Source organism: Spermophilus citellus, assembly GCF_964194105.1.
Source record: "Spermophilus citellus genome assembly, chromosome: 3".
NCBI classification, from domain to species: Eukaryota; Metazoa; Chordata; class Mammalia; order Rodentia; family Sciuridae; genus Spermophilus; species Spermophilus citellus.
The window spans coordinates 21,601,116-21,672,516 of record NC_138184.1 but is presented as its reverse complement, the minus strand read 5'-3'; the positions used below and the strand labels follow the sequence as shown (position 1 = coordinate 21,672,516).

At 46.7% G+C, this 71,401-nt stretch overlaps 2 protein-coding genes across 7 annotated transcripts in view; one reads left to right on the top strand and one right to left on the bottom strand.

The window, feature by feature from the left end:
* The window catches only part of GASK1A (golgi associated kinase 1A), a 67,774-nt gene extending 46,114 nt beyond the window's left edge, over positions 1-21,660 (top strand). Inside the window, exons 3-5 of one of the 3 annotated variants that reach the window (XM_081284396.1) lie at positions 14,616-14,738; positions 15,912-16,015; positions 16,615-17,338. In XM_081284396.1, the coding sequence (XP_081140522.1) occupies positions 14,616-14,738; positions 15,912-16,015; positions 16,615-16,825 (438 nt within the window). In that variant the 3' untranslated portion in view covers positions 16,826-17,338. Of the gene's footprint in view, positions 1-14,615; positions 14,739-15,911; positions 16,016-16,614; positions 17,339-21,032; positions 21,236-21,491 lie in introns of those variants that run through there. The other 2 variants (XM_081284398.1, XM_081284397.1) reach the window with 2 other exon arrangements.
* Positions 21,661-26,593: 4,933 nt separating this feature from the next.
* On the bottom strand, positions 26,594-51,254 carry POMGNT2 (protein O-linked mannose N-acetylglucosaminyltransferase 2 (beta 1,4-)). 4 transcript variants are annotated; one of them, XM_081284392.1, is made up of 2 exons: positions 51,050-51,254; positions 26,594-28,893 (listed from the first exon to the last, which is right to left on the bottom strand). In XM_081284392.1, the coding sequence occupies exon 2, from the start codon at positions 28,787-28,789 to the stop codon at positions 27,047-27,049; it is 1,743 nt and encodes a 580-aa protein (XP_081140518.1). In that variant the 5' UTR covers positions 28,790-28,893; positions 51,050-51,254; the 3' UTR covers positions 26,594-27,046. The 4 variants fall into 4 exon arrangements, with proteins under 4 accessions (XP_081140518.1, XP_081140519.1, XP_081140520.1 ...); XM_081284393.1 differs by lacking the exon at positions 51,050-51,254 and adding an exon at positions 50,561-50,794; XM_081284394.1 differs by lacking the exon at positions 51,050-51,254 and adding an exon at positions 50,408-50,526.
* Between the last annotated feature and the right edge of the window lie 20,147 nt (positions 51,255-71,401).

The following is a 71,401-nucleotide window of genomic DNA, read 5'->3' as shown; positions in this document are numbered from 1 at the left end:
TCATGTGCTTGAGGCTGCTTTCTGCTCCACACAGAGTCCCTCTGTTCATCTCCCAGGGTTGCAGCATGAGCATCTTCCTCGCTGCCAAGCCCTGCTGTGGGGACAGAAGTCTCTGCAGCCAAGGCACACACAGGTTGGTTGTGTGGTCAGACACAACCCAGCTGGGCCTGCTCCACCTCTTCCTGGGCTTGCTGGACATTAGTCAAGTCAAACACCCCTGTCTGGCTGACATCACTTTCCTAGAAGCCACTGGCAGGGCTGCAGATTGTGGGCTTCTCTGCCAGGAACCCAAGGTACCTTCTGACCCTGAGCTGGGTATGACCCTACATGCAGCCTACTCTGGGGTTGGTATACATACTCATTGGTTTGGTTTTATTCTATATAATCCTTATTTTTTCTGTTTCTGTGTGTCACAACATACCATTTACCTGGACATGGAATATACATGCACCACACTCACACATCTCCACATGCCCATGATCCATACGTATGCTTCACAAATCCCACATAGCACTCTGTAATCATTAGTGATTGCTGAAATAATGCTTGATAACAAAGTTCCCCAAAATCCAATGGCTTAAAACACCAACTTCTATTTTTTTCTTACTCCAGGGTCTGTGGGTCACTTGGGCTCAACTGAGGTTGGCTCCCAGCTGCGGGTTGGTTTGAGGTTTGTTCTTTATTTCTCCATTCTGGGGCCAGGTAGAAGGAATGACACTTCCACAAGCAAACTCTTCTCATGAGAACTGAAGTTCAAGAGCTCAACCAGACTGCAAAAGCACTGTCAGTGTCACATCTGTTAATAGACTTTTGGCCAAAGCAAGTCAATGGCCAAGCCCAATATCAGACTCTGCCCAGAACAGAAGGAGTGAATATTTATTAGTCAGTCATCAGATCAATCACACACACTCCTCCCCAAAGCGCATATTGTACACTTATGCACAAACTTTATGTGCCCACAGGCACACATATGTGTACACCATTCACCCCCTGCACTCCCTACAGCAGTCAGACACGGCCCCACTGGGGCTCAATCTTCCTGGGTCCTCAGAGGAAGAATGCAGAAGGTGCTTCAGAGTTGTCCCATTAAAAGCCAAGGAATCCGGGCTATTTGTCCTCTAATATGTAACTTTCATTGGTTGAAACCACTCCTGGGGGCATTGACTTCCCAGGACTGGCAGCATGTGCAAGCACACACTAAGAGATCATGCTCCTGCAGGCAGAGGATGGCCAAGGCAGAAAACTGCAGGTGTTTATCATAGAAAACACTGGAGCCTGCGTGGGGAACAGTGAGTGCCCAGGGTGTACGCGTGGGGCACTAATAGCTTCTGCTACTCGTGATGAATAAGTCAAAGATACGTTTCAACTGGCCAATATGACCAGGCCTGTGCTCTCAATTAAGCAACTAGTTTCTCTGAGAAAGATAAAGCACTGATAGGTAGTGGAATATCCTCCCACCTTACCCCATGCTGTGTTGAAGGAAGAGGTTTGACTAAGAGAAAGCCCATTACGTCTAAATGGATCAGCGAGAAATCAGTTGTACTTTAATTGTTAGAAATACCCAGGTGCCGCAAGAAATCAAACACGTGCTCTAAAGTGGATAGGCAAGGCACATTTTTGCCCTCTTGCTGGCTATTAAAACCTGGTCTAACCCAGCGCTGCCCTTCACCCTGATTGGAGGAGCTCAGGTCACAATCTACTCGATTGGGCTAATTTTAAAATTGGGGCAGGCAAAGGGAAGGGGGATAATTAAAATGGCTACAATTGGATCCAATTAAGGCTATATTTTGAAAATGAGCCGCAGGGCTTTTCTATTTCTCACATAATGAACAAAATGGGCGTGGAGTGTGTGTGCATGTGCGCTGTGCTTATAAGGAGGAGGTGGCTCAATGAGCTCTGGCCATCTACAGCCACAGTTGCAGTCTCTCTGGTGGAAGGTGGAGTCCTTGTCTTAGAGTCTTGAAAAAGTTAAGATGGTGACTGCTCAGCCAAGCTATGGCTGGGAGGAGCCGTGACCTTCATTCCGCTACACTACAGTTTTATCTTAAGGGGAGCCAAGAGGCTCTCTACTCAGGAGGCCAGGAAGGAGGGACTTGGGACTTGCTGGGGGATTTGACATTATCTATCCTTTTTTTTTTCTTTCTTTCTTCCAAGGGGCTTCTTATGTCTGACTCCTCCAAGAGGACACATGATGGCTGGACTGGGTGGGTGAGCCAGAGAATTCTGGCAGACTGTGAGCTGGTAGTGTTAAAGCATAGAAGTCATTCTGCACCTCTGCCTGTGGGACAGATGGTCTGGGTTGCCACCATCCTAGTGCAGGTGGTAAAATCCCCTGTCTGCAGTTGAGGGCTGCTCTTGGGGGTGGCATGGGAAAGAGCTCCGTGGAAGCCACATGGCACTGGAAGTTAGAGGGAAAACTTGGAAGTTTGCCCACATGGTCGGGCTCAGAGAGCATAGCTCTTCCACAACCTAGTCAGATGGTGTATTTCCCTGCCAAGACCAAGCAAGGTCTTCTCAGTGCTTTAGTTATCAGTACTTCAAGTCCCCATGGCCTCAAGGACCTGCACACCCCATCTGCTTCTGTCCTCTCCAGCTTTATCCCTCGGCTCCTGGCCTTGGTCAGTTTCTAAACGCACAGCTCAGGCCAGGCACAGAGCCTCTGCACCCACTCTCCTCCTGGCCTGGAGCCTCCTTGCTCTGACTGGCTTGTAACTCCTCCTCTGGCCTCAGCTCTCCCCACCTCCTCCTCCCCAGCTGTTCGCTGTTGGTTCTCTTTCACAGATCCTATTCACAGCTTCCTTTCTGATCCTATTTACAAATAATCATTTGTTCACACATTCTCTTTCTCTCTTTTCTCTCTCTCTGTTTAGTTCAATACCACACCCCAGCACCTAGCACAGGGTCAAGCCCTCAGCTGGTCCTAGATTAGCACTTTCTAAATGAAGGAAAGAACAAGTGAACTTACAGGGTCTTTGTATGATTTTCTAAGTGCTGCTATGCTCTGCTTCTCAAATATCACTTCTTTATACCCTAAAAGAATTCCAGGGCTTTCTACAATTCTCTTAGTCTGCCCTACAATCACAGAGGTTGAAACAAGACAATCATGACCCTGGCCTTCTGGCAGTTAACCTAGACTCCAGAACAAAAGATGGTGCCTGACACCGTCCCCGCACCTGCATGAGCCACCCTACAGAGGGGGAAACGGGTTTAGGAGGTGTTTTAGTTGGCTTTTTTTGCTGCTGCGACTAAAAGACCTGACAAAGACAACTAGAGGAGGAAAAGTTTATTTAGGGGCTCATGGTTTCAGAAGTCTCAGTTCATAGCTCCATTCCTTGGGGCTCAAAGTGAGGCAGAATATCATGGCAGAAGAATGTGTTGGAGGAAAGCAGCTCAGGACAGGGCCAGGAAGTAGAGACTCCACTCACCAGATACAAAATATATACCCCAAAGGCACGCCCCCAGTGACCTATCTCTACCAACCATGCCCTACCGGCCTTTAGTTACCACTCAGCTAAGCCCCATCAGGGGATTAATTCACAGATTAGGTCAACACTCATAACAATCATTTTAATCAGTGTTCCTGCACTGTCTCTCACAGGAGCTTTTGGGAGACACATCATATCCAAATCACAAGAGGAGGGCTGAGGAGCCTAGCCACTGTCTCACAGCCTTCGGTATTGGAGCTGGGATCTAACCCAATGCAGTTTGGCCACAGAACATCAGATGTTCTATCAGACAGGAGCCCAGATTGGTGACCCCTGCCAAGCAGAGTTGGGAAACATGATGGTAGCTAATATTCATGAAGTACCTACGCCTGTCTGGCAATACCTGTTGCAAGCTACACACACTCATTTGTGTCCTTGGGCCCAAGACAGGGGTGCCGTGCTTGCTTCTCCCCATTTTACAAATGGTGTAGCCAAGTACAGTGAGACAAGCTGCCTGTTCACGGATGCTGGAAGGTGCCACTAAGCATCTTATCATATATTTAAATGCAGGATCTAGACTAGAGTGAAGTGTGATAGACAAAATTCTATCATGGCTCCCGATATTCCCACCCACCTAGCAATAACCCCCTCCCCTGAAGTGTGAGACCTGTGAACATGAGGGAGTATCACTCCAGGGAACAGGTTACTGATCAGTTAACTTTGAGTTAATCAAAAGAGAGGTGACTCTAGATGGCCCTGACCAAATCAGGTGAGTTTTTCAAAGAAAGCAAAACATCTCATAGTCTCTTGCTGACCTCAAGAAAGAAAGTGAACAGCCTGTGTTGAGTTGCTATGGGGAGGGGTTGCTATGCAACAATAGAAAACTAATTCTCAAGGCAAGGGAGGTACCCCAGGAATTTAAAGGGCTGGCCCTCTCAGCTCTGTGGTTAACTCTACCTTTGCACAAACCTGAAAGTTAATGATTTCTTTGGTTTTTGTTTTATCTCTAATCCTGCCTTCATCTAAAAGCCTTTAAAAACAACAACAAAGCAGTCCATATTCTTTGCCCCATTTTCTTTTTCATTCGGGGTGGGTACTGGAAATTGAACCCAGAGGTGCTTAACCACTGAGCAACATCTCCAGCCCGTTTTATGTTGAGACAGGGTCTCACCGAGTTGCTTAGGGCCTTGCTAAGTTGCTGAGGCTGGCTTTGAACTTGTGATCCCCTACCTTAGCCTCCAGAGGCTCTGGGATGACAGGTGTGCACCACCATGCCCAGCTACCCCATTTTCTGTTGGGTTCTTGGTCTTTTTTCCTAACGATTTAAAGAGATTTTTGTAGATTACGGAAAGTGGTCTTTTCTTTCATTGTAGTGTAAATCTTAAATCCAATTGTCAACAGCTTTGTGTATATTTTTTTGCTGGGCAGAAATTTTTAAAAACTTTACATTGTTGAAATGATCAAGCTTTTATCTTTTGACTTCTAGGTTTGTGTGTTGTCTTAAAAGGCCGTTTTTGCTTCAGAGTTATTTTAAAAATTCTCTCCTGCTTTTCATAAGTTTTGGATCCATCTGGAAGTTATTTTGGAGTAAGGATAAGGTGTGAAATGACTTTTTTTTTTCTTTTCAGATGGCAGCCCAAATGTCCCAGCACCATTTGTTGAAGATTCAGTCTCTCCCCCTCCCCATCTGAAATGCTACCGGATAGCATTTCCTTATGTATACAGATACTACAAGTTAGCCAATTTCCTTATGTATATACACTTCTATTTCCCAGCCCTTTTCAGTTCCAGGAAAGGGTCTATTTATATGCCAGAATCACACTGTTTTAATTACTGAACTTTATACTTTATGTTAATAACCAGTAGGGCTTGGTCTTTCTCATTGCTCTTTTTTAGAATTTTCTTGGTATTCTTGTATATTTTTTTAATAGGAAATTTACAGTCAGCTGTTACTTCCATCCCCTTCCTAAATCCTTTTGAGATTTTATTGGAGCCAAATTAAATTTTTTTTGTGGACTGATTAAAAAAATTACATCTTAAAATAGAGTAATTCTAGCCAAGAACAGGATATGTATTTGTCTGTGTTTCTCAGAAGCGTCTTGCTGTTTCTTCAGCTGATCTTCATTTTTATGTTGGGTTATTCCTGGGTACCTCATCTTCTTGTGGTTACCACAAGTAGGATCTTCCCTTGCAGTATATGTTCAGGTGGATCACTGGATTAAATAAGCCTATTATTACTATATCTTAATTTCATTACCATTGCCTACTAACATGATCTTCTAATGGTTGTTCACTTTACCCTCTGGGGTTTTCCATCTGTTATGAAAGGAATTCTGTCTTCTCATTTCCTCTTCTTTCTAGTGTTTCAACCATGACTTTTTTTTTTTTTTTTTTAATACTGGAAACTGAACCCAGGGTGCTTAACCACTGAGCCACATCCTCAGCCCCTTTGATTTTATTTTGATTGCTAAGTTGCTTAGGTTCTGGCTGTTGCTGAGTCTAGCCTTGAACTTTTTTTTTTTTTTTTGGTACTGGGGATTGAACTCAGGGACACTCGACCACTGCGCCACATCCCTAGCCCCCCCCCCTTTTTTGTATTTTATTTAGAGACAGGGTCTCTTTGAGTTGCTTAATGCCTCACTTTTGCTGAGGCTGGCTTTGAACTTGCAATCCTCCTGCCTCAGCCTCCCAAGTGGCTGGAATTACAGGTTTGTGCCACTGTGCCCTGGAAGACTTGAACTTTGATCCTCATTCCTTAGCCTCCTGAGTTGCTGGGAATACAGTTGTGCGCCACCACGCCTGGCTCTCATGCTGGCTTTGACTGGAGATAGGAGAAAGCATTCCTTATTCCTGCTTTGTTAAGAATTGTCAGGGATGGGTGAATAGTCGAATTCCTTTTGGGGATTTGTGGAGGTCGGTGTTTCCCCTCACTGTGTTTCACTGGGCCCTTTCTGTGAAAGCTGTTTAGACGACAACTCACTCTAGCTTTCCCAGTTGGAACCTACCTTGCTCTGGTGGATTTTCCTTTTCGTGGCTGCTGGTTTTGTGTTTAGAGTTTAGAGTGATGTACAGATGGCTTTTTGGATAAGCAGTAGTTCTTAATATAGCTCTCAAATCCCATCACCTGATTCCTAACCTGGTGCTGAGAATGTGGCGTTGGGCATGAGGCTGATGAGCTGAGGTGGATCAGTTTTTCCTTCCCTGAACCTGTCGGGGAAGATGCTGTGTTGGTCATGGAGGGAGCATGGCAAGGTGAGTCTTTAGAGGAGAGTGAGAGAGTCAAAGCAGCACTGCCAGCCAGTCAGTCACTGTGATCCCAGCCTGCTGCCTCCATGGAGGTTGGAAAGGGAGCCCCACATCCAGCCACGATGCAGCTCTCTGACCCTAGGTAGTGAGCCTGTATAGCCAAGAGCCACCCTTTCCATCCTGTGGATCCTGTGACTGCACCAGGTTGGGGAAAGATCCCTACCAGGGTCAGTAGGTTTCCCTCTGGAATCTATCAGACCTGGATCGGCACTGGCTGAGGAACCCCAGAGTTGGCTGGGGAGCCTGGTGAGTCTTGTTATAGGATTAGGGCCATCCCCCTCCCCTGGGCAGAGCTTCCCCCTGGACCTTTCTTTCCACCACAGCTGGGCCTGATGTCCCTCCTTGGCAGACTGCAGTGCCTTGTCCTATTCAGATATCCTCTTTGGGAGGTGACCATGCTAGGCCACCCCTGAAGCCTGGGTGGGGAGGTGGGATGCAGTGGGCAGGTTGTGAGTACCATCCTCTTGGGAAGAGTCCACTGTGCCCTGTTCTGCACTTCATTTGTTCTCAAATTCAGAGTGCCTCAACTATGTCCTGGTTAGGCTGAGCACCTGTTGGGATCAGATTGAACCAAGTTCATTTTTGACACTCAAGAGCTTGTGATGCTGATGCTAGAGAACAACATTCCTGCCACACTGTCTGACTCAGTGGTCAGATCCAGACCACTCGGGGTTCCAATCCAGGCACCACCACTTCCTAGTTATGTGAACTTAGGCATAGTCAGTCCCGTGACTCAGTTTCCCCATTTCAAGAGAGGAAACTAACAGTGTCTGCTTCTTGGCTGCTGGGAGAGATCAAACAAGTTGTTCTGGGTAAATCACTCAGAACAGCAGCTTGGAACAGCGTAAAAGCTTTGCAATGTCTTAACTAAAATTAAACAAAACTTCAATTCACATCATGATTTTGCAACACTGCTAGTTTGGTTCAGCAAAAGAGAACTGCAAAGGGTTATCATTTCTTTAAGTAATGCCTCTTTTTTTTTTTTTTAATGGGGGCAAAGGATCAGATCCTGAAGGAATGTGGGAATGAAATTTCAGCTCTATCCTTTTTGGCTGCTGATCTGCTGTCTCAACCTAACTTCTCCTAGTGGAAGAAAATAACCAGACTGCGTGGCAAAGTAATCAAGCTGGCAGTTCTGCCGGCCAAGCTCTTCTTGTCAAACATTCAAATGGGAGTAGATTTTGGGAAGCCAAAGCGGTACATACGATAGGGGCCCACATTCCTTATAGCTTCCTCTGGAAATGAATGCTGCTGCAAGTTAATTTCCTGCATGGAATGGCCTGGAGATAGGTCAGGGAGGGTTGGCAGGACCAGAGGGCCTTGTCTGGCCTTGTATCACAGGGCATGAAGCAAAAACCAGAGCAGTTACTGTATTCTAGTCTGACTAGAGCTGCCCTGACATTTCCTCTCCCAGCATAAGAGAACTCGGGCATTTTTGACTCACAGATACATTTGTCCTCAAAACAGTAGACCTGCTCTTGCTAGTCCTGATGTCCCTCCTTGGCAGACTGCAATGCCTTTCCCATTCAGATATCCTCTTTGGGAGGTGACCACGCTAGGCCACCCCTGAAGCCTGGGTGGGGAGGTGGGATGCAGTGGGCATGTTGTAAGTACCATCCTCTTGAGAAGACTTCACTGTGCCCTGTTCTGCACTTCATTTGTTCTCAAATTCAGAGTGCCTCAACTATGTCCTGGTTAGGCTAAGCACCTGTTGAAGAAGGAATGTGGGAATGTGTCACACTCTGGCTCTCAGGTCTGTAGCTCTGTGTCAGCTAGGGGAGGCTTGCCCTTCCTGGGAGCCCAGAGACAACTGAGAACTCTCCATCAACAGTCCCCTGCTCTATGCATCTATCGTCAGCCTGTGTGGCTCTCAGAGGAGTCCCTGGGAATGTCACTGCTCCGTTTTGTTGATGAGATAACTGAAGTGTAACAAGGCCAATACTTTCTTCAGCTTAGTGGAGATAGTGAAGATACAGTGGAACCAGGATTTATCCCTAGAATGAACAGACTAAGAATAGTTTTAGCACTCTTAAATGGATAAAATAAATTGGAATTTTGTACAGGGTACTGGGGATTTAACCCAGGGGTGCTTTACCACCGACCCATATCCCCAGCTTTTTTTTTTTTTTTTTTTTTGTAAGATGGTCTTGCTAAGTTGCTGTGGCTGGCCTCAAACTTGTGATCATTCTGTCTCCCAAGTCACTAGGATTACAGGCATGAACCACTGCATCCGACTCAGAATAGTATTTTTTGATATAACAAATTATTGTGAAATTCAAAATTCAGTATACATAAAGTTTTATTGTATGTATCCATAATACATGCAATAAGCACACCAGTGGCAGAGTTGAGCGGTGGTGATAGACTGTACAGCTTCCAAAGTCTTTAAGTATTTGCTCTCTGGTCCTTTATGGAGCAGTTTGCCAAACTATACTCAACCCCATTGGCAGCCCTTGGAGTGATCTTTGCTACATAAGGACAAGTATGAATGAAAGCATGGAATACAATCTGTAAGCAAAAATAACCAAAATGGGAACAGACCTCAGACAGACCAGAAAGCTTTCTCTATTAAGCAGCGGCAGAATGGCACATTTTCAGGGGGAGAAAATGGCAACTGGTTACAAGATGGGTCTTTTTTTTATATATAGGTTTTAATGATAATCATAGCAGAATGTTTAGGGTGTCTTAATCATTAGAGACTTAGAACATGCCAGCTGGGTAGTCAGGAAACTAGTTGTGCAGGTTCAAAGTCTAAATTGGGAAAACTTAGACAATGCCAAAACTTGAAATCCATTGTTACTGGGATGAAAGTCCACAGCCCAGAGCCCATTGTTTGCCTTCCCCTCCTCCCCTCCTGGATCACACTGCCCTCCTTTCTCCCTGGGGGCTGTCATTCCCCTTTTCTTGGGGGATGTTATTTTCCATATCCTTCAGAATCTCCCTTGCTAAGTTCAAGGACAATATGGAGAAATAGGGTGATATGATACTAGCTTTAGTGGACTTGGAATGAATTGGAGGGATGGGAGGTCTCTGGTGGCTTGCTGCAGGGCCCTGTCCTCAGGCTTGCCCTGGCCAGTCTTTTAGTTGTCTGAATGAGGACTTCCACACTTCAGGAGACCCAGCCGTCTGCTCTATGCTCCTTCCTCTGTTCCAATTTGACTCACTTTCTACCCACTCCTAGATTGGGAGAAGATGGGTTCAGGGATCAGTACGTCACCACCTTCCACTGACTATTGTTGGACTAGGATGAATATGTCAGCTGCTCCCTTTGGCAGAAGGGAGGAATTTCTATGCTGTGGCTATTGGTGGGACAGATCCTTTTTCTCTCTCCCATTCTCTCCTACTGGCCACCAACAGGAAAGTGGACCCACAGCAGGTCCCTGCAGGCTTCCTAAGGCAATATGGGGACGTTGGTAACATTGTGGGTGGAAAAGTAGAGAGCAGCAAGAAACCTGAGTCCTGATCACAGCGTTATGGAGCTGCTGAATCCACCCTGCCTGCACCATCTTGAGACTTACTGTGTGTGTATTTGTGTGTGGGAGGGTCTTAATTCTCCCACTGGGCTTGAGAGAACTTTGGTCTCTACCTAGCCAAAAACAAGGATGTGAGAATATCTGAATCCTGTAAAACATTTCCCCACCTTGCTAAAGACAGCATCTGAGTCCTGGAGAAGGGATTTCCCTGCCTCTTTACAGTCCACCTGCTTGGTGACCCCACCTACTTTCTTTTGTGACTATAAAAGCTCTTGTAACTTCTTCCACAGAGGGAAGAGCTATATCATTCCATGTCGCTTTGAACTGTGTTTCTGGGTCATAGTCACTGATTTGGCTCAGAATAAACTATTGTTTTCTTAATCTCCTCAAAGCAGAGTTATTTTAATTGCAACTGAAGACCTGGATAGATGGCCACAAGTGAGAGTCTTGGACTTGGATATGTTCACTTGGGGCATGCTCCATAGGTATCAGCAATGTGAGCAGACTGGCAAGGATGCTACCCAGACTCAGCATCTGGAATCTGGGAAGTGATGTTTCCACACTGCTCTAATCTGACCCTCCCTCCATGGAGCATCGTGTCCTGTACTAGATGCTAAAGTTTAATTAAAACATTGATCAAGAAGTGCCTGGACACATGGCAGCAAATGTGAGGGGCTTCTGTCTAAATTTGGGGTCTTCCAAAAACAGACCTCAAAACTAGGATCTGCATACCAGAAGTTCATTTTGGAGATGGTTCTAGGAAGCCTGGCGAACAAATGGGGAGGAGAAAGAAGAAAGGAAGAAAAGTCCACCAAGGATGCAGTAATGAACAAGCGACCACTGTGAGCGAGTGAATGGGCGGCCACTGTGGGCGAGTAAGGCTTAACCCAGGTGGGGACCCGTGACAGACTGTGTAGTACACTCCTGTAGAGTATCATTCCTCTAGGAGAGAGGTGCCATGGTATTTGTCACCAACTCCCATAAGACATTGGTTGATGGTAGAAGGATATTAATTTTATGGCATTTTTAGTTTGCTGAGTTGGGAGGCCATATCTGTCCAGGGGCCAGAGGGCTCCCCTAGACCAGGGAGCTATATGATGGGGACTTTTCCAGGTTCATGGGTGGGTACCAAGATATCTGCTATAGTCTTAGAAACTAAGCATGTTTCATCCAAAAGAGAAAACTCAAGCCACAGACTTCAGCAATGTGAGAATTTGTTTTTGGTAAGACTTAAGAACTGGGGCTGGGGTTGTAGCTCAGTGGCAGAGCACTTGCCTAGCATGTGTGAGACACTGGGTTTGATTCTCAGCACCACATACAAATAAATAAAGGTCCATCAACAACTAAAAAATTATTAAAAAAAAAAAAGACTTAAGAACTTCAGAGAATGGAAGAAAAAAAGCCCTGGGAAGCCTTGGGAGCCAGGAGCAGGGGTGAAGGTGAGTGGCCAGGGGAACTTGGCCCCTTTCTACCTTGTGATTGGGAATGAGGGGGACTTTGATGCCAACAGACAATATTCAGCAGGGAAGACAAGTTCTCCCACAGGAAAACTAGATCCTCTAATGAGTGTGTGCTTGCCCAAGCAGCCCCGGCTCTCCTGTTATCCTGCCCTGCCTTGAAGCACAGGAAAGCCTGGGCCACTTGCAGAGGTCAAAGGAGGTCTCCACTGTCACTCATCATGGAATTAATTAATGAAACTAGTCTCAGCCTTACTAATTAAGGCTGGAAAAGAATTCAAAATTGTGAAGGAGGAAGAAAACCCAGAGCCTACCACCCTCCATGACAGCTGAGGCAGCAGCAGGCCTGGGTGGTGTCTCAAGGGTCCAATCTATCTTCTGTGGTCTAACCTGAGTCAGACCTGGTTGGGCTTTAGCCAGCACTACCATCTTGTTTCCCTGGGCCCATCTGCAGCTCGCCCTGCACAAATAGGGGAACCCAGCCCATCACCTCCAGGATGAAGCACTCACTCATCAAATTCAAATCCCAGCTGTACCCATCTTGCATTTATGACCTTGGCCATGTTTGAGCTCTGGGACCTCAAGGGTAGAGTGAGGATAATAATGCCTTCCCTGCAAGGCTGCGAAGAGGAAGAAGCAAGCTAGAGGTGACAGTGGTGGTGGTAGTGGTCACCTGATGATGGTTTTTTCCCTGATCCAATCAACTCTGCAACACCAATTTGGTGTCAAGACTTCTACCCAAAGTCAGTATCTGATCCTGCAAGTCAGTCTCCATTCAGATGCTAGTTACAGTGTACTTCTGAGCAACCAGATATGAAGTAAGGGATCCTCTTCAATGTGCAAAAAATGTGCAAAAAAAAAAAATGACTCTGAGAACTCAGAAAAACACTTTACTTTTATTGGTTTATTGTAAAGGGTACAAGTAAACATCCAGATGAAGAGGTGGACAAGGGGAGGTCGGGAAGGGCCTTAAGCGTAGCCTATGTCCCTGAGGATTTGGGGAGTGCCACCCTGCCACCGAGAAGCGATAGATGTGTTCACTGTTCTGGAAGGTTTTGGAATTTGAAGCTCTTTGCGTTGTTCAGAAGTTTTTATAATCCCATCTGCAGCCCGCATGACCCGCTTGGCTGGAGTCAATGGGCTTCGTGAAAGTTCCCACCCCTATTCATCCTGAGCAGCCACATTGGCAAAAACATAGATGTGACCCAAAGGGCCTCATTGTGAGTAATAAAATATTGCTATCACTTGAAAAATTCCAAGGCTTTTAGGAGCCTTTTGCCAGGAATTGGGATCGAAGACCAAATATATTTTCTACTGTTCTACAGCATCACTGCTGAGGGATGCTCCATCATTGCTTCACTGGATGAAAATGGCTGCCATTTCTGTGCAGAGGAAGCCTGGACCTGTTCTGTGCCATCAGCACTAGGGTTGGGAATGAGTCTGGCTGCAAGGAACTGGAGCCTCCTGATTGTAGGGGGAGGGAGTTGGCCTGCTTTGTTCTGGGCTCTCCTCCCTTTCCTCCTAGCGTGGGGCCACCTGGCTTCCTGTACCTGCCCCCCTTGTCTGTCTTTCCCTCACCTCTGCCCAGACTCTTTCCTCTCTTACTTGGTGGCCCCAGCCCCAGGCATGTTCACTGGAGCTGGTTTGTAGGGCTGTTTGCTGGTGTCTTTCTCCCCGGTGGTGTTCCCAGGCTTTTTAGTGTAGACCAGCCATTCTGCAAAGATGGGATCATAGTCTTCCCCATGCAGTGCTCTTTCAGAAATTTGGTTCACTTTGTGGCTGGAGAATTAGGCACCTGTGTGACTTATCCAGTGTCCAGAACTCAAATCCTTCCTCCCTACCACTGCCACCTCCTGGAGATTTAAGGAAACGACTCAGGAAAATCCCAGAGAGCTGACTCTTCCTATTTTTGTGTATTTCCTGTGCCTCATCCCCGGATTTTTTCCTCCCCCATACCAACTGGAATTCAAAGATCAGCCCCATTCCCAGCACCCACTAAATAATTCACATGGGTGACATCTTTGCTCCAAGATGGAGTGACCGAAGGGCACATCTCACTCCTCTGCCCCCTGTGGCTCCTTGCGGCTCCCTGCATCACCTAACCCCTCTCTCCTCTCTCCCTTTCTACAGCAACAAACTGAATCTTCCTCCTGTCCCATGCAAAGCAAGTCCTTCCACACCCAGACCTCTTGAGAGCTCTCCTTCTACCTTAAGTGCTCAACAAGGTCATGTGTTAAATCAAGATCCCTTCCTAAGAGGGGGAAAAAGTGCGAGTCTTCCCTACTTGGGAATCCTGTAAGTGATGGTGATTCCCACTGGATACTCATCCTAAATTCATCTCTCATCCAATCCTAAGCCTTCTAAAATTGCCTCCCCTTTTTACTATGGTCCTTCTCCTGTCTTTCTCCCCCTAGCAGAACCCTCTCCTCTGTCTCCAGAGGACTTTGCCACCTCTACTTGGGCCTCTCTCTTGTCAGTCTCTTGGTTCTTGAGGCTCACAGCAGACAATATCTTCCTGTAGGTCAGGACGAGGGCCTGACCCACAATCTTGTTGGTTTCTGACCCATAGGTCTCTGCTGCTGCCTTCTAAAGGGAGGATAATGCTAGGTGTTCTTATGGAACCCTTCTGGCCCACTCTAAAATGCCCAGTGTGTCCTCAAGGCCAGGGTTCAGGGGCAGTGGTGCAGGTGGAGCAGTGGGCATTGGGTGCAATCCATACCGAGCCATGAATAAACAGCTCCTGTTGGACGGAGCAAGCTGACCAGAGCAGCAAATTGGAGGCTCCATTCCTAGCTGGAGGTCAGCCATGGAGCTGACCAGCACAGAGAGCCACTGAGGATGGTCCCCAGAGAGGCCCCAGTGTTGTGAGGTCACGGCAGGCCAGGTGGCCTCAGAGCTGGGCCTGCTGGAGGAAGGCACTGTGCCACCTCTTCAGACACTGGCTGTCCCTGCAGGTTCATGACCGCCTGGATCGCTACTGCTGTGGCTTCGAGCCTGAGCCCTCAGACCCCTGTGTGGAAGAAAGACTCCGAGAGAAATGCCGGAACCCTGCAGAGCTGCGACTGGTCCACATCCTGGTATGTCTCCTCCGCATAATAGCTCCTTGTCACTCCAGACCTGGGTCTTCCTGTCTCTTGCGGAAGACACTGTTGGTGTGTCTCAGAGGATCAGACACTATTGTTTCCCAATCCTGTTCTTCTTAGCAGCAGAACCCTTTGCCTGGATATTTCCTGGAATCTGCAATGAATGCATAAAACTGACCAAATGGAGCTTTGAGAGTGTGGCTGAGGTTGGGTGGGGGTGGAACTCCACCACCCCAGAGAAACTCCAGAGAACCCTGGGGGCTCCTGGAAGCAGAGTTTGAGAACAAGGTCTTTGAGTGGACTGGAGAAGAGGCAGAGAGCGGGGAAGCAGGTGTCCTGAAAACAAAATCTCCTGACTTAAGCTTAGGTTGCTAGAGAGGATTGTGGGGAATTAGCATGGAATTTTGGAGAATAATGCAGGGGATGGAGTGTGTGCATGGGAGTAGGAGCCAGAAGAGATGGTTCCCAGTCCTAACCACACCTTATTTTTCTTAAGGTACTAAAGAATTTTGTTGCTGGTTGTACTTTGGAAAAGGGTTTGGAGACACCAAGCTCTCCTCCTCTGGAAATAGTCTGATCAGTGCTTTCTGAGGATAAATGGTGTGAGTCACTTGTGCTTTTAATGATGCTCAGGGGATGCCAGGTGCTCAGGTGCAGGTGGCAAAGTAGGTGTGTAGGTGTACACACGTATGTATTGTGAGCATGCACGTGTGCAATCTCTTATGATGACCTGAGGAGTAGGCCCCTTTTGCACCTCCTAGCTCCCACTCATGCCCCCGCAAACAGGAAGCCGTTCCTTGTCTTGTACGTTAGCAGGTGGTGCTGGGGCTTAACTCTCTAGGTCCAGGTGTGAACCAGCCAGGCTACTTATAAGCTGTGATCTTGTGCAAATTGCTTTTTTTATTGCTTCTGTTAAATGAGGCTAATCTAGTGTGTTCCTCCTAGGGTTGCTAGGAGGATTAATTGAGATCGTGTTTGAGAAACACTTAGCATAGTATCCCTTATAGAGTAAGCACTCAATCACAGGGACCATTTGGACAAGTAGGATGGATTGTGGGGACTGACAGCTCAGGGTCCCCAGCCCCTTAAGACTGACAGTCCATAGGTGCCAGCTATCCTGCACCCTTACCCATCCCTGTCTGTCCATCGTCTCCCCCGCCCCCCCAGGTTCGGAGCAGCAATCCGTCTCATCTGGTCTACATCGATAATGCTGGCAACCTTCAGCACCCTGAGGACAAGCTGAACTTTCGGCTGCTAGAAGGCATTGATGGGTGAGGATCTGAGGGGTTGGGTGGAGGCTCACGGAATGAGGCTCGATGGCCCTGCTGCAGACTGTGGGACCATGGAAAGCCACAGTCCATCAGACCAAAGTTGTTGGATCTGAGCTTTAGGAGAAGTGGGGAGCCCTGAGAAAGCTGACAGGGGTACACCCCGATATCCTCCTGTTTCTGAAGAACCAGTGGCCCTACTGGGGTCTGGGAAGGCTAGTTCTTCCCCTGCTGTGGGTAGGAGAGCTAGCCTGGGGCCTTATATTCCCTGCTCACCCTTTGCAGGCAGCTGGGTCCTCCCAGGGCTTATTCTGGTTCTGCATTTGCCAAACAGAGCAGAGGAGAGCAGACTTGACCCACCAGGCTTCTCTGTGGGATGGGCCCCATCTAGAAGATCTGCCCTCTGCTTTCAGAGGGCAGCTTTCACAGCACAGCAGGTCAAAAAATCCCCTGAGGACGAGATGGCAGAAGTGGGCCTGGGAACTTTGCCTGGTTTCCCCAGCTGTGAAACTTTGACAGTCCGCCTTCGCCTTTCACTGGAACTTTCTGAGATCACTTTTGCTTTCCCTTTCTATTGTGGGGTTCTGGGGACTTTGCTGCAGGTTTCCCGAGTCTGCTGTGCAGGTTCTTGCATCAGGCTGCCTACAGAATCTGCTGCTCAAGTCGTTGCAGATGGACCCAGTGTTCTGGGAGAGCCAAGGTGGAGCCCAGGGGCTGAAGCAGGTCCTGCAGACCCTGGAGCGGCGGGGACAAGTCCTGCTGGGACACATCCGGAAGCACAATCTCACACTCTTCAGGGACAAGGACCCGTGAGCCCACGGCTGCCCAGACAGGGCCCGGTTGCTGGTGGACTCCTCACAGCACAACCCTTGGCCAAGTAGCATCTGCCTGATGGCCATATTTCCTTGGGCTCACCCATCACGAGGACAAGCAGGAAAAGCCAAAAACTAGAGGGTCACGTGGACGCCATGGACTGCTCCACCTGGCTGGGCCAGGGGATGTGTGTTGAATTTTCAATCTCTCCACATTTTTTCCCTGCCTTCTGGGCTCTGGCTGTTAACCCTGTCGCACGAATAAACGAGGTTGATTTCGGCCTGAGATTTTAAAGCCTACAAAGACAAATGCTTTGGTTAAACTATACAATTCCTACCAATTATGGTTTTTTTGTTTAAAAGTGATAAAATAATCATGCTCACTAAGATCAAATCCATGAGTAATAGAAACAAAGAGGACAACAATTGAAAGTACCAGAACCTCCCACAAGGATGTTTGTGTGTATATGTTCTTTAAATACACACTATGTGCAAATAAAGAATTGGAATTGTGCTTTGCTTTTCAATCACACTTCTTACTTTTTACTAAATTCTGTATTCATCTGAACTGACTTCATTTTTATTGGTGGGTACATGGAATTCCAAGGCAGGAATGTGTCATATTTTATTTAGACATTCCCATAATAATGAACATTAAATGGTTCTAATTTTTTTTTCTTTTACAACAGTTATAAACAATGGTGCTGTGAACATCACTGCATGACATGAAATATTTGCCAGCTAGATTCCCAGAAGTGGGTTTCTGGGTCCAAGTTATGGGCATTACTTATTTTAAAAGAAATTGCTGTCTAAAATGTGCTGTCAATCTAAGAGGGCAGAGAACTGATTATTTCCCTACACCCTAATACTTGATATTCTCAAGTGATATTGGTTTTTTATCACTTGAAGAAATAAATTTATTCATTATAAACACCAATTTATTGTATTCAATTTTCCAATATCTTTGTATTTTTGTTTTTTGTTTTGTGGTGCTGGGGATTGAACCCAGAGCCTTGTGCATGCGAGGCAAGTAAGCACTCTACCAACTGAGCTATATCCCAGCCCCGATATCCTTGAACTACATTTTTAAAAAGTTTTTGTTCAAATTGGTTAAACATGAACATAGAATGCATTTTGACACATCATACATAAATGGAGTATAACTTCTCATTCTTCTGGTTGTACATGATGTAGAGTTACACTGGATGTGTAGCACATAATATCTGATTCATTCTATTATCCTTCCTCCCCTCCACGCCCCCTCCCTTCACTCCCCTCTATCTAATCCAAAGTACCTCTATTCTTTCCTAGCCACGCCCCCTTATTGTGAATTAGCATCTACATATCAGAGAAAACATTTAGCCTTGGTTCTGTAGGATTGGCTTACTTCACTTAGCATAATATTCTCCAGTTCCATTCACTTACCAGCAAATGCCATAATTTCATTCTTTGAGGCTGAGTAATATGTCCATTGTGTATGTATACCACATTTTCTTTATCCATTCATTGGACTTGGTTTTTATCTAAGATGGAGACCTATTTTAAAATCTGCATTTTCTTTTCTTTCTTTCTTTCTTTCTTTTTTTTTTTTTTTTGTCCTGGGGTTGAATCCAGGCATGCTCTATCACTGAGCTCCATCCCCAAGATTTTTTTGAGATGGAGTCTCACTAAATTGCTCATGTTGACTTCAAACTTGCAACCCTCTCGCCTCACCTCCTGAGTTGCTGGGATTACCATGATCAGCTGCATTTCTCTTTACTAATGAAATGATCTTTCCATTTTTAGGCTTGTCATTTGCATTTTCTGTGGGTTGTCTTGTCTTCTGAAGGTATTTATCATTTCCTTGTTAATCTGATAGAGATCTTCCAGTCTAATTAGTACAATCAATCTTTCCTGTTAAACATGTTATAAATGCTTTCTTCAAGTTTGCCATTTGTATCTGTTAATGGAGTCTTTGGCCAATTGGAAAATTTTAATTTTCATGTGTGTTGCGTTCCACGACTAAACACTCAGGGTCACTCCAGGTGAACTGGACTGCACGATATAACCACATAAGAGACAAAGATACCTTTCTCTTTGGGGTCCTTTGACAGCTCCTCTGACCTTAAGGGTCCACAAAAAGAGAGCAAGCGAGTGAGCAGGTGCTGAACCCTTTTATTGAGAAGCCATTCAAATGAGGCCAGGGGTCAGGTTTCAGGGGGTTGAGTCTAGCTTCCTGATGTCTGCTGTCAGCAGGTTTACTGACATCTAGGAAGGCCACACACAAAGGCAGAGCAAGAGAAGGGGACACACAAAGGGAGTTTACATGGAACATTCTATCCCAAACAGGGCAAAGGGGTATGATTATAAAAGAACAGGTGAGTGTAGCTCTTTCCGATCCCCCGTGGTGCATCAGGACTGGAAGGCGTGGTAACTCCATGTGGCTCCCCACACATGTGATCAAATTTGCTTCTTTTCCTTTGAGTCTCCTACATTTCATGTCCTCTTAGGCTGTCACTTTTCTGAGGACTGTTTAAATACTCATATAGTATTTATTTTATATTCATTTTCAATCTCAATGAATTTTATACTTGAGAATGGTATGAGTTAAAGATCTTTCATTTTCCTTCAAGTGGAGAGTCAGTTGTTTCAACATCAAGAGTCTATTCTTCACTGATCTGGAAGTTGTACCTTATCAGATACGAAATACATGTCCACCACGGTCCATTTGTGATTTCTGTTCCGCTGATTTTTTTTTTAATTCCTGCATCAATATAACCCTTTTAAATTAAAGTTTGATTTCTTGCTATCTAGTAGGGCAGGCTCCCTTCTTTTTGTTCTACTTTAATTTTTTCTTTGCTATTTTTGTGCATTTGTCTTTAATATGATCTAATTTCCCTGAAGCATGCCACTCTTCTCCCACAGTTCTCAAAATCCCATTGGTGTTTTGATTGGGATTCTGTCAAATTATAGATTAATTAGCATCAATCTGACTCATTTAACTATTGAGTGCTCAGCATTCAGGGACTTGGCTTATCAGTTCACTCATTCTTTTTTTTTAATATTAATTGTAGTTGGACACAACACCTTTATTTTATTTATTTTTATGTGACATTCTGAGGGGCTGAGATCAAACTCACACGTGCTACTGCTGAGCCACAACCCCAGCCCCCACTTATTCTTTAATAAAATTTAAAAAGTTTTCTTCCACAAATAAGCTCACTTTAAACATATAATTTTTAGTAATTGAGAATGCTTTTTATTTAGATCTTTAAAGTAAGTATTTAGATGCATGTCTTAGGGGTTTTAAGTGGAAAATCATATTTTCACAGAAGGATAACATTTACCTTTTTAAATCTTTTGTGTATGAATGCATACCTGTCAATTATTTTTGTTGTCTTATTACTTGGGTTGGGATATCTCTGGAGGAAAGTTGAATAATAGCAATAAGAGCAAAATTTGCATCTTATTCCTAATTTTAATGAGAGAACACCTACGGTTTCACCAATGACTATTATCAGCGTAAATCATTTCTGAAATATGTCTTTCACCAAGTCAAGGAAGGTCAAATTTATTTTTATTCTTTAAGAATTTTCCAAAAAAATCAAGATTTTAGGGGATCGAAGATCAAGATTGTAGGTATTTTATTAAATGCCTCTTCAGTGTCTATTGAACATACTGTTTTTCTCCTTTATTTTCTAATACTAAATAACTTTTATGTTATCAGAATAAACCTGTTGGGCTGAGGTATATTAGTCTTCTAGGAACTGAAGCATTTGATTTACTAATATTCTATTTCGAATCTTTGCATATATATTCATGGATGGTCTAAAGTTTCCTTCAGTACTCTATGGCCATCTTGTTGAATCTAAGCAAGTCTCATAAAATAAACACAGAATCTTGTCCTTTTTTTTTTTTTTTACTAATTTAAATATGAATCATTTATTCAAAGGTTTTACAGAACTCTCCCATAAAACCTTCTGGTCCTTGTGCCTTTCACCGGATTTTTTTTACAACCTTTTCAAGGAGCTTCCAACCCAGTGTGCGAGGTGGTGTGAGGGGCTACAATCAACCAGCACACCGCTCCGTGGGCATGGAAAGGCGGGTGTGTTCTAGGCAAGGCAAGGCCCTTGGAAGAGGGATTTTGGCTTCAGGTCGCTCAGGTGTTTATCTGATGGTCACCAAGATGTGCTTCTTTGACTTCTTGTCTTTTCTCCCTTTGCTCTCAGTCCTCTCCAAGGATACCCAGGCCAAGCTTTCCTCCTGGACCCAGCCAGTTTCTATTTACCAGACACTGTTCTGCCTTCTGCCTAATGAACCGACTCTTAGCCAGAGGTGGGAGTGACACACTCACACTCTGGGAGAATGGCAAGGAGACAGGAATACAAAGAGACATTTCATTTCCAAAGCAGAGTTGGGGCTGTCCCATCAGGTGAGACTCATTCTACTTAGAAAAAAGTAACCTAGCCGACACTGTCTGATACTGGGGGGACTGAATATACAAACGGACAGTAGCCAGACCACACCTGACAATAGAACTATGACGCGCAACCTCTGCACAACCAGCCCAGGAAACCAAACCACAGCATCTGCAGCATCAGCCCAGTAGGGTGAGGACTTGGCCGATGGCTGTCAGCTTCTCCACTTCTTCTTCTTCTTTTTTTTTTTTTTTTGGTCTCCTTCTCCAGGTCAGGACCAACCAGAGAAAGCCACCCCTAACCTGGCTCAGAGGCACTTCAGTTCTAGGTAACCCACCTCCAGAATCCCCCATATCAATAGCATCCACTCAGGGACACCTGACACCCTCCTTTTCCTCCACTATAAACTCTCCCACTTCTCTGCCTGCCTTGGAGTCCCTGCCAGACACAAGTGATCGCTGACTCCCTAGCCAGAACAAGCCTGTTCTCTCGTGGGAGGTCTTTGTTGATTTCCAACAGAGATGGTAATCTGGGTGATGGCAGCTATCTGGCCTCTATGGGGTAGCAGAGTCACATTCTGAGAACAGGTTCCCTTACATCTAACTGGGTCTGGATGGCCACCTGGGAAAGGAGGGGTATTCTGCTGGCAGGTGGGATGGCTGGGGAGGGTGTGAAGCTTTCCTGAAAACACCAAGCCAGACTCTTCCTGTCTGTAGGTGAGTTAATCCCTTTGTGTCCTGGACATGAAGAGAATTCTGCTCAGCACAGAAGGGGGAATGTGTGGGCAGACCCTGAGCAACCCCCTGCTAGCCTGTGCAGTGTATATCAACCACTGGTGACACTGTGGGACAGGGCCCAGGTCTCCCAGCCCAGCCCACCCAGTGAAGATACCATTTCTGGATGCTTCTCTCAACTGGCTTCTTCCTCCCTCTGGTGGGGTGGGCTCACCATGAAAGGTGGCTCACATGGATAAAGCATTTAACCTCACTGACTCTAAGGATAGACATGATTATTATTACTTCATATTATTGATGATGCACAGAGGGGGTAACTTACCTGAGGTCACACAGCTTGTAGTTGGAAGGGTGAGACTTCAAGCCCAGGCAGGAAGTGTGCTAGCAATTCTCACTCCCAAGACCACCACTGAGTGATGCTCTCATTGCCCTCCCAGCCACGGACAGCTCCTCTCCTGGCTGTCCCTTTGGATGCATCTCTTTCTCTTTTCTGTTTTTATTTATTTTTTTGGTACTGGGGATTTGGGATCCAGGGGGTGCTCAAACACAACTACATCCTCAGCCCTTTTCAATTTTTGAGACAGGGTGTTGCTAGGTGGCCCAGGCTGGGCTTGAACTTGTGATCTTCCTGCCTCAGTCTTCCCAGTGGCTGGGATCCTAGGTGTATGCCATCGTGTCTGGCAGGGCCATTTACCCTGAATGGGGGAGCAGCAATGCCAATCACATTGATAAGCATTTAGCTGTTGCTGGTTAAAGTCTGCTCAGTCTATTCACTGAATCCTCCCTGCAAACTGGAAACTTCATCCACTTTTCACTTTAAACAAACAAACAAACAAACAAAAAACCCACTCAGTTTGAGTACTTGCTACTTAACCTCCCTAAGACATTACTTTTGGAATGAGAATGCTCTGCCATGCTGAGGAGCCCGCACAGGGAATCAGGACATTCCCATCAACCTGAAGAGGCTGCCGGAAGAGGCCCTGCAAGATGTCTGCAGTGTGGTGGTAGGGAATGGGGGAGAGACTGGGGTTCTGCTCAGTTTTAGGCAAATCAGCCTTGAGAAAGGCCAGCTGAGGGGCCACAACTGCTGGCCTCCGTGCTGCCCCAACTGGCTTCGTCCCAGGCCCAACTCTGTCCCTCCTGCACCCAAAGGCCTGCTCCAAGGAAAACGATGCAGTCTCCAAGCAGGAGGAGCTAACTATAGTAACACAGGTTCACAATCCTCTAGATGTGATTCTAGAAATCCTCAAAGCTCTGAAAATCAATGGGTTAGTGCCCAAACCCATGTTACCCTCAGTGTGAATTCCCAGCAGAAATCTGAGTGTGTTTGGTTTTTAGGTCTAACCTCAGACCCAGCCGAGGGTATTGCATGCTGCATAGTCTGTGTGCCATGTCACCTTTCTAAATCTAAAAAAATTCAGAATTCCGAGTCACACAAGGCTCCAGGGGTTGAATATGTAATAATTAATACTAAGGGCTTGTACCAGGTTTTGAGGAACTTCCTGTGCACCCCAAGGGCCAGTTCTCAAATTCTCCTGGTTCTTTGATGGGGCAGAGTGTTAAGATACAGGGTTAAAATAGCAAGGGCTGCAGTTATAGCTCAGGGGTAGAGTTCTTGCCTAGCCCCTACGTGTGAGGCACTGGGTTTGATCTTCAGCACTGCATAAAAATAAATTTAAAAAATAAAATAAATATAAAATAAATAGCATAGATAAAATACTCTTCATGTTAAATTAGCTCTTATAACTCCTATAATATTTTTTTTTGCATAATTTCTAGTTAAACAATTGTGACTATGGGGCTTATGGAAATGATCTGTATTTGTTAAGAATCCAGGTAACAGGGATATGTGAACTTTCCAAGAACTGTGAAACACTAAAGAGCTGTGCATTTCACTATAAATACACATAATAAAACATGTTTTAAAAACACCAAAAAGCAGCAGCAGCAGCACAGGGGGAGCTGGTACTACTCAGCACTGACAAAGCTGGCCTGGGCTCCTGCCCACGAAGGCCCCACTCCTGCCATGCACAACAGTGTGACCTGGGAAAGGATGCTAGCTTCCAGGGAGTTCATGCAATGTTCTGTAGACACTCAGAGTCCGTTTTCAAATAATGCTCAGTGACATGGCAGAGTGTTCATATTATTATAATAAAGAACAAAACAAAGCTTTACTCTTCCACAGGAGGCCTATATGCTGCCGCCGCCATGTCTCTAGCAATCCCTGAGAAGTTCTAGCACATTCTGCAAGTATTTGACACTAACATTGATGGATGGCAGAAGTTAGCCATCCCTGCTGTGAAGGCTGAGGGGCAAAGGTGTCCTCATGTGGTGTCAGGAGGGTGGACGCTGACCTCACCGAGAGGGCTGGGAGGTCCCTGAGGATGAGGTGGAATGTGTCATCACTGCTATGCAGAAGCCACACCAGTATGAACCCCACACCAGCCCTGAGCAGACAGGAGGATGTAAGGACAGAAAATACACCCAGGTTCTGCCCAACAGGCTGGACGACAAGTTCTGTGAAGACCTGGAGTGACTAAAGATTAGGACCACCATGGACGGCTGTGGTTCTAATTTTTCTGGGCCTTCGTGTCCAAGGCCAGCACACCAAGACCACTGGCCCCCATGACCATGCTGTGCAGTGTCCAAGAAGGAATGAGTCTGTAGGCCTTTTCTGTTAATTGTTTATATACAAATAAATAAAAGAAACAATGCCATCAAAGTTTCACATAAAGCAGTATCCCAAACTTATAAAAACAGTCTTAGACTTAGGCAGAAATCCCTTCACTCATTGAACCAATGAACATTCGCTGAGCTCCCAGCGGAGGAGCAAGCCTTTGTGGGCACCAAGAACCCTCCTAAGAGGCTGTGGTTGGGTTGCAGGGTTGGAGGTCAATTGCATGAAAGGCTTAGCTATCTGGGGAGCTGGAGGAGACACAGACTGGAGCTTTCAGGAGACCTGGCCCTAAGCTGAGAGGTTTTCTTTTAAATCAAGGAGTAAAACCTATGTGGTGCAGGAAGTGCGTGTAGGGCACTAATCTTAAGCTCGAGGAGAGCTTCCGTGGACTCCCACGGTGAAACCACCACTTGGATCAAGATGCTTCCAGCCTCCCGTTTCCTGTGTCCATTCCTAGTCTTTACCCTCTTCCTGGAAACCACAATTCTGACTTCTCTGGCCATGGTTCCCTTCCTAAGGACTTCATAGGAATAGAGTCACACAATACATGCTTTGTGGGAGGTTTCTGGTTTCTTCTGCTCGACATCATGTCTGTGAGATCCACGTTCCTGTGTTCACCCACATTTCATTCTTTTATTTTCAAACTGCGGTGTCCATTTGATGAATATACCTATGATAGATTCTTGGGTCATTTAGTGGCTGATTATCAAGAGTGGAGCAGGGACACATACCTTTTGGCTGTCCTAAACTGTCATTCCTTTGGGGTTTCTGCCTAGAAATGAAACTGCTGAGACCTGGGGTAGCTAAGTGCTCAGCGGTTGTAGAAGTGGCCAAATGGTTTTCCAGGTAGTTGCTCTCCCCACCCCCTCGCAAGGTCTGAGACTTCCGGTTTTGGGTTGAGTCATGATGTGTGAACTCACATGGCAATTTATGGTGGTGGCAGATGGGGGCTATAGTTAGGGAGAAAGATGTACAGGGTGAAGGGAATGTTATGAAGGCACATGGCAACCATGAAAATGCGTCCCTTGGATCTCCTGCTGTGGAGGTGACAGGTGGACAGCCTGCCTGCTGCAGTACTGGCACCGAAGCCAGCCTTCCCACAGCACCTCTCAGCCGGGGACTAGTGTGGCAGGAATGCCCAGATAATGGACAGCTTTGGCTCCGGAGCTCCTGACCAGCCTAGGAGACACTGAGCTACTGCCTGGGGCGGGGATCCACTTACTTGCCCACCACCCTTTCCTTCCCCCACTGCCTTCATGAAAGTCTGACCTACAGCAGGGGCTCCTCGCCAATAAAGGACTAAAGTGTCTTCTCTCAAGTGGAATCTGATCTTGGGTTGACGGTCCAGTCTATTCCCATGGAAGCCAGAGGAATATCGGGTGCAGTGTTGGGTGAAACTACTGATGGAGGAAAGTGGATTAAAAACCACAGCTGGACTGGAAAGATGAGAAGCTGGTATCTGGTGGGCCACGGTTGCATGAGGCTTCCCTCAGAGCGATCACACTCAGAACCGAGCACATCCACTGAGGAACCCTGGGATCTACGGCTGTCGGTTATGGGGCTTCTGAGGTGGACCCAGTATCCTCACACTTGAGTGGTCACGTGGGGCACAGTGGACTAAGGTGAGGATACTCCACAGGAAGAAAACTGCTTGCCACACCCTGATGAGTGAACTGTCCTCCATCCTAACAGAACTGACGCCAGCTACGTCTACCCAGGTCTTGAGTCTAAGACAAACTCCTGGTGGCCATGCTCGTCCTCACCACCTCTCCCACCTACTTCTGGGCTTTATCCCACATCCACAACACAGGTGGCATGAATCCAGCTAGGCAGATGAGCTCTCTCCAGCCTGCTCCCTTCACAGTCCCAATGCTGACCTGCTGCCACATCTCCTTGGTTGACAATCAGGATTGAAGGACTACCAACCCCCTTCCTACTACTCAATGAAAAGACGTGACCAAGATGTTTATAATCATTTAATGACTGTTCCAAACACCCTTCACTGGGCTGCAGGTGAATTTCATGGCAATGAAGCTGATGGACCACCCAACCTACAACTCGGTGGTTACTCAGTTCCCAGAAGGCTGGACATAACCCAACGGACCTAGAAGATCACTTAGCCAAAGCGGTTCCCTAGGATTCTTACTGTCCTTCCTCCTTCCCCTCCTGCCCACTAAGGAACTTCTCCAGGGTATGGATGATCAGGCCAGCAGAAGGGGGTGGGGGCCCATTTCTCTAGCACAAAGAGGAGCCCTGGGAACACCACACCCAGGTGTGATAAGACGACACAGGGACACAGGCCTGCTCAATAAATAAACAAGTCAACCCTAGACGTTGCCACAGCAGGATCAGCGGGCTCAGGGACACAGAGCTGGAGAAGCCACCCTCCCTGGGGCCTGGCGGTGGCCTGCTTGCTACGTGCTGCACACCAGGACGTCTGCAAAAGGTCCGAGGAGGATCTTGTTGAAGATGCAGCGGACCCACACCAGGTAGGTCGTGAAGGGCTTGATGTTCTCAGTGAAGGTGTGGTTCTGCAGCGTCAGGATGTAAGGCACGTAGGTGTTCTCCCCCTGCTCCTGCAGCCACACCTCGTACTTCACCTCCCTCACCTTCAGGTACTTGAGGTTCCAGGGGATCTGCCAGGAAACGGTGAGGCGAGCCTCGGAGGCGCCCTGCACCGATGCCTGGCATCGTGCCTCCCGCACCTTGCCCGGGTACAGGCCCACTGTCCACTTCTGCTTTCGTGGCCCTGGCTGGCCCTTCACCACACGCCGTATGGTCTGCATGAGGGAAGAGACATCCACCTTGGTGTCCTGGTAGATTCGGAAGAGCCACTCGGGGTTCCGGCAACAGAGATGCCGGGGGACCTCACGGCTCTGCAGGATACGGGCCTGCTCGGCCCGGTCCAGGTGGGTGATGCCCCCTTGGTCCCAGGGCCGCTCAGGGTGTGTGACTGTATTCTCTGGCATCACGTTCCGCCAGGCGACATACTGGAGGTCCATGCCGGGCAGCGTGGCCAGCGTCTTATAGGGGGTGTAGTGTTCAGGATTGACAGCATATGGGAAGAGCTCAACCACAGTGGCCCCCCGGGGCAGGAAGAGGGCGGTGACCAGCTGGGCCCCATGCATGCTGACCAGCATGGAGGCGTTGCTGACCAGCCGCACAACATCTGCAAAGGTGTGGTCCTCCAGGGACACTGTCACCGTCTTCATCTGGAACTCCTGCGCCAGCGCCAGCAGCAGCTCTGCTTCGTTCAGGATGAGTCTGTTCTGGGTGCGGCTGAAGACCAGGATGTACTCCTCTCCCAGGGCGGCCCCGGCATGGCTCACATTCAGCTTCTCCATCATGAACTGCGCAAACTGACGGATCTCGTTACCGGAGACGAGGATGTTGGCCTTTGGGCCCTGGGGCTGGACAAAGCCATACTGGTACCAGGTAGTGATCTTGGAGAGGCCCACAAAAGCATGGGAGAAGCACAGCAGCCGGCCCAGGGTCTTCAGCTGGGTCCGCAGGAGTGGCTGCTTGGGGCTGAGGAGCTTGTACAGGTCAAAGTGTGCCCCCTCGCCCCAGCCCTCCATGAAGAAGAGCCGGGCCTCCTGGGCCAGGCCGGGGAACTGCCGCAGGGTGTAGAAGAGGGGCAGCAGGTCATCGTGGAAGACGTGCATGAGGTTGTCGGGGTTGAAGCGGTTGGCAATGAGGGCCACGTCGGGCACGAACACGGGTTTGGGCATGAAGCGCAGGGCGGCGGCAGGCAGCTCCACAAAGTTGAAGTACTGGGTGTTGTGGTCCTCCACGGTGGACAGGTCCAGCAGTGCGGGCTGGAAGCGCCGAGAGCCCAGGTTGGGCAGCATGACAGAGGTGTTGCCGTGGAAGAAGATGAACTCCTCGGCCTCGTTGGAGTAGCAGAGCCACTTGAAGCGGCAGATGCGGTCGGTGTGCGTGCGGCCCGTGCACACCATGTGGGTGCCGCCCTCCATCAGGATCTGCAGAGCCTTTGGGTAGTCGATCCTCAGTGACAGCGTTGGCTCTGGGTCCTGCTGGCCCAGGGCCAGCTCCTCTTCCAGAGTAGCCGCATGCTCACGTAGCCGCACGTGCTTCCACAGGACTGCCGCCAGCACGGACACCAGGAGGGCATTGAACACCGCTGAGAGGTGCATCCTAATGCCACTGTGGGGCCCTAGTGAGATGATGGCTGCTGGGAGGTGTCACAGGTCAGGTGGGCCTCACCCATCCCTGTGGGTGCCCCAAGGATCAGGAAAGCCTGCAGGGGTAGAGAAAGGAAAGGGAGTTGACGCAGTCAGTCCAGAGTCATGACAAGCTCCCACTATGTGCGAGGCACTGCACTAGACTTTGTATGCCTGCTATAGCACTGGGTCTTTGTAACCACTGTGAACACGGGTAGCCACAACAATAGACTGTTGTTCAAGAGCCACTCTAGCCCATGGCTCCTGCGGGTACAGTAGGCGTGTTTGCACCTGATCTTGGACCTGGCTGCACGAGCTGGCCTTGGCCAGTGAGATGTTAGTAGGCAGAATCTAATGAAAGTTGCGGAAGGTGCTGGGACTGCCTCGGTCTCTTTACACTTGGCCTCTTTACACTGCTGTGTGTTCAGGCTAACTTACTGGCCCCAAAGGAATGAGAAGTGTGTAGCAGAGCTACTCCACTCATGCCTGGACCTGCTCAGTAGGCCCCCAGAGGCCTGAGTGAGCCCAGCCAAGATCAGCAGCGCCATCAGCCGAACCCAATCAGGCAACATGTGAATATCAGTGCAAGCAGTACTTATTATCATGTCACTGAAATTCTGGGGCTGTTTACAAAACACTTCTGTGGCCAAAGTTAACCAAGGTCTGTGTGACTGGCAGGCCATGGGGAAAATGCCTTGGAGGGGCCTGACATTACTAGATGTCAGGTAATAATGCTCCTCACCAGGAGAACAAATGGCACTGAAGCCCCGTGAGCACTGTTCCTGGGCTGCACCCCTGCTGAGAGACACATGCATAGACACAGAGCAGGAAGGTCAGGCAACATCTGTTCCTGCTTAAAGCTCCCTTAGAAATCACTCCTGCTGGTTTTCAGAATTCTGGAGAAGAATGGGTAGAAACTCAACCCTCCTCTGTGGTCTGATAAAAGGATATATCTGGGTGTCACCATTGACCAATGGTTTGCATAATGAGGCCCCCATACCTATAAAGAAGCTTGGCTCTCCTTTTTCTGTGATACTGAAAGGGTATTACACCTGTCCTGGGGATCAGGACTATTCAGACAGTTGAAGCAGCTCACCCTCAGCAACACAGGAGCAGCATGGGTGATACGTACTGCCACTTCCCTGGGGAGGCATCTATCCGCCCTTTATTCCCTTGCAGCTACCCTCAGATGCAATGTCTACCTTGTGACATCCAAAAGAATCAAAGCGCAATCTTTCCAAGAAAGAAAAAGTATCTTTGGTTAGATTCCCTAAGAGGTAGAGGCAGAGAAGGATTTGAGACCAAACAGTTTGAGAAATTATCCTGAGAAATAGTCGTAGGAGAGTAGGAAGTGAGACAGAGAAAGGTGGTGAACCAACACAGGGTATGCTGATGAGCTGGCCACTGCTTGGGGAAACCTGGGATGTGTGTCTATCAGCTCCTGTCCAGCACTGGTTGAAGGACATTCCTGGAGGATGATCTCTTCTGGCCTATCCTCATTCAAGGATTGAGCACACACATAAGTCTGTTATATAATGTCCCCACCCGCACCCCCACCAGCACCCCCACCAATTTCAAGTGTAATGTACTCCAGTATTTTTTTCTTATTCTTTTTTTTTAAAGCGAGAGAGAGAATTTTAATATTTTTTTAGTTTTCGGCGGACACAACATCCTTTTTTTTTTTTTTTTTTTTTGGTATGTGGTGCTAAGGATCGAACCAGGGCCACACGCATGCCAGGCGAGCGCGCTACTGCTTGAGCCACATCCCCAGCCCTTTTTTCTTATTCTTAAAAAAAAAAAAAAAAGGCTGGCCACGATCATCTTAATTGATTTTTACAACCTACTAATAGGTTGCCACTTACTGTTTAAAAAATACTAGTCTACACCAGAGGTTCTCAAACTGCTAATTATCAGGATCCCAGGGACGTATGCTAAAATCCCCATAACCTGGCACCAGCCTAGAGGTCCTGATTCAGTAGGTCTGGTGGGTGGCTTAGGCATATGCATTGTTGTTCCTGTTTCTCTTTTCCTACCTTCTTATGCACTACCTGGATTCCATTTTGACTTGTCTACCACCTACCGTGTTTCTGAGGATACCTCTTGGTATAGTTTCTGATGCTTTCTCCAAGGTCTTACATTGTACATATGAACTTACCAATCTGCTAGTTCCACATTTTGCCTTTTGAGTACATACAGAAATGCTACCTCCATCCAGTTTATTCTCCCTTCTTTATCAGGTAATGACAGTAAGGATTCCTCTACATACATCTGGACCCATACTGGACAATGTTATAATTTTTGTTAAATATAATTTCCTCAAGAAGAATAGAATAGTCTGTTACATTTATCATTTTTACTTTTGCGCTTCTTTCTTCGTTTCTGACGTTCCCGCTAGCCATTCTCTTCAGGCAGATCTGGCCACAAGTTCCATTGGTTTTTCCTTCAAATGAAAACGTCTTTCACCTTCCTCCTAAGACATTTTCTCTGGGTATAAATTGGTGGGGGGGCGGGTGGGAGGGTGACAGTTCTTTTCTTGCAACATTTGAAAAGTGATAAACAACTTCCTCTGGTCTCCTTGATTGCAGGTTAAGTGGCTGTCATTTGAGTTGCTTTTCCTCTAGAGGTCAAGTACTATTTGCCTCTTGCTGCTCTTCAGATTTTTTTTCTCTGTCTTTGGTTTTCAGAATTTTGATTATGGAGTGTCAGCATGTCTTTCCTTGGGTTTATTCTGTTTGGGGTTCACCAGATTCTTGAATCTGAAGGTTTCTGTCAACTAATTTGGGGATTTTTCAGCTATGATTTCTTTGGATACTTTTTTTTCAGTCTCACACTGCTCTTCTAAGTCTCCAATCACACTGATAGATTACAAAATTTATGGTCCCATAGACCTTTGAGGCTCAGTATGTTTTCTCTGTTGCTCTGACTGAATTATTTTTTGTTTGTTTGTTTATGATTTTTTTAGTTGTAGTTAAAACAACACCTTTATTTCACTTGCTTATTTTTTATTTTTTTGTATGTGGTGCTGAGGATTGAACCCAGGGTCTCGCACTTGCGAGGCGGGTGCTCTACCGCTGAGCCACAACCCCAGCCCTGACTGAATTCTTGAATTCCTTTTTGAACCCCAGGGGTGCTCTACCACTGAGCTACAACCCAGGCTTGGTAAGATTTTTCTTAAAGTAGAAAATAACAAAGTTGCTGAGGTTGGCTTTGATATTGTGATCCTCTTCCTCTGGCTTCCCATTTGCTGGGAAGGTGTGTGGACCACCATGTGTGGCTTGATTGGGTATTTTGTCGTTCTGTCTTTGATGTTCACTGATTCTTTTCGGTCATTGCCATGCCTCACTGAGTCCATGCAATAATTTAAAATGTTTGGTTGCTGTATATTTTAGTTCTCAAATATGCACTTAGTTTTTTATATCTTATTTCTTTTCTGAGACTTATTTGGACATTGGAAGTCTCATGTGATGATACTCTGGATCTTATTTAAGTACTCCATTTTAGCAGGCTTCTGCTAAAGCTGTGCTGCTGGAGGAAGGGTGACAAGGGCTCTCCTTGGAGTGGGGACTGAAGTCCAGGACCCCTACCTGGCCTCTGCCAACCCTAGCCAGGTGGATGTGGAGCGTCTCATGACTTCTGAAGTGGCATTTGAGTTTCCTCAGCCGGCTTCCACTGACCTCTGACTGGAGGGAGGTGTCATCACCATTGGGGAGGGGGCCTAGGGTCCATGACCCTCAAGGGGATTGCAGTGAGGAGGAACACCTGTTGCCACTAGGCAGTGGCCCAAATGCAGGCCTCCGGCCCAGCCCCATGCCACAAGTAGGAGGTGGGCACTGGGTCCTCTGAACAGTCTTGGGCACCTCTCCGCCATGAAGAGCAGGTCTGCTCCAGTCCCTGAAGCTTGCTCTGAGATTCCTCTGGAGTCCTCCCCTTGCCAGCACTGTGCCATCCCTGCCACCTTGGCTTGGCCAGGGACCATCAGAACATGTCTCAGGGAGCCGACTCCACAAATTAGTTTAACAGACAGCCGAGTCTCTGAAAGAGCAAACCTAAAGGTCCACTAATCAATCAGTTATCACATGGGGTCCCAAACCAGCTGACTTGACCTTCTGGGTGGCAGGCAGCCCCCAGAAGAGGGTGTGTGTTGTCTGGGGAAGCTTGAAGATAAAAAGCCACATGACTCAGTTCAAACTCCAGCTCCCTGACCTACTGGGTGGCCTTTTCCTCTGATCTCTGGTTTCTTGACAGTAAAAATAAGTGGAACAGCACCCTCCTCCCAGGGCTGTGGAGGAGGTCAGGATTCATATACAGGTTGAAACATGAATGCATGAATACTTGGGCCAATTTTGATGTGCAAAAATAGCAATTTCATTCAGTTAGGTTCCACCTAACAAGTGAAGTATATAACAGGGAAGAGAGAGAGAGAGAGGTTTTGAGGCACCTTCATAGTTAATAAAGGGCCGGAGAGAATTTGGCACTTCGAAATAGTTTGGACACACTTGGCTGCCTTCATCTGATTTCGAGCAAAAGCTGATCAGTGCTGAGGCAGAAACTGTCACTTTGCATCACCATCATTGGAAACAAAGGATTTAAACCCTAAGAAGAAGATTCTTTCCAAAGAAGACAGAGGCAGAGAGCAGACAGCAGATGTCACTGGCTGTGCTGACTGTAGCACGTTGGGTGCAGGTCAGAGGCGACCCTCTGCCTCTTGGGCACCCAGGTCAAGGACACTAATCAGCAACCTTGAAGACACTGCTGCATCCACCCAGCATCCACTCCAAATCCTCCCTTTCCTAACCCAACCCTGTGTTTGCAGACAGCCACCCCTCCTTCGCTCCCCACGAGACTCAGAGAATCCACAACTTTGTAGCTCCAGACACGGCTCCAGCACAGGGCACGCTCCCGGAGCCAGATGCGGACCCCAGTGTGGTACACTGCCAGACTAGGACCAAGGGGAAGGAGTCACGGTCCATATTCCCACCCATGAACAGAACAAAGAAGGTATTATCCTGTGGCTGTTGACAGCCACCTGCTGACCATATGGAAACTGACTTGGGGACAAAGAATGCCCAGGATGGCACAGCAGGAGAGACACAGTGGACCCTGGGGACATCCCCAGCCCCACCACTGGCCTTCCTGCTGTGAGAGGTAACTCTTCTTACTGTTCTTGAAGCCAGGCTATGATGGGGCTTTGGCATCTCACAGAAAAGAGCATTGTGACTGGTACCAAGGGAGCATCTCTGCAAATGTAGTGTACAGTGTGCAGCAAATGCAAGGGGGAATTACTTGGCATCGGTTTCCCTGTGACCTTTCTAACGTGGGTAAATGAAGCCCTCTCCCTAAGAAACTTTTGCATGAGAAATGAAAATGAATCAAAAATATTTATGTGGGCCAGAGAGGAGCTGTAGTTTCCCACCAGGGTGCCATCTGCTGGTAGGGAAGACTAGAACAACTTGAGTGTCATGGTGCAGGTAGCAGGTGGCTCCAGGGAACCCTACAGGCAGCAAGTGCCTGACTCCTTGAGGAAGAGTCCTGGTTTGGCAGCTTCCTGGAGCTCTCAGGAGGATATGATATCAAGGGTGAAAAGGAAGTCGGAGACCAACAGTCCAATCAGGATTGGAGCAGACCACAATGAAGCAGTGGATGGAAGCTTAGAAAAGTCAGCTAAGAGCAATGTCAAAGGCTGGGTCCCCGCTCAAGGGCACTTGAACTTGGCAATAGGAAGCTATTATAGATCTTCGAGCAGAGCAGCCTAGAGGCAGAGAAGCTAATTAGGAGCTTACGGGCTCAGTGTGTCTCCCTCTTGGCAAGGGAGAAGATGGCCTGGGAGTTAGGCTGTGGACACAGAAGAGGGAGCAGAGGGCCTGGTGGGTCCCACTCTGCATGGAGGGGATGCAGCGTAGGGAACTTCTGGTTCAGCCAAGAGGTGAGAGGCTAGGGTGCTACAGGTACCCTCTTGGCAGAGTTTTGACCTTCTGGTCAGCCCTGTTCATCTTCAGGGGAGAGTTTCTACAAGCCCAGGTACCCTGAGGGTGAGAAACTGACTTAAACTTCAGTATTTCCTAATCTTTTCAAACCCATGTACCCACTGGTTAAACACACACACACACACACACACACACACACACACACACACCCCTTCATGCCTCAAATTGGTCTACATCTTTCCCTGAGAGTCTTAGTAACAAGAGAGTCTCTTCTTTAACATCTGTCCCTGAAGATGAGGGGATTTTTACCAAGCTGATGTTGGTATTTTCTGTCTGCACCTATACCTGTTTATCTGTTTCCTGATGTAAAATGATGCCACTGCATGTGCCTTTTCAAATCCACACATCCTCACCTGCAAATTCTCCATCCAGTCCCACTAGCCAAGAACTATTTACTATGGATCCAAACCACATTAAACTGCTGATGTATGACCAGTTTTGATCAGTGTCCATGGTCCTGCCACAAGAACCAGCTCTCCTTACTGCCACCACAACCTGGAGACTATCAAGCCTGCTCAGAAGAGAGAGACTCTGTACTAAGATGTGATCTCAGTTGGACAGCCAGGAACCAGCAGTGGACACAAGGAGAGAGCTCATCCACCGTTAAGCTCAGGAGAGGAAAACAGAAAATAAGAGAAGGTACAAAAAAAGGGGTAAGTAGGGAAATGCAAAATCAGGGAAGAGAAAGTCTCACCAGGATGTGATGAGACCACTTTGAAGTCCTCAGCTCAAATATGGTCCAGAGAATTGAAAACTCGGACAGAATGACAAGGAAGAAAATGAAAAGGAAGGACAGCTAGGACACCTGTGATCACATACTATCCTACGGACAGTCCCTAGTTCTGTCCCCTGGGAGAGCTGTAGCTATGAGCACAACCATATCCAGTGTCGATCTCTAAACACATTTTTCTGCTACAAGGAACCAGGGCTCCTTGGGAAGTGGCTGATTCCAAGGGAGGGCAAGGGAGGTACAGATGAGCTTGGAAAAGTAAACTCATTAATAGAGATTAGTCCATGTGTAGATTCATAGTTGAATGGACCATTAGGGAGGTAGTGAAAACTGTAGGAGTAGGGCCACTTGAAGGAAGTGGCTCTTTAGGGATGGGCCTTTGGGAACTATATCTTGTCCCCAGCCCCTTCCTTTTTCTCTTCCTCTGCTTTTGGCCACCATCAGGTAGGCAACTTTGACTTTGCTTTACTACATAGCCACCCCAACTGCCATGATGTTCTGCCTTACCAGTGACCCAGAAACCATGGAGCCAAGTGACCAGACTAAAACCCCTGGAACCATGAGCCAAGATAAATCTTTCCTCCTTAAAATTGTTTTTATGAGTATTTTGTCACAGTGACAAAAAGCTGACTTAACATACACATGGTGCCAGAATCTAAGAAAGTGCTCCAAACAGTGGGGACACAGCAAAAGATACAGGAGCCAACCTAGAAGAATTCCCAGTAGAGAAATCTGAGATAATCTGAGTAACAAAATTAAAAAGTAATAGTAATGGATTATAACCCATAGAATACTATAAATATCCATGAGTCAATATTGATATGAATAATTGAATGAAAAGAAGGGACAGATCTTCCTTTCAGGATTCTAATTAATAAATGTAAAAGCAATGATAGAAATAGAAAAGTCACCATCTGGCAGATAGCACAGTAATGACTGTTGCTGAAAAGATCTGCTGATAGATGCTAAAATTAGTGGGTGAAAGCATAAAGAGAAATAGGATATTTGCATAGTCTCAAAGTATCCCCCCACAAGAGACATGCTACTTACAAAGGTAAAAACGGAGACTATAGGAGCAAGGCCTGGCAGAAATCCCAGAACCAAGTAATCAAAGTCAATATCGCCATTCGGAACACACTGACATCATGAGCCCCTGACACGATGCAGTGAAAAGGGGGCCTCACTTCTGCAGTTTTCCCGCCCAAACTACCCACTTCAATCTGTATTTCCCAGTGTGGAACCTTGGCCAGTTCACAGAGAAAATATTAAACACAAATCAAGGGAGGGTCTACTGAATAACTGGTCAGTTCTTTCAACAGCAGTAAGGTCATGAAAGATAAGGGAAGACCCCGAGGAGCTGTCCCAGGGAGCACACAAGGAGACTGAGCCACAAAAATCAATGTAGGATCCTAGTTTGCATCCTGGACCATGAAACAGGACCTGAGGGGGACAATGGGCAGAATCTGAATAAGGTCTGTGGTTTAGTTACCACATTGTGTGAATGTCTTGTTTCTGATCATTCTACTCTGTCCATGTAACAGGTTCACCTGGGGGAAGCTGGGTGACTGGTTTTTGTAATTTTGCAACAATTTTAGACTTGCTGAAAAATAAAAAGTTATAAAAACTGTCAGATGACTTAAGAAACCAGAGAACGTGAGTCTCTTTAGCTGAAGTGATATGTATGTGTTTTAAAATACTCCAGCACAAAAAGAAGACACGGGCAGAAACTGGCAGGAGGATACTCACTGTGGAAAACGATAATGGGGTTTTTTACATGGCCCCCTTCTGTATGTAAGAGATGGGTTAATATAAGAGAGAGGTTAAAAGGAAGCAATCATTAAATGACTCATTATTAAAAATGATGAGAATTCTGGTGGTGAGACAAGAAATTAATATTTAGAAAAAATAAAATCTTCCCTAGAAAGATGAGAGGCAGTTGCATGTAGCCCAAGATGACACATATTTTGCTCTGAATAGAGACAAGAATGACTTCCAACAGAAGCTAAAGCTAAAACAGCCACACTCATGGGATATCAGAAAGCAAGACCCTCAGGAAAACGAGGAAAGTAGAAAGGGAAGACCCACCTCCAGCCTGAACGGACCCCCCAGGCCCTGGGTACTCCCGACCTCTCTGTACTTGTTCTGCCCATCTGCCCCTCTCCTGGGTATCCCTGTGGTCCAAGGCAGGCTTGGGAGCAGGTGGAAATGTGGGGCAGGGGCCACAGGCAGGAAGGGGGCCAGGGTCCTCCTCTGAACCTGGCTGGCTGTGTGTGCTATGGCCAAGCCCAGCCAATAACTGAGCTCAGGGCCATGGGACGAAGCTCACGGAATCTGGAAACCTGGGGTGGGTAGCAAAGACCAGTCTCTGAGTCACGGCTGGACAGTGGAAGAGGTTTTTACATTAGATGCTAAGTCCCCTACCCTACCCTCAGGCTCCGCCAGCATGGTGTTGTCAGAAGGCAGGATAGATCAAGACTGGGCACTTGAGGTTCCTGAGTTACCCATTCCAAGGGCAGGAGGTGAGGAACAGGAAGAAAGCTTTCCTGGTGATGGAAAAATGAACATTTTGCTAGAAACAGAGTGGGCTCTGAGGGTTGGATTGCCTGGGCTTCAACCAACTTCACAACTTGTGAAGCAGGCAGCCTGTGCTGCTGTGTGACGATGGGACTTGGGGCACAAACACTCCACGCCCCTCCTCCCCAGGTGGGGCAGCTTGAGGCTGTTCTCCATTGGCTCCCAGGCTTCACCAACACAGGGAGGCTCCAGTTGTCCCAATCCACACATTCCGACTGCTTTCCTTCCTTATCTCACTTCCCCATGCTCCTGTTGCTTATCGGGACCTAGTAAAAAATCCACCTGCATTTGAATCCTTGTTTGAGGATCAGTTTTGAAATCCTAAATAGCACAGATGTGCTTGTATTTCAGCACTGCGGGGACACATGGACCTGCTGTGACGTAGCCAAGGTATAAGCAGGAAGGCAACAAGCACTTGGGCAGTCAATGGTCACCAGAAAGTCCTTCCAGTCTTTCCCACACCCCTGAGTGTCCCCACCCCCCATCAAGTCACTGCAGCCTATGTAAGCCAGCCGAACTGAAGGATCAGGCAAAAGATAACAGATGGAAGCAAACAGTACAGTAATCAGATCCCCAGCCCTAAAGAAGATAAACAGGCCTTTCCCCATCACTGCATCAAAGTGCTCCTGGATAATAAGTACAGAGTTCTCTAGGAAGAAAATTCAAAATGGTGAAAATAACTGGGCCAAGCTGCTTACTGGGCAACAGGCCCAATGATGTTCCCTTTCTCCAGGCCAGTTTTCACTGCTCCTGAGGTTACCAGAGCCTGGAGAGGCTGCTAGACTCGGTGACAACAGGGTAGGGAGGCAAGGACCATGAGAGAGAACTTAGATTGCCATCCTTGGCCTTGGAGACTGAGAAGGACCTGGGGCCAAGCAGCTGCCTTCTGCAGGACTGGAGTGTGGTTGGGCTGATCCAACAGATGCTACTTGGTCCTGCTGTTTGACTAATCATTCAAGGCAACTCCATGAGCCAAGAGCCAGGAGCCTCCCTATGGCAACAGTGACAGAGTGCAAGAACTCGTTGACTGAAGGCCTTCATGCCCACTTTTTCATCTGGTTCTGCTGTAACAGGTGCAGGGGCCAGATCACAAAGAACCTTGCTCTACAGTGACAGGGACCTCCCTCCCACTCATTTTTCTTCACATGTTTCCTCTGAGCCCTCGAAAGCTCAAAAGCAGAGCCTGCCCCTCACCTGCTGCCTTTCATCCCCTCTCCCAATGAAACCACTTCTGAGCAGTGGGGCCGAATCTACCCTCTACAGTAGCTGCCACATCTGACTGCAGATGTGCCAGCTACTGTATATGTAAGGAGCTCAGTGCACACCTGGGGAGAAACACACACACACACACACAAACACACATACACACAAACACACACACACACATGCCTCACCACACTGCTGCTCAGCAGGGCAGTTCACTTTATCTCCATTTCTCACCCAGAGGGAGGCTTGAGGCTGGGCTGCATGTCCACAGTCCAGGACCCAACTCCACACATTTACCGGTGCTACCTGTTAGAGCTGAGGGCTGTCCAGAGGAATCCAGTCATGGTCAGTCATGAGGCTCCTTCTGAAAACCTATGCTGGTTCTTTTTTTCCTGGTGGTACTGGGGATTGAACCACCAAACCCAGGGGTGCTCTCCCCCTGGCAATCTACTGAGCTACATCCCTAGAACTTTTTTAAGACAGGGTCTCACTAAACTGCCCAGGTTGGCCTTGATGTGCTTGTATTTCAGCATTGCTGGGACACATGGACCTGCTATGTGATTCTCCTGTCTTAGCCTCCTGAGTAGCTGGGATTATAGGTGTGTGCCACCATGCCCACCCCTGATCTGTAGATGAGCACAAAGGTATGGTAGCCTGTTAGGAGCAAAAGACATAATTGCTTCTGGGCTTCAAAAATTGATCCCAGGGCTGCAGTGGGATGAGATCTGGATGGAATGGAGTTGTCTTTGACACAGGCCATTCCATGCAGAGGAAAAGAAAAGTCTGACAGTCCCTTTCCTGTTTAGGCAAGGCCATGATAGATGCTGTAACAAAGTTTGCCAACCTTGCCCTGGCAAGGACAGCTGAACATAAAAGTCAACACCAAGCTGGGTGCAGTGGTGCGCGCCTGAAATTCCAGCAGCTTGGGAGGCTGAGGCAGGAGAACTGCAAGTTCAAAGCCAGCCTCAGCAACTTGGCAAGGCCCTGAGCAATTTGGCAAGATCCTGTCTATAAATAAAATATAAAGAAAGGGCTGGGGATATGGCTCAGTAGTTAACTATCCCTGGGATTAATCCCTAGTAAAAATACCTCCCCAGCAAAAAAAAAAGTCAAAACCACAAACAGAAAAAAATCTGCCTATGCAAAATGGACTCCACACCCATTTTTTTAAACTGTTTAGGGCTTAAAAAAATAACTCAAATTTCCCATTTTACCCTACATGCAAGAGATGTAATTGTTTTGCCCAAGGATTCTCTTTAGTCCTGTCTGCTGGCTGAGGGGACTTGTCTTTACCAGGCAGGAGGTACAAAGTCAGAAAAGGAGGGCCAGGGGTCCCTGCTGCCTTTTCCAATGACGTCTCACGTTGGAGGCTATTTCAAAGCAAGCCTGGCTGGGGGTGAAGAGATGCTCAAAAGGACAAACGCAAATCTTGATTCTATTCCTGAAAAGAAGTGGACTCAGATACTTAAATAGAATCAAACATGGATTCCATTCTTCACTAGAAATGGCCTCAGTGGTATCTTCTCTGCTTGGGGGTAAGAATGTAAAACTGTCTTCTTTGGAAATAGACTTGTTACATGGCAAAGATCTCCCCCACTGGACTTGGGAGATGCATCAGCGGCTTCAACTGTGATGTTTTCAGAAAACCTCTCCCACCACCACATGGGGGACCTAGGAGGGGAGGAGTCTGAAAATCACAACCAGACCTCCCTAGTCTCATGTTTCCTGCTGTGTTACTCTGTCCCAGACAAAGCCTGGTCTGTTGCAGTGGCACCTCCTTCCAGGAGAGGTAAGGAGCAGGGGAAGGACTCGATGCCTATGCTGAGTCAGAGCACAAATTCCCTTTAAGGACATTAGGACACCAAACAGGCATGTGCCTGAGTTCCCATCTTCCATCTTCCAGCAAGGAGCCAAGCTCTGAAGAGGTCCCCAAAGGAAATCTCTTCTGAAAACATCTGCTGGGGCCTGGATCTGTTGCACGGGGTGGAAAGCCGTGCCCTTGAGTCTCGAATGGCAAAGGTTTTTAGATTGCTTCCTTCGTCGTCCTGACAACAGGCATCAGTCAGTGTGGATATGCATGACTCTGAACTTATTTAATAACCAGCACGGCACAGCTACCAGCCAAGCATAATAATGTCAGCCAGCATGGCTGTACCTGCCCCAACGGGCAGCACAGTGTGAGGGCCAGGGCAAGCCATCCCGACTTCCCACTGACTACACGAGAAGCTAAGGGGGAAGAGTAAACAGTATATATTTTTCTGTGAAACTGAGCCCAGAGACTTAGGAGGACAAGAAGAGAATGGGGGAATGAGGTTCTGTACTGGCCTAAATTGAAATATGTGCCAAAGATACGAAAATGAACAATGACATCCCTGTCCTCAAGGTTCTCACTGTTACAGAGGAGATACAAGGCCACCGTTAACACCTGATACGACCCAGCTGTCAGACAGGAAGGGAATACGTGCTGTGGAACAGTAATGAAGAGAGCATCTGAGCTCCTGAGGCTAAGGTGGGCCACAGATGTCAGGAGAGTCTTCTATCACACAGGCTATGGTGTTCCGTCTTCAGTGGGGCCAGCCCAACTCCTCTTCTAACGGCCCCTCCTCTGCTTCAATGTACCACAGAGCTTCCATAATGCTCCCTTGAGGACAAGCACCATCAGGTGGGTATAAACAGTCTGCTTAGGCAACTGGAAAAACCCAGCAGATCTCCAACATCTCAGTGTGCTTGGTCTGGGCTAAGAGCGGGCACCAGGGCACATGGAAGGCTACATGCAGGTTAAAGTCCCAGCCCCCCAAAGGTGGCAGACAGGGATTCTTCCCTGGCCACAGACCTTACACACAGCTGCCTGCCTTCAGACTCAGGGGTAAAGTGGCCTTATGATCTGGGCTGGTTCCTTCACTTCTTTATCTGTACAATGGGAATAATCACCTCCTTAGGGTGTTCCAAGGACTAAATGAGGTTAAGGCATGGAAAGACTCTAATGCAGGCCTCAGCACCCATTAGCTACCATAATTGTTTTGCCATTAGTGTTTCTAAAATTAACAATAAAAGGAAAATAAGAACCAAACTAGCCGTACAGCTTCAAATCAATTCCTAAAGGGACTGGACCCCCAATTGCTTTGGGGATGGGGGCACACTTATAGACTTCCAGGTTTGCTCAGTCTCTCAATGACTTCTTGACCTTCTCCTGTTAAGATGGCTCAATCCTGTTAAGATGGTGCAGAAAAAACTCCTCCCAGCCTGAGCAGTTTGTAACATAAAATAACCAGAACCACCACCTCCAATATATTATGTCCCAGACAGCAAACTAAAAACAATATATTCATTTCCTCATTTAATCCTCAAAACAATATTAAAAGACAGACACTATTTCTATCACCCCATTTGACAGAGGCTGGGAGAAGCTAAATAAACTTGTCCAGATTCCTTAGTCTGTATGGACTGAAATCAGGATTTGGACATGGATCCTAAGTACTGTGAAAAACTTGACAGCCCAGGCACCATGTAGGACCTCGTCTTCTCAATGCTCTATGGTAAAAGTAGTGCAGGGTACTCTAATGGTCACCATTCTTACCATTCCCAACCTCCTCCACCTCAGGCGCCGGATTTAGGATCCAAGTAGCATGAGGAACAATGATTTTAGTGGCTTAGCCAGGATACAGCATAACACAGCAAGGATTGTTTTCCTTTCTCTTGGGGGAAAAAACACAAGAAATAAACAAGATCTTAAAATCATGCTTTAAAAAGCTGCTTAGAAACTGAGGCAGAAAGAGGATACTGCCAACTCACCCCTACCCCACAACCCACTGTACTTAGCTCCCAGAGCAGCTGAATATTATCAGATTCCCCTAGACTAAGTGAATCCTCCTTTCTAGGACCCATCTGTTCTAAGAGGTACTGCAGCACAGTACCAATAATGCTGCCACATCTGTCAGACACAATGCAAGCTGGACAGGAGGGTGGGGCTGCTTGCCTGCAGGGGCTTGCCATCTGAGGCTGGTCAACCAGCACTGGGTGCAGGGTCCACTTCTGGGGTGCTCTGGCCAGACCCAGGCACAGACCTCCTTAAAGGGCTCATGTCCAAATACAATAACCTGGGCTTAGGGGTTCAACATATGAATTTTTTTGGGGGGGATATCACATTTTAGTCTATAATAATACACTCTAAATTTTCCCAGAGAAGCCAGAAATCCATTTAAAATGTGAAATGTCCTAATCCGTAACTTCCAGCAACTATACAAACAGAGTGGAGACCACCTTCAGGTCCAAGGACTGGGCTGCAGGCCTCACTGCTGCTGGTAAAAACAGGTGTGTGTCCGTGAGCTCTAGTCTAAGGCAAACCCCCTCCTGCTGGCCTTGAATCCTGCACCTGGTTCCCAGCTGCTTGTCTGACAGGAACAGCTGTTCACTGGTCACTCATGCAGGCACAGGGACTAAGGCGAGAGAATGGGTTCTGCCAGCACCTGCCAGACCCAGACTTACAGACAACCCAGCAGGGTCCAGTCCAGACGGGGAGCTGGCATGGTTATATTAATATTATAGCAATTAGACTTTAAAGGGCTTATAATTGAAAATGACAGAATCTTATTTTGTCACTGCAAAGTGGTTTTATCCTAAATACAGCCTGAATATCCAAGTGCTAAACTATGGAAGCTTTGGGTTCTTCATGGATGTGTCTCATACACTGAGTTCATAAGGAGCCAACAACTTTCACTAATTTGGGCTTGCCCTTAGGATGGTCTCTCATACCTCCCCCCACCCCATTCTGTTACCAGAAGTTGGGTAACAGAACTGAAACCATGAGCCCTCAAATAAACTGTATACATGGAAGATGTAGTAACAACATGTATACCACAATTAAACATTAATTGGATGCTGTTGATAAACTTGCACATGTACCAAACGTATTTATCCTTTGGCAAAATGTTGACAGCTTCTGAGTGGCACCTGTGAACCTTAACAAGGATAATACCTCCTTGCTTTAGTTGAGTTAGTTGTTTTTCTTCAGTGCTAGGGATAGAACCCAGGGCCTCACACATGCTAGGCAAGTGCTCTAACACTGAGCTACATCTCCGGCCCTCCTTGCTTTAGATTAAAGAGCAAAGCAAACTCCAAGCTGGAGACAGGAATGGTTTGGAATGCCTTTCAAGGGGAAAGCCCTAGTGGAATTCAGACCCATGACTCTGCTGAAGGGTGATGTCAGTGTTCCTGAGGATAAGCCCAGGCTTATGCAGGAGGCAGGAGGCTCTGCTGAGCTGGAGGTGAGCCCAGCCCCTGCTGTGGCCTGTGTCCCTCTCACCAGTGTTCCACTTTGGAATGATGCAAACTTCTGCTCACCACACAGTCTGTTGTATCATCTGGCTTTTACTTGACACATGTGGGTCAACTGGAAGCTAAATCTGTCTGTATTGTCCTCTCTGGAGTCACAGGGCAGCACTACAGGTCACACAAAGGGACGTAGATGGGAAGAGAAAGAAGACAGCCTATCATGGGGCTCACCTAGGTGTCACAGAACCCAATGTGCGAAGTCTTCAAAGCGAAACTACAAGTTAAAACAACACAAAACAGAAAACAATTTCGTACAGGGAAAGCTCAGACCCTAACCCTATGCACACAGAATGCAAGGGCCTGGTGCAAGAGGGAGAATTAAAAAAGACACCCTCTATAAGAAGGCATAAGGCAGCCACAAAGAAATTTAAAGAAGTGTACATAATACACAGAGTTCTAGCACAAAACTGTCCAGAGAGGCTACCTGGAGAGAGGGTGCATGAGCTTTGAGCAATGTTTTAAAGGTGTCTGGTTGGAAATGACTACTATAAATCTGTCCTTTGCGGTCACTGCTGTGCCTAGTTCTCCTATCTGCCCGTAAGTCATGAGGCCTCCATGCCATGGGGGTCCTTCTCCACCCTAGATAGTGACAGCCAGGCCCAAAGCCATGTGCAGTTCAAAATGAGCAGACAGGTAGAACCTGGGAGCCCAGGCTGGGAGACAGGCCTGGGCAGGACCATGGACAGCAAGAGATGAAGCTGCCTGGAGACCTGGGTTTCTCCAGTGGAGCCTGATGGGCTCACCTGATCACTTGAAGCCCCCTGTAGGGTAAAGCTTTGTTGTGGCCAGATGACCAATAGTCCCTGCCAGATGACCAGGGAGCCTGGAGCCCAGAATTATTGGGTGGAGGGAGGTAACAGGCTTCAGGTTGGGATTTCGCTTGGTCTCATCACCATGGTGTCACCCTTGACTCCTCCCTTTCCTAACAATGATGATACAGTCATAGCTAGTGGCTAGTATCCACTGGCCAGGCTCGAGGAGCAGGGCTCTATGTTTCCCAATGACAATCTTTACTGTATGGTTGGTAAAACCAAGGCTCAGAGAGGTCAGAAAGCTGCTCAAGTTTACACAAGAACCCATGCAGGCTGGCTAGAGTGTCTGCAATCTTTTCTTCCTTTCCATTTGGAAAGAATTTCAAACATACCAAAAAGTTGCACGTACAGTGCCAAAAAAACCTCCCACACTCTTACCCACATTCACCAACTGCTAATTTGACACACTGTTCTAGTAGTCTCTCTCTACAAACTCTCTGAACCATTAAAAAATAAGTTGGAGACATCTTGCCTCTTTAGCCCTTAACACTCTGAGAACTTCTAAAGAACAAGAATATTCGGAAATTAATATTGTCATACTATTATTAATCCGTGGTCTCTATTTTGTGGTGCAGAATCCAATTAAGGAGGAAGCATGACATCCACAATGTCTTTCTGGTCCCCTCTAATCTGGGGCAGGTGTCTCAGTCTTTCTGTGACTTTTATGATCTTGGCAATTTTTAAGTCAAAGAGGGTTATTTTCTAGTATGTTCCTCAATTTGGGTTTGTCTTGATGTTTCCTTATGATCAAGGTCAGAGTATGCATTTTTGTCAGGAATCAGCCTACCCACTTAACCATTCAGATGACCTGCTCTATGTGGCTCTTTCTGATACTCACCTTGGGGCAGCCAGGATGAGAAAAGATCAAGAAACCCTGCACTATATAGAATGCTCAGAGCAGGAGGGAAGATTCCCTGGAGAAAGGAAGCCTCCAGACCCACAGCATTCTTCAAGCCTCTGAGGGGCTGGGTGGCAAGAGTGAGGCTGCTCCAAAGGGGTGGGATAAACCCTTTCTATCTGTGAGGACTCGTGTGTGCGTGAGGGTGACACATGTGATACGGGCGTCCAAGCAGAAGCATGGAATGCAGGTTCACTAACTCCCATACCCTGCCCTGCTCCAGCATAGCCATGAGGGCTGATTCAGCGACTACAGAGAGAAGCCATGGGCAGGCAGAGCTCAGCTCAGCAGGCAGGTAGCAGAACTTCAAGGTTAGGGCTGTTTGAGCAGGGCAGGGCCAGTGATCCCCTGCTTGGAAATGGCCCAGCAAAACAAGATCAAACTGCCAGGGCTTCTGCACAGGGGAGAGAAGTGCTGGTCATGGGATCCTCCTAAACAAGACTGGCAGTATCTGCATCACCCGGGACATTGGAAATATGGACCTACTGAATCAGAGTCTCTCTGAGAGTAGGTCCCAGGAATGTTTTAATAAAACTTCCAGGTAATTCTTATTGTGTTCAATAGAGGAGGGGACCTCTTCTATGTTTTGCAAGATGGAGAAAGAAACAAACTCTTGGCATATGTTATGGTTTGGATATAAAATGTCCTCCAAAAGCTCACATGGGAGACAATGCAAGAAAATTTGGAGGAGAAATGATTGGGTTACAGCCTTAGCCTTAACCTGAGTTAATCCCTGATGGGATTAACTGAAGTGGTAGGGTGAGGACTGGGGAGTGGCTTTGGGTATATATTTGTATCTGGAGAGTGGAGTTTCTCTGTTTCCTGATGTGAGCTGCTTCCCCCTGCCACCTTCTCCTGTCATGATGTTCAGCTTCACCTCGAGCCCCGAGGAATGAAACTGGCCTTCTATGGACTAAGACCTCTGAAACCATGAGCCCTCAAATAAATTTTTCTTCCTTACAGTTATTCTGGTCAGATCCTTTAGTCACAGCAGAAAAAAAAAAAACAAAAACAAAAACCAAAAAACAACCCCCCCCCCCAAACAGCATAAGACTGTACCAACAGCAGTCCCAAGTGGCAGAGTGAAAAATCTGACTTTTAGATGCTGGGCACTGGGTAGGCACCAGTGAAAATATGGGAAGCCAGAAAAAAATGGAAAGCTTGCTCCCTAAGAGAGCTAAGGAAAAGAAACTACTGGCCTCTGTGGCAGGGAGGAATATCAATTCTACCACTATGTAATTTTACTGAGCATCTAGTATGTGCCAGGCACTATCCTAGGCCCTCTTCATGCCCTATTTCATTTAAGCCTCACAAAAGCCCTCCAATGCAGGTACCAATATTTTCCCCCATTTTCTTTTTCTCTTTTTAAATTTTAAATTACTTAATTTATTTATTTATTTATTTATTTTTTTTTGGAGGGTACTGGGGACCAAACCCAGGACCTTGCACATTCTAGGCAAGAGCTTTATCACTGAACTATATCCCCAGCCCTCTATTTTCTTTTGATAATAGAAAACTGAGGCTTAGTAGGGTTAAGTATCTTGCTTAAGGTCTTATATCTCAAGAAGAGGCACCGGGATTAGGACCTGCCTCTGACTTCAGGCGTCTTGTTCTTCAGAAGTGTGTTCATCTGTCCTTTGGACTTGAAGGAACAATCAGTGGCAGAGAAGCAGGACAGACCTCAGAGCAGTAAGCTTTTGTTACTCAAGGGCAGAGTAGGTGTGGATGGCTCTGGAAACACAGATCCACAGACCACAGATGGTAGCTTAGCAACCCAAGGCTTCTTGCTGTAATTACTCCCCATCCAGCCAGGCAGCGAGAGTACCAGGCTGTGGCAGGTGGCTTAGGGAGCTGTGGCCATTCTCTCACTCCAAGGAGAGTCTAGGCAACACCCCGGGGTGATAATTGTCCCAGCTGCTGTGCCCTGGTGCTGTGCTGAGATGGTTACAGCATCAATATACAATTACAAAACCACCACTTTTTAGAGCTAAAAGAGCCCTTAGAAATGATTTTCTCCAACTCTTTTATTTCACAAAAGAGGTTGTGAGAGGTAGTGTGAGGTCTTACAGGCAGTGAGAATGAATATGATGGCCAGCTGGCTCTCGAGTCCTTCTCTCATACCCAATGCTCAAGAGCTGCCTTCTTCTCAAAGCAGAGATCAGCCCAGAGACAAACCATGCAGCTCTGACATGTCCCAACAGTGAAACAAGGGTATTCTTCTCATAACCAAGCCTTCCAGGTCCCGGCCAGACTGCAGCCACACCCACCCTGTGGCTCTGTGATGAGAGGGCACAGGGTTTGCCCCCTCCTAACCCCTCCTCCTGAACTCATGGAGGGGATGCCCTCCTTGGGTGTCGCCACTCATCCATCAGCAGGAGGAAACACAGGAGCAGCCAGGCTGCAGGGCTCTGCAAGTGGTGCCAGGAGACCCCTGCTGCAGCACTGGAGGCTGCCCTGGGTCAGATTGGCTTCAAGAATGGCAAAAACCACGGGCAGAGGAACAGAAGGATTAAACGGTACCAGTTCTGGGACTGGAGAAGCCGGGTTCTGAGTTCCTCACCTGTCATTTAGCTACGTGACAGGCCAACCCTCAAACCCTCCAAGGCCTCCACTTCCTGCTCTGGAAAACAGACCGGATTATACCCACTTCACAAGGAGGTTCTGGCTTTGTGAATTCAAAGAGACAACACAAGCAAAGCACAGTACCTGACAATTATTCTCATCATATTAACAATAATAGTAATATAACAATTCGTATTTACTTACCCTATGCCAAGCTAAGCGCTTTACATGGAAGATCTCAATGACCCCCTACTACACACCACCTAAAGGAGGTGTTATTAATTCCATTTCACACTCAAGGAAGGATGTTCCTATTAAGTGGGGGCGGGGGCTGGGATTTGAACCCAAGTCTGCTTTCAAAGCCCAGGATGATATCTCTGGATTCTTCCTTTCACAACATTATGTCATCCAATTTGAAAAACCCTGGGAATTATATGATCAGCAGATCCTGGTGGAGAGTAAACCCTCTGACAAGCAAGCTGAGATTGATGAGGCCTCTTGGGGAATGAGGCATTTTGTAATTTAATTTTCTGGTGATCTTAACATTCACTGGAATATACCCCCAGTCCTTTTTAAAATTTTATTTGGAGACAGGGTCTCACTAAGTTGCAGACACTGGCCTTGAACTTGTCTGTGATCCTCCTGCCTCAGCCTTCTGAGTTGCTGGGATTACAGGCGTGAGTCACTGCACCCAGCCTATTACTGCTATTTTCTGAAGCAAGGCTCAAAGCAAGCACTTGCCAAGCAGAAGGCCAGTTAGAAACACACGAAGCTGCTCTGATATCCCAATACACTGAGGTTATCAGGATGCTCACATGGCTACCATGACCCAGTAACAAGTACCCTGTCTTTTTCTCTGCTGAGGATCTCCACTCTTCCCTCCTCTCCTCCCACAGGGACTCAACACTCAGGCTCTGACATGCTAGCCTCTCTACGGATGAGGGGAGGGAACTTATGTTCTTTCCTGACTCTGCCACCACCTGGGATTCAGAGCCCTCATCTGTAATGTGAAAAGATGAATTGGAAAACTTCCAAGATCCATAGCAACTAGTTCTAGTAAAGACATACCTGGGTCCCAATCTCACCTCTAACACTCTATCGATAGCAAACATGGCTGCTGACATTGGCTGTGCACTCACACTGTTCCAGATCCAGGGCTGAAAACTTGCTTGAGGATTCATTTAATCCTCACAGCAACCTTGTGATGAAGGTATTCCATCCCCATTTTACAGAGAAAAAAAAACAGGATCAGACAGAATAAGTGAGTTGGTAAAGGGCACAAAGCTAGTAAATGAGCCAAATTGTTAATGTCCAGCACATGTAACCATAAACATTTGGTGAATGAACCCTGGTCTGTCTGTGTTCTTAGCTACTGAACTCTAATCAAGCTCACTCCATAAAGCTTAAGTCCTCTTTTCCCATGCGGGGCCATTTCTCCTAAGACTAAGCTCTGAGAGCTGGCTGGCATAAAGTAAGTGGACACTGGTTGCTCACCACCTGCTGCAGGGCTCCGGATGAGGGTCCCATCCTTTAACAGCAATGAAGTCTTGTCAGTGACCAGGAGACGGGTTTCTACACACGAGCCCACTGGGGTGCCTCCATCATGGCTACACTGGCACTGTCAGTCAGGCCACAGCAGGCTCTTACCACTGATTTCTCGGTTGGTGTCCTACTGAGCCCAAGGGACTCAGGGTCAGCTGCAGGCCTGCCCAGGTATTGCCTTCAAAGACAGCTCGGGCGGCCCAGGGCCGCTCCACGCACCTCGCCTGGCTCCGCGCCACCCGCATTAAATGCGCACCATCCTTCCCAAAGGAAAAGGGCGTGAGGACCCGCTGCCAGTGCCCGCCACGAGCGAAGGGCTTAGGCAGGACAGTCCCTGCCCAACCCTCGGTCCCCAGGCCCCGGAGGACCCTCCCCCGCCCCGCCCACCGCCCGCGCCTCCTCCAGTCCGCACACACGTCACTTCTCCGTTCTGCAAACTCGCCGGCTCCTGAAGGCGGGTAACGCTTCGCCTTCACTCCAGGGCCCGACACCCCGCGAGTCCCTTCCGAAGAAGGTCGTGGGGCCGAATCCTCCACTCCAAACCTCAGCCGGGTCGCGAAGTCCGCGCCCGCTCCGACCGACCGTGCGCCTCACCTGAAGCCCGGGCTGCGCGTCCGGGCGGCCCCTCTGCTGCACTGGCTTTCCCACGCCGCCCCGCCGCCCATCCAACTCGGGGCGGCCCAGGCAGTGAACCAGGATCGGCCACCCGGTCCCGTCAGCCGCCAGCGGCCGGCTCACAGGTACCGGCGTGCGCCTGCCCGGCTGGCCAGCCCAGCGCGGGAGCCTGTACGCGTGCGCAGGCGCGGACTCCTCTGTCCAGGCCTCGGCCGGGACCACCCCCAGGCTCGTGGAGTCCTGGGAGTTGTAGTTTGCTCCGGAGGACAACCCGACCTGTCAGCGTGCGCAGTCTTGGGAGTTAGTCAATGCCCCAGGCTTACACTTGACGTTAGGTTTACAGGATTATAGAAGTTGATAATAAATTTAAGTGAAAATTACAACAATAACCAAATGTCACTTGTAAAGGCAAAATGACCAATACCTTGACATAATTTTTAAAAATGTGCTACAGGGAAGTTGAATACAAAAACGCCATTGCTTTCCAAGTGTTCCAATCATCCACCCCATCCTATCCCACCCGGGCTGTCCAGCTCCTAAGGGCAACTGCTCCCAGTTCTTATGGATGTTGCAACTGGCATTTGCTGCTCTCAGAATATGCATGTGTCCCTATGTTTGATTTATGAATTTAAGTCATTTAGAGATCCACTAACCAGGACCTCCACCTCCACAAAGTTATTTCTGTATTTTCTAACATCAAGTTAGGAAAACCTGTCATTAATTTATAATTGTTCATTTATAATTATAACTTTATAATTGTAATTTATATCTTTAGATGATAATGTCCAAGTGTGGAGGCAGTAGATTTATTCAGGGCAATTTTTCAATAGTCCGAAGCTTTTAAAAACAAGTAGTCAAAAGCCTCTAACCAAGAAATTATAATAATTGTGGATGACTGAAAAGACAGAACAGTGTTGTTTATAATGATAATAAATCAAAAGACTAATTACAGATAGAGTGGAATCAAGAGCAAGGAAAATTACTAGGGATAAAAAAAAGAGATAATTATAAAAATTGCTAGGGATAAAAGAGAGACAATTGATTAAAAAGGTCAAAAAGACATCATAAACCAATATGCCAATGTATCTAACAACTGACCTTTAAAGTAAATGAATCAAATACTAGTAGAACTAAAGGTACAAATATACAAATCTGCAATTATAATTGGAAACTTCAACATCCTTCTTGCAACAATTGAAAGAACAACTAGAAAGGTCAGCAAGAATATAGAAAAGCCCAACTTGGTCTAATAGATATTTACAAAATATTTCTCTGAACAACAGAATACACATAATTTTAAAGTATCCTTGGTGTGTGTGTGTGTGTGTGTGTGTGTGTGTGAAGATAAACTGTATCCTGGGCCATAAATTTTTAAATAGGCAAAAGAAATGAATAGATATTTTACCAAAGTGGATATCTAGATGGCAAAAAAGCACATGTGAAGATGTTCATCACTATCCATTAAGGAAGTACAAATTAAGACCACAGTGGAATATCATTATACATCTATTAGAACAGCTACACTTCAAAAAAAAATGATGCCAATTCCAAATGCTGGTGAGTGTGGGCTCTCATACATTGCTGGTGGGAATTGTTTGGTAATTTCTTTTTTTAAAATGAGCTGAGTGCAGTGGTTTGGAAGGCTGAGCCAGCAGGGTTGCAAGTTTGAGGCCAGCCTCAGCAATTTAGCAAGGCCCTGAGCAAGTTAGCAAGACCCTGTCTCAGAATAAAAAGGGCTAGGGATGTGGCTCAGTGGTTAAGTGTTCCCTGTGTTCAATCCCTGCTTTTCCCCCCACCACTGAAAAAAAGAAAAAACAAACATACACCTATATGATTCATACCCCTAGGAATTTATCCCAGATAAATGTAAACTCGTGTTCACACAAAAATCTGGTATGCAATTTGTTCATGACTTCCTTATTTACAACTTCCCAATAATAAATAAGCTGTGCTTCTATCGGTGACTGGAAAGACAAACTATGATACATCTATACCACAGAATACCACTTAGCAATAAAAAGATAACAAAAACAATTGAGACATATAACAATTAAGCACTGTGCTGGGTGAAAAAAAGTCATTCTCAAAAGGTTACATAATGTATGGTTCCATTTATGTAGCATTCTTAACAGTAGAGGGATGGAGAAAATATCAGTGGTTGTCAGGGTTTGGAGGGGTGTAAGTAGTATTTGTGATAATGTAGGGGGTAGCAGGAGGGACATTTTGTGGTGATAGAGTTGTTTTATATCTTGATTATGGTGCTGGTTACACAAATCTACACATGTAATAAAATGACATATAACTAGACAAACTTAATACAAGCATCAAATTTCTGAATTTGGTAATGTACAAAACTTATGGAAGATGGAATCACTGGGGGAAACTAGACAGAGGTTCTATGAAGCCTCTCTATACTATTTTTGAGACTTCTTATGAATATATAATTCCTTCAAAATTTAAAGAAGGAAAAAAACCCTTGGAAACAGTTTGATTCCTCAAATAGAATTGATTATATAAAATTATGGCCAGTCTAAGAAATCATTAAAATTATGTTGTAAAATAATATTTACTTAATGTTGTGAGACATTTCAAATTGCATCAAATGTAATAAAACCAACATGAAGCATTCAATATTGTACCTTTTTTTTTTTTTTTTTTTTTTTTTTTTTTTTTGGTACCAGGGATTGAACTTAGGGGCACTCAACCACTGAGCCATACCCCCAGCACTATTTTTTTTTTTTTTTACAGACAGGGTTTCACTGAGTTGCTAAGTGCCTCGTCATTGCTGAGGATGGCTTTGAACTCAAGATCCTCCTTTCTTTGCCTCCCAAGCTGCTAGGATTATACGCATGAGCCACCATGCCTGGCCACAATATGGTACTTTTTAATAAAAGAGTAAGCTTATCATGGAAAAGAGCTCAGCAGGATGTCAGCAAGGTGTGGAGGATGGATTACCTGGAGTGTTGAGATTACACGTGCTTACATTTTCATCTGTGTATATTTATCTCCGCAATGAGCATTTATTGTTCTATGATTTTTAGATATAAATTGTTCTTAGTTTTTCAAAGCTCCTATGTTGAGTTCATGGTTCTCTATAAGAAAGCCAGCCATGGCCAGCTGATGATGATTCTCTCCTCCCTCCTCATTGTTTTTGGAACACACACACACACACAGAGAGAGAGAGAGGGAGAGGACATGCTTGACTATGTTAGTTTGCTAGGGCTTATGTACCAAAATACCACAGTCTGTGTGGCTTAGACAACAGAAACTCATTTTCTCAGTTCTAGAGTCTGGAAGTCCAAGATCAAGGTGTTGATTTCTTCTGAGGTCTCTCTCCATGGCTGCCTTCTCCTCATTGGGTCTCTACGTGGTCTTTTCTCTGAGCACATCCTTGGTGTCTCTTAGGTCCTAGTCTCCTTATAAGACCACCAGTCAGATTGAATCAGGGCTTACCCCTAACACGAACCTAACCACCTCTTTTTAATTTAATTACTACTTAAAGACTTTATCTTCACATATAGTCACATTCTGAGGTACTGGGGGTTAGGGCTTCCACATATGAATCTGGTGGGGGACGCCATTCAGCCTATAATAATGGGTGCAACAGGCCCTCAGCTCTCCACTCATATCAACTACTAGATATGCAAGTGAATGAGCCCTCAGAGGATTCCAGACCCAGCTTTCAAGTGTCACTTGATCCCCAGGATATCATAAAACAAAGATAAGCCAGACCTGCTGTGCCTTACCTGATTTTCTGACCTACGGAAACTGCTATTAATAAATGATTTCTGTTATTTTCAAGTCACTGAGTTTTAGAACATGGTTGTGTAGCATTCATTAATATCACCCTCCTGGATGAGTTACTCGTTGCTGCAGAACACATCACCACAAGCTTTAGTGGCATAAAGCAACAATACTGATTCATCTCATCTCACAGTTTCTTTGGGGATGGGAATCAGTTGGCTCTGCTAAGGGCTGCTCATGAAGTTGCAGTGAGATGTTGGCTGAGGTGACAAGTCATCTGAAGGTCTGGCTGGGACTGAAGGATCAACTTCCAAGACAGCGAGCTCAAAAGGTTAGAAGAGTTGTACCCTGAGGCTGCTGGAGTGTGCAGGGTGAGGTGGTTTGTTTCCTCCAAAGCAAGTGATCTGAGATACCAGGGCAGAAGCTGCTAGACCTTTTGTGAAGCCTCAGAGCTTCACATTTGGTCACTTTTGGGGTTCTCTGCTGGTCACATAGGCCAGCTGCATTGTTGGAGGGGGCTGCGCAAGGTTGTGAATACCCAGAGACAAGAAGCACAGCGATGTTCTCAGAAGCTGCCTACAATGTTAATAAGAGAGACCACCTACTTAGTACTCGTTATGTGCTTGGCTTTATAGAGAAAGGATCCCGTTTATCTTTACCACAACCTTATGCAGCAGATAATTTTCATACTGAGTTTACAGATAAGGAAACTGAGACTCAGAGTTATTAAATATCTTGCCCAAGGCCATATACAGAGCAAAAGGAGGAGCACCGGTGGAGCCTAGCTGGCTGAGACTCCACCCTAGCCTCTCCTGCCTGTGTTCTCTTCCTTTCCATCTTCCCACTGCCAATTTTCGCCTCTGTTTCCTCCCCATTGCCCAGGTGTATGGATCCCTTCAAGGACTGTCTTCCTGCTCACCCTCTTCCAGGCTTGATCCCACTGTTCTGGTTCAGGGTGGGCCTGTACATATTAACGATTTCAAAAATTATATGAAAAAAGGACTTGTCTGTTAAATGAATGTCTACTGTAACCCTACACAATTTGACACCCATGCATCTATTTGGATCTTTCAAAGGAATCCTCAGACTCAAGGCAAATGGAGAATCAAGAAGGCAGATAATCCCAGTGGAATCTGTGCCCAAATCAGAAAAATGGGGCCAGGGCAAGGTCTGGGATAGCTGAATTGATTGAAAAGGCAGAACTGGATTCCTCCTGCATCCATCAATCTGGGGCTGGTTTCTCCAGATATGGCCCTGGAATGAGAATTGGAAGGGCTTTAATAATACTTTTAAAATAGGACAATTTCATTGGAGAAAAAGTAAGTTTTGTTAATCTTCCCTGTCGTATGTTTTTACATACATACAAGGTTTTATTTGGCCAGTTCACTGATGGTGTGATGGGCAGTTCTGTTGTCATTGGGCTTACGAAGCCGGTTGGCCATGGGCACACTTCACTTCCCCTCCCACGGTGGGCACTCACTGCCCTGCAGGAGCAGAAGATGGAATCAGGGCTTTGTCAAGGTCTCTACTGAGCAATGAGTTGGATAAATAATTAAATGTGACCTGGGGGGAGGATAATTATAAAAAACTTAACTGATTGGGTGCCTTTAATAAATGCTAAGCTGTGGAGGAAGATGTGCACCGTTTGCCTAATTCCCAATCACCCCAGTCTTTTATCTCCTCACCCCAACAGGGCCCCTTTGCTCCTTTTGCTCCCGTTAATGGCTGACATTTGAACTGTCCAGCCCACGCGGCCTGTGGAAGATTTTATTCCAAACATGAGAGGGAAGGAAGACATCCCTGTTTTTGTACATGCCCAACATCACATTGAAAAGAGGTGCAGTTGGTTTACACACCTGAGGAACAACGCAACTGAGGACCCCAGGAACTGGCCACACCACACCTACAAGACTGTCTTGGGTCACTTCCTTGTCTCTCTCTGGGGGTTTATTTTGTCAAATAGATGCAGCTACCCCCTGAATTTGGCTACTTCTGAATTCTCCAACTCAGTGTCTTCACTCCCCCCAGCCCCATATCTTCAATTTCTTGGGGGATAGTTCCACTGGAAATTTAATGGTCAATAGATGAATAGATAAAGAAACTGTGGTATATATACACAATGGAATATTACTCAGCATTAAAAGAGAATAAAATTATGGCATTTGCAGGTAAATGGATAGAATTGGAGAACATCACGCTAAGCATAATAAGCCAATCTCAGAAAACCAGGGACCGAATGTTTTCTCTGATAAGTGGATGCTAATCCATACTGGGGGTGGGGCATGGGATGAGTGGAGGAAATTTGGATGGGGCAAAGGTCAGGGGAAAGGGAGGGGACACGGGGGTAGGAAAGATGGTGGAATGAGATGGACATCATTACCCTAAGTACATGTATGACTGCACAAATGGTGGGACCCTACTTGATGTACAACCAGAGAAGCGAAAAATTCTGCTCCATTTGTATACAATGAATGGAAGAGCTTTCTACTGTCCTGTGTAAGTGATTAGAACTAATAAAATAATGCAGAGTGCACTGGGATGCCTAATATTTGTGAGGGTATGTGGGGAAAGACACTATTCATTTACTACTGGTGAGAATAAAAACCAGTGTGAATCAGTTAGGGACTGCTTCAGGCTCTTAGCAACTGAGTCCTGCCTGAAATAGGTTAGAATAATCATGTCTTTGTTATTTATAAGAAATAGCCCAGAACTATTTGGCGGCTCTAAGATCCCAGACTTATTTTTTTTTCTTTACTTTCCCATCCAAAGAGTACACAGCTTCCATCCTTGAAGTCATGACATAGTAGTTGTAGCTCCTGCCATCACAACAGAGATCCACAAAGGAAGTGGAGGAAAGGTTAGAAGCAAAGGAGCTCACTCAAATGGTTTCCCTGTATTTTATCTGCCATCCCTACCTGCAAGGGAAGCCCAGCCTTTCGATTACTAAGGGAGAATGGATTTGGGGTAGATTACTAGCACTCTCCCCCAGGAAGTCTTTTTGGAGGAAACGTCAGAGATTTAAAAATTTCAATGCATTGACTGTTGACTCAGAAATCCCACTGCTAGCCAGGCACTGTGGAGCACGCCTGTAATCCCAGTGGCTCGGGAGGCTGAGGCAGGAGGATCACGAGTTCAAAACCAGCCTCAGCAAAAGCAAGGCACTAAGCAACTCAGTGAGACCCTGTCTCTAAATAAAATACAAAATAGGGCCAGGGATGCGGCTCAGGGGCACTCGAGTGCCCCTGAGTTCAATTTCTGGTACCAAAGGTGGGGGGGGGGGAAATCCCACTGCTAAGAATGTATCCTGGAGATATGTTCTCACAGGTGTGGATGCCCTTGCACCCTGCCCCCTGTTACCGGCTCAGGGAAGGACTCATGGAAATGCATTTGTCACTAAATCTAAGTCCCAGCACATGCCAGGCTCTGATCCACTGAACAGTCAGTGCCTCTTCCTAAGAAGGAGGTGGGTAGAGACTGGGAGCTGAAGTGCAGAGGTAGGGGCCCCTCTCTGAGCCAAAGCAGGACAGGAGGGAAAGATGCATAAGTGTGTCTCCTGCAGTCCCCCAAGCACCCACTCCGCAGGAAGGCAGAGGGCAGGCCAGGCATCCCATGATTGCTGAGGGCTGCTCCAGGGTCAAGGGTGAACCCTGAAACTTGGGCCTGTGTGCCAGGGCCTTGCCTGATCAGCCACGAAGACACAGCACTAGTGGCTCAGAGCAAACAGCTCTCTGGGCCCCTGGTGGTTCCCTTCACTCACTGCTCCTTCTAACCGAGAACCTGAGAAGACCCCTGGAAGGGAAGTCTTGGAGATTCGTGTGGAAGCAGCCCCATCTGTGGGGAGGAATGAGGCCTGAGTCAGTTGGCAAGTATGCTTTCTTTCTCCAAATTTCTCCAAATTCATGAGGTTTTTGGAAAAAGAGGACTGAGTTGTGACATGGCACACCATGTGCAAGCATAACTGGTCCCTCTTGCCTCCTCCCCTCTCCCCACAGAATTCTCAAAGGTCTCAGCAGGCAGGGGGACAGCACTGTCACCTACTCAGGACATCTTTCCTATCTACCTGAATCTTAAGCAGCACCTTCCTTATTGGAGAATAAAAGAAATGGAGTAAAGAAAAGGAGGCAGAAGTGAAGGAGAGTAAGAGAGTCAGACTAGCTGAGCCCCTGGATCAAGTGAGACCTGAAGCTAAACCCGGGGCATTTTAGAAATGCATGCCAATCATTTCTCTCCTCCCTGCTTTTTCCTCCCTTTCCTTGACCCAATTTAACTAAGGTTTGCACCACAGCTGGGGTTGAGTCAAACTGATAAAGATAGGGAATTGAGAAAGAAAGGACAGAGAAATTTTTTTCTCTTTCCCATCCTTCAAGTTCTCAAGGCTGCCTTGGAAGTCTTATAGGGGGAGAAGAACACACCAAGGGATGTGACTGGGGCCACAGTGTGCTGGTGGTCTCCGAGAGAGGCACTACCGCTGAAACCCAAGGGAAGAGGAGTGGAGACTGGAGACTCACATCAGAGAGTGCAGCACAGGCGAGGGAAAGCCAGCTCTGAGAGGTTGGTTGCTCAACCCTTCAAGGCCCATGAGGAAAGCAAGGCACCCCCAGATTGGGACTGACAGGCACCAGGAGTGTCCCTTGTTCATACACTGCTCACATGTTCTTTCCTGATGCTTTAATTTATCTTTTTAGCCAAACTGGGGGTGCACTATGAATGGGGTTGTTGGAAAACAACACTGGACTTCAGGTTTGAAATCAGACCTGACCGTGAATGCTCCAAGTGGCGGTGTGAACTTTCTAAGCCTCAGAATGTTGGCTCAGAAAATGGATGTCATGACACTGTAGGGATGATGGCACAGATGTCACCTGGAAGCTTCTTGCTCCCTTGAGAATCAGGAAAAATTACCTGACTTGTCCCCACTCCTAGAGTCTCAGGTCCTGGCTGTTCTCAAGGCCACCCAGGGACTTCAGTGGACTTGCGTCCCCAGGGCTGCTGTAATGAATGAGTTTAGGCTAGAAGCTTTGCACCTTCACAAGCTTCCAACAAAACTCCTCATCACAAGAAGAATTTGTGAAAGGAACCGAACAATAGACTTTGCTAGAAAACGGACATTAAGAATTGGGAGGTGCTGTTCACCACATCCAAACAGCGTCCACATTAGACATTCTTGATCTGCAGCCACGAATGGGGCTTTTCTGTTGCCTCTTCCTTCCCTCCAAGCTCTGTGTGCACCGTCTGCCTTCCCCACTCTCCTCTCTTTTCCCTTCCTTCCTTCTTCCCTCTCCTCCCCGCTGCTCTTGGCTTCCCCAAAACAATAATTCTTTCTCTTTGCCTTATATGGAACAGCCACTGTTTACTTCTGAGACCCCAATAACAACTACACCCAGGACCACGAGGCCTCAGCTTCTGTCTTGCATCAAAAGGATCCTTAGTTGCAGACAGCACAACCCATGCTGGATGGCTTATGCATAACATGGGGAATATTAAATAACAGCTCTGTTGGGATAAAGAAGGATCAGAGGGGATTGGGCTTCTAGGAATAATTTCCACAACCAAAAAACTACCAAAGGATTTGCGGCCACAGTGGTCCCAGGATCTGGGTCCCCTGCCAATCCTAGAGAAGCCACATTTCTCGGCCATCCTTTCCCCAGGAGGGATACCAGCACACAGAGTTCCCTTCCTTCTTCCAAGTTGAGGGCACATCTGCCTGGGAGAGCCTCAGTCTCAGGTGGACCCTTAGCTACAGGGAGATGGAGTTCGTAGCTCTCTGTGTCCAGAGTGGAGGGTCAATAGACAGCGGCTGGAGTGACAGCTGAGCAAACCCGGCTGTGGCATGTGCTTCATGTTTTAAAAGGCAATTCCTTGCATAGGAGGAATTCTATCACCAGATTTTAAGGCTCCCCCCACCTTTTACCTTACTCTATGGCCGTGTAAAAATCAAATAAGTCTGTGAAGTTATTGGCATATTATGGGTGTTCAGTGCCTATTAATTAGGGAGGATCCTCTCCAGGTTGGAGAGGAATTTCCAAACCAAGATGCTTAAGGAGAAGGAAGAGAGAGGAGGAGAAGGAAAAAAAGGGAATAAAGGGAACAAGAGTTGATTTTTAGGATTTCCCCCCACCCCACCCCTTTTGATTTTGTTCAAATGCTTTTTTGTTCTACTCTAATGACCAGCTTCACTCAGCATCAATGCAGCCTGATGAAACTGAGGAATGAGTCTGTCCTGTGTGTAGTCCTTGACTTGGTGTCCACTGTGTGTCTTCTCTAGTCCCTTGTCCAGAGGCATCATGAATGGAGAACCTGTGATGCCCAGGCCAAACCTCTGAGGTTAAGCAAGATGGACGACGTCCACTCCTTGGATGGTGCCCTGAAAAGCCTGGGAGATCCTCGTGAAGGCTCAGTTGTTGAGTTTCCCATGCAGACTGCATTTTCTTTACAAACCACCTAAGCAGTCTGCTGACCATCACATGCAAACCAAGAGGCATCTGTCGATTAGGACGGCACTTCGTTAGTGGGGTCCCAGCTATGGGCCAAGTTGATTTCTATCTGATGCCACGTGGAACACCATTGCCTACTCAGGAAAGCTCCCACGAATGAAGAGGGAGGCTAAGGTCTCCTCTTCTGCATGAAGCACACCATTCTTCAACAATTGCCTTCCTGCTGTATTCTATCATTTGGGGCATTTATTAATTTATTGGGGGGGGTTGCAATGCACATTTTCAGACCACATGACCTCAGGAAAGACATCTGGTTGTTACATCCATCAAAGAGAAGGTGGAAGGCTCGCTGGCTTTTGCTTCTTTTATTTTTTGAAAAATTCTTCAAGTCTGATTGAATCTACTTGGTTCACAGCCAAGCTGGATGGAGGCAATCATCTGACATTTTTAATAATTCTGGGGGCGGGAGGGGAAGAAACCCTCTGTTTGCCCTACTCTAATCAGATGGCCATCACTATGCCCCATTTAGCTCAGAGGAGAAATTGCCAGCCCTTGGCTTGACTTTGGGGGATGCAGAGACCGGGCTCTTTAATTTGCTCTGTCCTATATTTTGTTCTTCTGTCAAGTACTTGATCCTGGATTGTGAATGAGACATTTTGTAAAAGCAAAAAATAGTAATAAGGCTGATTTGCCAATGTGACCTAAAGAGCAAATGATCTCACCCGTGCATTAAGATTCACCAGTTCAGTAAAGGAAAATTGTTCCCGAAGATGAGGGAGGAGAATTCTCATTAGACCAAAGACGGTTTGTTAGAGCAGTAAAAGTCATTCCTTCCCTGGGACAGGGAAGGAAATTCAACACGAGCTGCTCATTTTCCCACACTTCTTTGAAGCGTTGCGCCTAGGGCTCCCTCCATGTCCCCCAATTCCAGGATTTCAAAACCCAATTAGCCTGCTAGATAATTGCCTGAAACCAGATCTTTCCCACCTGTAGGTAGTGCTCTCACCTCTGTGACTTCCATTTGGTGTGCTGCTCTTTTAAATTGGGTTTATTTGAGAGGTAGTACCAGAGAGCTCTGACCAGGGAGAGAGAAGCGAGATAAGAAGGGAAGGAAACAGGTGCAGGTTGGTGACATCAGCCCTGGAGGGATCTGGCTTGGTGCCAGTGGAGAGGCTACATAGACCATTCCTCAGAAGTATTCTACCCAGCCATCAGGAGTAGCAGAAGCTATTTTGGGGAGCATCAGCACCTCTTTCTGCCCCACACCAGAGACAGGCTCAGGTGGAGAACCCCAGGTGTCTGTCTTAGGAAGCCTTGAGCATACAGAGGCTGAGGGGGTGGGGTCAGAAACCAACAGCATCTGCTCTACTCTGTCTCCTCCGTTTCTCATGAATGCATCACCTTGAATGAAGCCCTGTGACAGATACTGTAGCTGCCAAGGAGAATGAGATGGTTGCTCTCTGGGATCTTCTGGAGCTTAGAATGTAGGAGGTAAGACCGATATATTCACATAAGCACACGAGTATATAATGAAATCAGGGACAGCAAGAACTGAGCGCTTTGGGAAAGGATGGCAGGAAATCATATTCTAGTTGGAGGAATCAGAGTGCTTCTTTGAGAAAGACATGGCAGTTACACCAGTAGAGATGGGAGAGAGATGGAAAGCACATTTCAGGAAGCAAATACAGTATTTGCAAAGGCTCTGAGGTACATGGGATCACGGTGATGAAGCTGGAGACGATCAGAGAGCAAGAGGGAGTGTTAGCTTAAATGAGACTAAAGAGGTAAACGTGGGACCGAGTGCAAAGAGCCACGTATGTGGGGCTTAAGGTTGGGGTTCTGTTCTTAAAGCAATGGAAGTTGCTGAAGGGTGTTAAGCTAGGAACTCATGATTCAATTTTACTCCTCCAATTTAATATTGTGGTAAGTTACACATAACAAAGTTTACCATCTCGAAAACTGGTAAGTTCAGTGGATTAAGTGCATTCATAATGTGCAACCATCTTTCTCCAGTGAAATTCTGAACCCATTAGACATGAATTTCCCATCATGCCCTGCTTCCAACTTAGCCCCTAGCAACCAGTCTTCCTGTGTCTAGGACTTTGACTACTCTAAGTGCCTCTATAAGAGGCTCTTATATCTGGCACTTATATCTGTCTTTTTGTGATTGATTTATTTCACTTAGCACAATGTCCTCAAGGTTCGATATGATGAGATTTTTTAGTTTTAAAAGATAGATATCTACATGATAGCTGTTGGACAGAGGATGAATCAGCGTGGGAAAGAGAGATATGAGCAGGAAGTTGTAGATGACCATGTTTGAATTAAACTTTTTTTGTGGGATGCTGGGGATTGAACCCAGGGCCTCACACATGCTAAGCATCCACTCTACACCTGAGCTACCTTCCCAGGCCCCAGATGACCATGTTTGGAACTCAGAGGAAAGGTCTATTCTGGAGAGATGTCCTTGAAAACCTCTGGTGCTGACTGGTCATGAGATGACCTTACCCTCTTGTGTAAGGGTGTATGCGTGTTATCTTTCCATCTAGGCTATAAGCCCCATGGGTCTTCAACTTGTCCCTCTATCTGTGTCACATGCACCTCATTCCAGTTACTTTAGCAGAAGCAACATGACAAATAAAATTTGCAATAAGAAGAGCCTGGCTTCAATGCCAGACTCAACACAGACTAATTGCATGAACGTGGGCAAGTTACTTGCTGTAACATGCCAACAATAATAATAATGGGACCAATTTCACAGATGACAGTGGGGAGGCACTTAATATGAGAGCATAAACTTTATGCTTAGAAAGGTGCCTGTTGAAAAGGAAGTGGGCAACAGAGATTGGCTATCAATTTGTCAGAACTAAGTCTCAGTTTTCTCCTCTGTAAAACGTACAAAATGAAAACTTCCTATCAGTTAGTCATTGCTACATCACAAACCATCCCAACATTCAGAGGCATAAAATATCAGTCACTTATTATTATCATGATTTGTGCATCTGTGCCAGCAGGGGCTGCTCCTCTGATCCCTGTGTGTGCTTGTGTGTCCCCAGGTGCAGTGCAGCCGGTGGCCCTGCTCTACCCTCTCACTCTTCTCCTGGGTCCAGCAGGTTTGGAGTGGCATCCACTTTTCATGGACATGGCAAACTGCAAGAGCACAGGCCCCTGAACACTTTTATACACCCCTGTTCACATCATGTCAGCTAGCAATTCCATTGGCCAAAGAAAGTCACATAGTTGAGTGCAGGATCAAGGCACAGGGTGCTATAATAATAAAAGCTGGAAAAAGTCTCCCGCCCCCACACCTAATCAAAGTCTCCATATACACAGACACATGAAAAAAGGAAAATAATCCCTCTGCTCTCCCAGGGGCACTGTGGACAGATGCCATACTTACTGGGCAGGCAACCACGACCTGGACACAGATTCCCAGGGAACCCAGGCTGCCGCATCAGAGATTGCTGGGTGTCTGCTGATAAGATGGCATCTGTGACACAGTCCCTTCCTGAAAGGCTTATTATACTTCCTCAGGAAGTGGAAGTTTAGAAAGAAGAGGTGTTTTGAAAAGGCTTTTGTGTTTTTCTTATTGAAGCAGTAATAATATGCTTTTCATGGTGGACAAAAGTAAAAATGTAATTGAGATCTCCCTTCATTTCACCCTCTAGAGTCTTGCAGGTAGCCTTCTGGTCTACCTCCACCAGGAGGTTTTTCTCTGTGTGGGCGCATCAGCATGCAGAACGAGGTCACACTGTGTGCTTTCTTTTGTCATCTGTCTTTTCCTCTTTTTAATAGGTAGCTGTGTGGGCAAGAGGGTCTTTTGGGGGTGACAGCAGTTCTCATGGGAATCACAGGTGGGTGGGAGTGGGGGGCATTGACTCACCTATGCGGCCAAAACCATTTTACTTTAAGTGCCTTAGAAATGAGCACAGACATTTTAAAATTATCGTTTTCTATTTTTAATAAGCCCATAATTTTCTTTGTTGCCATGGGTGCATGTTTTCACTTTGTTCATGATTACTGTATTTTGTTCCATTGAGGTGAGTCTCTAATTATACCAGTGAAGTGAGCTAATTGCTCACTCTTGGGGATCGTAGAGAAATTATTTCTTTTACAGAGGTTAAAGGAACCTTGACAATGATTTGGTCCAATCCCCCTAGTTCATGGATCAGAGAATTAAAGTCTAAGTTAGGTGACAAAACTGGATGAGGGTCATAAACCTAGCAAATGACAACATCTTCTGACCCCGGGAAAGCTTTGCACGTTTTCCAAATGCTTCCAACATGTGGGAAGATGTGAGAGTGTTGTAACACTGTGATGAGGGAGGGGGCCTTGGTTGAACATCCTGTTCAAGTCTACCTTAGCTGTGACCTTGCTGTTGTAGAAACCCCCACAACCAGGTGGGAACTCTGGCCACAGGGGCTGACGGCAGAGAGGAGCCCTGGCATGGCGTGGACTCAGAAGGCGCAAAGCTAGAGGAAGAGGGAGCAGGGCGGTTAAGAGTCATGTGCAGGAGGGTATGTTGAGGGTGAGACTGTAGCAGCCAATGATCAGGAGCCTGTGACCACTGAAACAGGAAGAAAGGCACCAGGCAAGGCCAGGGATGAGGTATGGAGGAAGGGGTGGAAATGCCTCTCTACAGCAGTGGTTTTCAGGGGTTTTCCTCTGGCTAGGAGCCTCGGCACTACCTGGGAACCTGGGCTCCCTCCCAGAGCTACTGAGCCAGATGCTCTGGAAAACAACAGCCTGTTTTTCTAACAAGCCCATCAAGTGATTCTGTTGGGATACAAGTTTGAGAAGCACTGGTCCAGCTCAATGTTCTCCACCCAGGATGGCACATTGTAAAATATCTGTTATCTGGGGCTCACCCCCAAATATTCTGATTTCACTGGTCAGGGGTAGGATCATATCTATCATTTCTACTCCCAAATCCCACAGGTGATTCCAATGTGCTACCAGGTGTAAGACCCACTGAGGTGTTGTAATGGGCAGGGCTGGACGGGCCCCTCTGGGTTCCATGAGCTAATCCAGCTACACCAGGGACAGAGGCTGGTGTGTGTGTATGGTGGGGGTCAGCGTTGTGCTCATCAGAGGCTCTTGCCTGAGGTCCCCAGACTATCCTAGAACATCTCTCTTCCAGTCTCTCTCTATAGTAGGGGAGACTAAAGGGGATAATTTCTTTTTACAACCAAGAGAATAAATAACAGTGATTTCCAAGTGTCTCATTTTTCTCATGTCTCTTCCTCACCTCTTCCTGACTCATTACCTTCCACTTCCTTCCAGCCAGGTGGGTTTTTCTTTGATGAAACCTATGGGATTGATGGGTATCACAGGGAAAGAGCAAGAGATATCCAGGGCATGAAGGTGTGAGGAGCAACATCCTAACAGGCAAACACAGCTCCGAATGAATGATAGTCACGTAAAACGTATATGATCAACCATGTAAGTTATACATCGTAACTTATGGTGGTCTACAACAAAGCACAAGATCACAAAGTTTTCATCAAGGTAGAAATTACCAACTGAAGGAAACCCAGACTCTGTTTGGCTGAGTATCAAGGACATGGCCTGTCACCAGCTCTGGGTTGGTGCTTGCTATACTTGTTCCTTCTCGCCAACATGTACATCACATGGGCACACTCTCAGGACACAGGTATCTCGCTCACCTTCAGCATTTTCACTTCCAGTAGTGGTTGGTGGGAGCTTGCATTTCTTACAATTATTTGAAAATTCCATGTAAACAGAAGTCCCCCTTTCTTATCCACCTCCCACCCCCAGCAATCTCTTAGCAGATCGAGATCTTCAACAACTCCTCTGGCTACCTATTTCATTTCCTTTATCTTTCTTGATCTCTCTGGATATCATTCCTGTCTTCTTTCTACCAGGCTCAGAACCTCTGAAGGGGTTTGGGAGGAGGCCCCTGGAGACACATAGTCAGGCTAAAGGACAGCAGCTACATGGTCTGTGGCAGATCCCTCCAACCCCTCACATTTGACCATGACACTCTGGCTAAGTTTCCTCTCCCTCCTGGGGGTCCATGGAAAGCAATCCCCTTCTCTATGCAAATAGAGAACAGTTTTAACTGCTTTAGTGACAGCTAAAGCTCCTCAACTCCTATCTTATGAGGTCTACCTACAGTCATATACTAAGCTGTTTCCTTTGCTGCTTTTAGGGGCTAATTACCCCAGCTCGTCAGCTGCCAACCAGTCCTCCTTCTTTCTTTACAGTCCTCTTTTCCTGGTTCTCAAGAATGTTTGACAAATATTTATTGACTATTTGGTATATACCAGGCTCTGCGCATGCTTCAGGAGACACAGTGAACAAGACAGAATGGTCCCCACCATCGTAGAGTTCACTGCCCATGGGGGGTTGATTGACAGACAATTTGCTAAGCAAATACAACAGGACGTGATGGGCACTAAACCAGACCTTCGGGGTCAAAAAGGGCTTCCCCAGCTGGGTGTGGTGGCACACACCTGTAATCCCAGTGGCTCCAGAGGCTGAGGCAGGAGGATTTCGAATTCAAAGCCAACCTCAGCAACTGTGAGGCACTAAGCAACTCAGTGAGACCCTGTCTCTAAATAAAATACAAAATAGAGCTGGTGATGTGGTTCAGTGGTAGAGTGCCCCTGAGTTCAATCCCCAGTGCCAAAAAAAGGTGGTGGGGGGAGAGGGTTTCCCCAGGGAATTGACATTTCAACTGCAGTTAAAAAATCTGTAGGAATTGAACAGATGAAGGATGGTGGTGGAGGAGAGTGTGTCAGGAACAAGGAACAGAGTAGGCAAAAGCTTGTCAATGAATCCAGCAATGAGCTGTTAGGAAATGGTAAAAAAAATGGTCATGGCTGGAGCATAGGATAAATGTTCTGTACTATGAGCCTGAGAAGCAGGCAGAACTGTCTTGGCAATCACATCACCATTTGTATTAGTTATCTGTGTTATAACTAATCACCCCCAAATTGAGCAGTTAAACATAACGCACATCTATCATCTCTCGTGTCTGTGGGCAGGAATCTGGATGCAGCTTGGCTGAGTGGCTCTGACTCCAGGGTGTTGAACCAGGGTTTACTCTTTGATCCGAAGTCTTGACTGAGGATTCACTTCCCTGCTCACCATGTGGCTGCTGGGATGTCTTGGATCCTCTAGCTGTGGTCCTAAGACACCAGTTCTCTGCCTCCTGGGACTACATAAGGCAGCTAGCATCTGGCATCCAGGGAAAGGGCTCTGAGAGAATCCTTGTAACCTAATTTAGAAAGTGACATCCCATAACTTTTGTTTTATTTAACTTGTTAGAAGTGAGTCACCAGGTCGGAGACACTGGAGGGGAAGGGATTACACAAGGCTATGAGTCCCAGGAGGTGGTCTTTGGGGGCCATTTGGAGACAGACTACCACACTGTTCTTTCATATAATTAGTTCCCATCAATAGCACAGGCCTCAGGGAAAGGTGAGCATGTTAGCTCATCCATTTTACATGCCATTCCCTTGTACTGCTTTCCTCCTTATAGCACGAGAGCTTTTAAACCTCGTACCTGTATTCATTCATTGTCTGGGATCAAAATAAAAGAATTCGGTGAAGAAGGATTTTTTTTTCAACAATTGCATCATGTGATTTATCAAGTTGCCCCCTCATGTCTTATGCCTTCTGTGTTTTGGTTCCAGAGCTGCAGTATTTCGAGTTGTTCTAACTTCTTACTTGGATGTGGTACTGTGACTTGGAACCTGTAGCTTCTTCACATAAATAGTTTCTCTTTGTGTGTTTACAGATATTCTCAGGCTCTTTCATGAATGTTGAGAGCCACAGCCAAAGGGGCCCCAGCAAACTTCCAGCTGCCAGCAAACTTCCAGCTGCCGGCTGATGATTGGCTCACAGCGGCCCCAGCAACATCTAGCTGATTGGCTCCTCTGCGGTGATGTTCATTGGGCTGTTTCCCTGCCCTTCAGACTGCCAGCTGATGATTGGCTCACAGTGGCCCCAGCAACATCTAGCTGATTGGCTCCTCCACGGAGCTGCTCATTAGGGGACTTCTTTGGCTCCGCCCACGCGACCCAGCCAATCAGCCTCAAGAGCAGGAGGATTGTGGGAGGTGGTGAGGTTTGTGTGGGGGTGAGAGGCTTGTGGGAAGCTGGTGGTGGCAGTTGGGCTCTGAGGGTTTTTTCCTGAGGAGGTGTTTTGTTTGGTGTTTGTAGTTCTAAAAATAAAGTTCGTTTCTTTTGACAAGTGGCTCCTGAATTGTGCCCAGCCAGACTGCGGCACATGAAATCCTGTTGTTTCGACCTATGAAAACTTGATGAGCTTTTTAAAAAAATAAATAAACAAAGCTCAGGAGTTTACAGGAACATGGAAGCGGGCACATGGGTGGGCAGTGGGTGCTAGGAGCAGGAGGCTGAGCCACAGCCAGAGTCCTTGAGGTGCTGCTGTCCTGGGAAGCTTCCAACATTCTGAGGTTGCTCCACAGGCCTCTGGTCCAGAAACTGTCTTGCTCATGCCCCAGAGATGAGCAACTAGACAGAGGCTGACTGACCAATTTTACTTATAAATGACTTCTGATGTCTACAAGCCATGGATCAGCTTTATAAAGTACATGGAGAAGTATAAATGCTGGAGCCTGGACATTTCTGCCCTTTGACCAATGTCATTTCCCCATAGGGACAGAGACCGAATGAATGGGAACCAGTTGAGCTGGTTTGGTGACCTGAGTAGCCAAGAACTTTGTATTCTAATGGCTTGAGATACCACCTGCATGACTGGGATGACCCCTCCTGTTGGGATACCCGGTAACCACAGAAGTCTAAAGCATCCTCCCCTGTTCAACCTGGACAGTAATCTCATTATCTGTGTCACAGGGATGAGGCTCACCTGCCAGCTACCCCAGGACTGCGTAGGTTGGGGAATTCAGATGCTCGTCTGTTGACCATCCCTTTTAGTAGGAGAGCCTTAGATCCCTTTTGTCCACCATAGGAGTCACCAGCCACATATGGCCAGTGAGCCTTTAGAGTGTGACTAGTGAGATGGAAGACCAAGATTTTAAATGTTATTTGTTTTAACTCATTTACGATTTAAAACATACTCAGGCCAGGCATGGTGATGCACGCCTGTAATGCCAGCGGCTCAGGAGGCTGAGGCAGGAAGATCGCGAGTTCAGAGCCAGCCTCACCAAAAGTAAGGCCCTGTCTCTAAGTAAAATACAAAATAAGGCTGGGAATGTGGCTCAGTGGTCAAGTGCCCCTGAGTTCAATCCTCAGTACCTAAAAATAAAAAAATACCCAGTTATTTGTTTCTCATGAGTTTGATTAACTTGGGCATTTGAATCAACTTTTTCAACTGTAAATTTTATGAAGCCTCCACACAGACCTAGTATTTCCATATCATATATCATATGCGTGTGATTTAAGTGCAAAGGAAACACTAAAGATCTGGTTTGAAAAAAGAATGTGAAATATCTCATTTTATATTTATTCCATGTTGAAATATCATTTTGGATATGTTGGGTTAAACATAAACTATTTAAGTAAATTTGGCCTGTTTCTTTTAACCTTTTTAAATATGGGTACTAAGAAGTGTAAAATTATGTTTGTGGCTCCGTAACATTTACAGCCCTGTTGCTCTAGGGGAGAGAGGTAGGTTGCCAAGAGACCCAGGAAGACTCCTGGACATGGGTATGAGATAAAGGTTTATTAAGAAATGCTTCTGGTGGAGCTCTGGCGACAACTAGCTGGACAGGTGCTTCGCCAGAAAGTCCAGTGGCAGTGGGCTGCACCGTGCATCTCTGCTCCTTGCTGTGCCTTGGATATCTCACCAGAAAGTAGCCCCTTCTATTCCTCTCCATGCTTTACCCCAGACAGCCGCCAGGAGGAGCACTTCCCTCTCCACCAGTTATAAATCAGGGTTTTATAAATCAGGCTCCAGAAGCAGTGACATCGTTAATCTGCTTAGTTTGCTTTATTCCTTATGTAAACAGCATCCCAAGAAGCAGCTATCCTGGCACGTGTACAAGAAAGAAGCTTTCTATAACACGAGCTTACCCTAAGTCCCAGCACACCTGAGAGAAAGCCAGTGTCCGTCAAGATAATGTATACCTGGGCATGGCAGTCCAGTCCAGCTTTCATTATTCCCTAAAGTTGACCAGGTTTTGGGGAACAGAAAATGGCACTCG

What these genes read in the sequence shown, in the direction of transcription:
- POMGNT2 (XM_081284392.1), bottom strand. Translation starts at nt 28,789, where the DNA reads ATGCACCTCTCAGCGGTGTTCAATGCCCTCCTGGTGTCCGTGCTGGCG.